This window comes from Akebia trifoliata, chromosome 11 (genome assembly GCF_017979445.1).
Source record: "Akebia trifoliata isolate Shusen 1 chromosome 11, ASM1797944v1, whole genome shotgun sequence".
Classification (NCBI taxonomy): domain Eukaryota; kingdom Viridiplantae; phylum Streptophyta; class Magnoliopsida; order Ranunculales; family Lardizabalaceae; genus Akebia; species Akebia trifoliata.
Window position 1 is genome coordinate 9,102,551 of NC_141385.1, and position 72,089 is coordinate 9,174,639.

At 32.6% G+C, this 72,089-nt stretch overlaps 6 protein-coding genes and 1 non-coding gene across 15 annotated transcripts; 3 read left to right on the plus strand and 4 right to left on the minus strand.

Moving 5' to 3' along the window:
* Positions 1 to 48: 48 nt before the first annotated feature.
* On the minus strand, positions 49 to 1,203 carry LOC147390789 (protein DOWNY MILDEW RESISTANCE 6-like). Its single transcript, XM_086459809.1, has 2 exons — positions 726 to 1,203; positions 49 to 282 (listed from the first exon to the last, which is right to left on the minus strand). Exons 1-2 carry the CDS (start codon positions 1,071 to 1,073, stop codon positions 49 to 51), a joined length of 582 nt encoding a protein of 193 aa, XP_086315935.1. The 5' UTR covers positions 1,074 to 1,203.
* Positions 1,204 to 9,924: 8,721 nt separating this feature from the next.
* On the minus strand, positions 9,925 to 16,060 carry LOC147390790 (receptor like protein 21-like). 9 transcript variants are annotated; one of them, XM_086459194.1, is made up of 10 exons: positions 15,368 to 16,037; positions 15,114 to 15,263; positions 14,879 to 15,025; positions 14,644 to 14,790; positions 14,409 to 14,555; positions 12,599 to 13,126; positions 12,324 to 12,371; positions 11,985 to 12,034; positions 11,634 to 11,824; positions 9,925 to 10,304 (listed from the first exon to the last, which is right to left on the minus strand). In XM_086459194.1, exons 1-6 carry the CDS (start codon positions 15,732 to 15,734, stop codon positions 12,858 to 12,860), a joined length of 1,227 nt encoding a protein of 408 aa, XP_086315320.1. In that variant the 5' UTR covers positions 15,735 to 16,037; the 3' UTR covers positions 9,925 to 10,304; positions 11,634 to 11,824; positions 11,985 to 12,034; positions 12,324 to 12,371; positions 12,599 to 12,857. The 9 variants fall into 9 exon arrangements, with proteins under 9 accessions (XP_086315320.1, XP_086315318.1, XP_086315321.1 ...); XM_086459192.1 differs by lacking the exon at positions 11,985 to 12,034 and having other exon boundaries at positions 11,634 to 11,820; XM_086459195.1 differs by lacking the exon at positions 11,985 to 12,034 and having other exon boundaries at positions 9,925 to 10,183.
* A 4,565-nt stretch (positions 16,061 to 20,625) lies between these two features.
* LOC147390791 (caffeic acid 3-O-methyltransferase-like) lies at positions 20,626 to 22,634 on the plus strand. The gene is made up of 4 exons (XM_086459247.1): positions 20,626 to 20,984; positions 21,176 to 21,486; positions 22,171 to 22,235; positions 22,332 to 22,634. Exons 1-4 carry the CDS (start codon positions 20,626 to 20,628, stop codon positions 22,632 to 22,634), a joined length of 1,038 nt encoding a protein of 345 aa, XP_086315373.1.
* A 4,224-nt stretch (positions 22,635 to 26,858) lies between these two features.
* On the plus strand, positions 26,859 to 29,473 carry LOC147390792 (uncharacterized). Its single transcript, XM_086458940.1, has 3 exons — positions 26,859 to 27,152; positions 27,287 to 28,765; positions 28,820 to 29,473. The coding sequence occupies exons 1-3, from the start codon at positions 26,859 to 26,861 to the stop codon at positions 29,471 to 29,473; spliced, it is 2,427 nt and encodes an 808-aa protein (XP_086315066.1).
* Positions 27,254 to 27,360, minus strand: LOC147390793 (small nucleolar RNA R71). Its single transcript, XR_015170355.1, has one exon. It is a non-coding gene; the product is annotated as a small nucleolar RNA R71 (small nucleolar RNA).
* A 5,197-nt stretch (positions 29,474 to 34,670) lies between the features above and the next one.
* On the plus strand, positions 34,671 to 38,604 carry LOC147390794 (caffeic acid 3-O-methyltransferase-like). The gene is made up of 3 exons (XM_086458941.1): positions 34,671 to 35,013; positions 38,302 to 38,366; positions 38,461 to 38,604. Exons 1-3 carry the CDS (start codon positions 34,671 to 34,673, stop codon positions 38,602 to 38,604), a joined length of 552 nt encoding a protein of 183 aa, XP_086315067.1.
* A 2,261-nt stretch (positions 38,605 to 40,865) lies between these two features.
* On the minus strand, positions 40,866 to 48,336 carry DMR6 (2-oxoglutarate (2OG) and Fe(II)-dependent oxygenase superfamily protein). Its single transcript, XM_086459684.1, has 4 exons — positions 47,989 to 48,336; positions 47,634 to 47,881; positions 42,112 to 42,439; positions 40,866 to 41,667 (listed from the first exon to the last, which is right to left on the minus strand). Exons 1-4 carry the CDS (start codon positions 48,184 to 48,186, stop codon positions 41,434 to 41,436), a joined length of 1,008 nt encoding a protein of 335 aa, XP_086315810.1. The 5' UTR covers positions 48,187 to 48,336; the 3' UTR covers positions 40,866 to 41,433.
* Between the last annotated feature and the right edge of the window lie 23,753 nt (positions 48,337 to 72,089).

Consider the following 72,089-nt stretch of genomic DNA (forward strand, 5'->3'; position numbering starts at 1 on the left):
ACATAAACTATATATTTCTATTCCTAAAACCAACAACAGATTATAACCTCAATTCTTAAATAGCTCCAAACAATGTTCTTGGTCCAAATTCCTGTTCCAAAACTTTTTATAATATTCAGGATACGTAAAACTCTTGTATATGGCCAGAGATCCATCTTCTGTTGCAGGGCGGATCACCGCATCGTTACCAGGAAAGAGGAATGAAGCCACCGAGATCCTTTCTATATCGGAATTGACAATCACTCGATGACACGCACTTTTATACTTCCCGTTACTTAGCGCCTGCAATACTCACAACACATTCTCGATTTCGATCTCTCCTTATATCATTGATCATAACAATACTATGATCCTTAAATTTAATTTGAGGAAAAAAAATATTGATTTATCGAATATAATCATCTTTCCATGAAGATTGGGATTATTCTTATTTAGATCTAGGGAAAGATCAAAGTTAGATTTTGCTAATTTTCGTAACAACTTGATATGGTAGACACTTGGGAAAAATGAGTGAAAGCAGAGTGCTTTAATCATAGTCATTAAGTAATGGTATTTCTGTAAATAAATTTTCAAGTCTTTGTGTGATTTACGAAAATGCCATTGCACAATGATAATAAAACCCTTTTTTTTTTCTTTTTTTCACAAATAAAAATAATTATTTCTATGGACTTTTAATATTCCCCTAATCTAGTAATAGTTTATCAAGTTCTTTTGAATAAATGTACCTGTAATTGGTCGCCTATGTTTATAACGAACGCATTTGGGTGGGGATTTACAGCGATCCATTGCCCGTCTTCCATCAACACTTGCAGACCTGCAACATCTTGACCTTGAAGAAGGATGGTAATGGTGTTTGGGTCTGTGTGACCTGGTAGTCCATAGGTCATCTCTGGTTCAGGACTTGGCGGATAGTAATTTACTGCCATATGTTGCCCTTGGTCACCCAAAATCTTCCCCATATAATCTTTTTCTAAGCCTAAGCTCTCTGATATAGCTTCAAGTAATCTGAACCCAAGTTGGCGAACTTCTTGACAATATTTACCAACGACGTCGCTGCAAGAAAAAAAATGCATTATTTCGCGATCAGTTTAGCATGCTTTGTAAGACCGTGACCCTGATTTGGCCCAACCAGCAGCCAAGCTATCAAAATATCAACCCATTTAAACTTGTTTCGGTTGAGTCGAAGGGGTCCAATAGTCCCGATGTTCTCCAACTCCATTCCGACTCTCCCAAGCCAAATTGGACTCAGAAGTTTTTAAAAGAAGTCCATATGGTATGGGGTCGGTCTGGGATCAATCTGATAAGAATTAGATTGGACCCAGAAACAATCTAATGAGAGTCGAATCGGACCCTCATCAAATTGGATATCATATATATAGAAAATAATTTACTTATCTGATAGGGACCTGGTTGATTCAGAACCAATTCTATATGTTATAAAATCGGTTCCTTATTAGATCGGACATTAAAATCCAAATCCTTGATCTAGATCCAAAGTTATTTTATTAAAATGGATCAGATTTCGTGTTTAATCTGATCCATTGAAGGCCATGTTAGACCACTCCTTAATTAAGTTATGTGGGCTCAAAGAAGATTATTAAATTTGGTACCATGCAAGGTACAAGATTCTTATGGATTCGAATGTAGGTAGAAAGGATTTTGTTCTCCTTTTGGACACAATTTGCTGACACCATCCTGCTTCATGTACAAACCAATAGCTTTATAAAAGGACTCGGAACAACACATATTATGTTGAATTAGGTTCAGAACTTAAAATGACAGATCCCATTAGAACCTTAAATTTTTACAGCTACTTCTTTAATTACAATAATTGTGATGGTGGATGTAATAATTCATCATGTGTTCCTCATGGATGGACAAAATTAAGACACATACGTGTATCTTACTTGGAGAGTCCTTTTCTTGGTTTGTCTACCAATCATATATATAAATAGTACAATCGAATGCACATGTGACAGGAATGTTGTCTCCTAAAGACTTCCGTAATAATGAGTTTTTTAAAATATAATTTTTTTATTTCTTAATAATGAGACCTTTTTTTAAAATATAAATAATAAAAACTTTATTGAAAATAATATATAAAATAAATATTTTATTCTTGTATATATAATAATTGGAATGAAAAATCTGTTTGCTAATGGTGATTTGAAATTTTTGGTAAATATTTGAGATACCCATATTTCCAAATAGACGACATACTCCTTGACCTAGGTTTACTCCAGAGATAAGTGTCTCCAAGTCAACCTCTAACAAGAGCCTTTGATTTTTCGAAACCCATCATCTTCAATATCTAGGGTAAATTTAGAGTTTCATCTCTTCCAACCTTCAAACTACGAGAGCAAGATTGGATTTTTGAGAAGTAAAAGACGGTAGAATTTTGGGTGTACAAAAATAATGACTTTTCTGAAAGAGATTGAAGATCAAATTGAAGATAATGGATTGAAAAAGAGATTGAATAAATTAATTAAAATAATTTATTATTGGATTGAAGTTGAGATTGAATAATTTAAAATAATTTATCCGATAGATTAAGGAACTTGAAGATGACTCACTTTTGGGTGAAGATAATCGGAAGTTCCGACTTGAGGTTGAAGACGAGGTCATTTAGATTATCAAAGGAATTTAAGTTTGGCACATAATGAGTTTAAAACAAAAGGTTATCTCAAATGCTCATCAAACCAATCACCCTTTTCTAAAGATATTATTAGAAATTTTTAATTTTTTTTGAAAAATAAATAGAATGGATATCATTGTAAGTTATGGACCTCTTACAACTCCATAAAAAAAATTAAAATTAAAATAAAATTAAAAAGAGCTATCATTCTCTTGAAATGACAAGTCCACGTTGAAAAATCACAGCCCTTGACGTCCACTTAGCCTTATATTCTCAATTGGCTACTAAAGATGAGTGATTCGATCTATATCTTGTTAATCTAACAAATATCTTTTGATAAATTTGGAGGTTCAAACTCAAAATCAATTGGCAATGACTGAGAGGCCCAAGAACTTATGAGGAGAAAATTTGTGATTATCTTACTGTCCCACACGATAAATTCAATCAACTACTCTGACGTGATAAGTTTGAGAAACATAGATCTACGCTACTCAAAATACACGACTGCACTTCCCCATAAAAAGTGCATCTCAAGGGAACTGTGTATCCCAAGGAGCACGGATTTACAATCTCCGAACTTGGCATATCAAGTGGTCAATTGAGTATTTCACGTGGGATAGTCAAACTATCACGAATTTAAGGGAAAAGAGACTAGGCAATGAGTGTCCGATATGGATTAAACTCAACATCTTCCACTCTTTATTTTTATTAAAAATTAGTATATTTGAAGGAAGATTATTTTTTTTAAAGAGAAAACACTTGAAATGATAGTCTTTCCTGTTATAATGAGAGAAGGAGACGTAGGGGATTAGTAACACCAAAATTTTCTTTCAAAAATGTCCTCCTATTAAATTTAAATTTACTAATTATTATGATCCTTTGATTAAAATAATTGAATTATATAATTTTGCTAAATGTACAAAAATACTCTATTATGAGGTCAGGGTTTGATACAAAACTAATTTACTAAAATTAAAAAAAAAAAAAAATCCTTTTAATCTTTACTATTATAATGAGATAAAAGATATTTGTAAATTCAAAGTCCACTTAAAATTATCTTGTATATTTAAAAATGTTAATATTACATAAATCCTAAGTTTTTGTTATTATATTAGAAAATAAAATAGTGGATCCTACTACAATTATAGTTGTGGGGTATAAACGGGTCACTTGAACTACAATGGAATGGGTTCACACTACCCCACTTGAACTTTAGAATAATGATAAATGCACATGGTTTTTGGTATGAGATTGATGCTTGGCATAGAATCACGGATCTTTTTCTTCATGATAGAAAAAGATCTATGGTTCTATGCTCTTGCAACGTTAGCCGCGTATCTACTACTAACCAAAAACTGTGTGTATTCATTATGACTCTAAATTTTATTGTCTTTCATCTCTTCCCATTCCCCAATTTTTAATAATATCCTTAGAATTTTACTCCCTGTTACTCTTTTTTTAACAATACTCTTCTAGTTTTACTATTTTTCTTCTTTTAATTCCAAATAAATAAATTCTAATTCATAAAACGATAACAAAACATACCCATTTTGATATAAATAAAAATCAAAATGATTATATTACAATTTTTTTTTATAAACATAGAAATTTTGGCAAAGTGCCTATTTTTTCTTTATTTTTTATTAGATGATATTTGACTAATAATAAAATGACGCACTAAATCCTACGTAGAGGTTGAGATGGCAAGTGCACATAACCTTAGATCTACACTAAAGAAAAGATCTACGGTTCTATACACTTCTACGCGCCAATCGTGTACAAATTGTGTAAGATTGATGTAGTCATTTTACACAATTTAGGATATTTGAGTCAAAGGCATCCGTACATGTAACTTTTTCCATTAAATCGGACACAACTGATCTTCCCCATGTGGGGTCATATTAAAATTATCAACTAAATTAAATGGTCACCGCTCCCAACCACACATATCTGCATAAGCCTACCCATTTATTTTTGCCCATCACATTCTACAGGAGTAATTGGTGGGTTGGCTACTTCCATTCCATGTGCAGACCACTAGTAGTCCACACAAAATGTTTCGATGACCCGTAGAAGTTGATCATCAGCCATATGTTGATTTTGGGTCCAATGAAATTGTAGCCAAGTGATCTTATCTTAAAATAATATATTAAAAAATGGAGCATATTAATGGTGATTTACCAAAATGGTCATAAACTCATTTTGGTATTTTTACCAACATGGGTATATTCTATATCGACATAAAATTAAATTTGCCATCATATTTCCTTTTTCAAATTCATACCAATAAAGTGATTTTTTTCTTTAAAATATCTTTATTTTCAATATGAAAAAAAAAAAAATCCTAAATCCTGAATCCTAAATATAGTTATGAGTTGTTCATAATTTATTATTTGAGGTTCACTAGGAGATTAAAAAGATAAAATTGTAATATGACATTCATTGACACCCAATTTGGCAAAAAGTAAACAAATACCAAAATAGAAATATGACTATGTTGATGAATATTTTAAAAACAAGATTATGTTAGCAATTTGGCTTCATGCATGATAGTTAATTTTGATACGTTTTTCAAATATAAAATCTAAAAAATACAACAGTAGTTTTAGTGTTATTAAAGTATATGAAGCCATCGAAGTATACGATTGTAAAATAAACAAAACAAAAAATAATAATAATAATAATTTAAATCCCATACTCCAGATCGTTGCTTTGCAAATCAACTTCATTTACCTTTTTCCCATTTAACACAGAGTCCCTTTAGGGCCCACGAACTAACATGACAAGGAGTACATGTCTAAAAGTGGAATTTTTTAATTTTTTATCTTAGACCGACAACCTACCACATTATTTCGAACATTGAACAAAAGTGGAGGTGTCTTTAGAACCATATATATTTTATCTCGAGATACAAGTAAAAAAGTATTTATAGTTTTAAACACACCTCGACGTCAATTCAATTATGCACAATCAATCTATTCGACATATCACAAATCAATTGAAGAATGTCTAATTTTTGAGGTTGTTCAAATATAAATATTTTTATAAATTTAAAATACTCTCAATACATGTCACATCTTAAGATTGGTCAATCGAGATTATATGAAATCTCAAGTTGATTTTTTCAATTATATAAAGATTTATTCTTAGATGAATACTTACAAATTGACGCACCAAAACATAAGTGATCAGTGCATGATTGACGTGGTAAGTGCACAGAGTTTGAGGACCTCGATGAAGTGGTTGACGTGGGTGGTGGGCTCGGAACTACCATTAGCATCATCACATTGAAGTATCCTACAATTAAGGGCATTAACTTTGATTTACCTCATGTAATAGAGCACGCGTCATCCTATCCTGGTATGATTCAAACACTCTTCATAAAAAGATCAACATTTTAATTTTTCATTTATTTATTTATGTATTTCACAATTGGGAAACTGAAACTCGAAATCAACTGAACAACATGAATTGCCAGTTTATCCGCATTAAGGGAGACCAACTAGGGCTTAAAATGGGTTGGGTTCGAGCTGGATCTGAGTCTAGATCAAATTTTTTTATTCAGATTTGTACCCGTATCCGAATCCGACTCCGATCCTATAAACTGAAACAACATCCAAACTATCCGACCCAGCCGAATTACTTGAATCATGTTGGATAATTGGACCATTCAACATGTTTTTTGTTTTTGTTTTTTTGCTATATTTCTTTTCTAATTGCCATACTATTCTATTTTACTATTATAATTCTTTTAATCTGTAATAATTCATGTTATGTTAAAGTAGTAGGAAAAAGATAATTTGAAAAACATAAAAATATAAATATATCATTCAGATTTAGGCAAATATAGGTATGGATCCGTATCTGATCTGGATCCGACTCGGATCAAGGGACATCAACCCATATTCGACGCATTTTTTTGGGTCTATTCCAAGGGTCCAAATCCGTTAATTTCGGATTCAGATCACTCGCATTTCAGATAAAATCTGACCCATTTTTCTGCCCTATAAGCCCAACACTATGATTCAATCTATGTTTCTTCTTCCATGTAGTTTGAGTATATGTTTTAAGAATAAAAGTAGCATGCTTGTAGGTGTGGAACATGTCGGAGGAGATATGTTTGTGAGTGTTCCAAAAGGAGAAGCCATTTTCATGAAGGTGAGTTCAGATTTATTGACATAACTAGATATTCAAACAGTCATCTTGTTAGTGTTTTTTGACTACTAATGACTTTATAAATTAAACTTGTAGTGGATACTTCATGATTGGAGCGATGAACACTGCTTGACGTTATTGAAGAATTGTTATAAATCGGTACCTGATAATGGAAAGGTGATTGTCGTGGAGGGGATTCATCCCGTGGCCCCTGAGACCAACGCTGCTGCAAAAGGCCTATGTCAACTTGATCTTATCATGCTCGCACAAACCCCCGGAGGAAAGGAAAGGACGGAGAAAGAGTTCGAGGCCTTGGCAAAGGGAGCTGGGTTTGCCAGTATCAAGAAAGTGTGTTGTGTTTTTAATTATTGGGTCATGGAGTTCTATAAAACGATCTGAAACTCAGAGGTCATGATCAGCATAAGTTTGTAGAGGCTAATTAAGTATTTGAGTAAAATGCATTGCAAAAGTGAGATTTCGGATCGTGGTCACAATGTTGGTGAGAAATATTTGAAAATTCTTCTCTAGTGGGAAAGAATTATGAAAATTCTGTGAAATTATTAAAATTCTTCAAATAAGGGATTAACCAATTAAATCAACGAATCAACAAATTAATTGACGATCTATCAATTAACTGCGGAATATGATCACATTTCTACCCTTCATCCTCAAAATTTTATTTTCTAAACATTCATATGTCTAGAACAAAATGCATGGGACTTTTAGGAAGGTTGAAGGTAATGGGTTTTTATAAGAAACACAAATATATCATATGTATATTTCCTGAAAAATTTTCTATTTTTATTTTTTTTCACAAAACCTTTCAAATTTATCCTTAGTAACTGAATTGAATCCCCACCGAATAATTGCCGAATTTGAATTTGGGTATCTACCTCTTGTTAAATTTTAAAGTTAATTTTTTAGAAGTCTTATTTTATTTTAAGGATTGTAGTGAGGGTATTTATATAATTTTGTATGGGCCCCACTTAACATATGTGGTTGACATATGTCACTTTCTCTCTCTTCTCTATCTCATCACCTTTGCATTTCTCATGTAACCATTATTGCTTTTCTCATGTATTCTTCTAGAATCTCTATTTTCATTGATGAACCCTATTACCATCAATTATTATCTCCATTTTCTCATGCAACCAATCTTAAGTCTCAATGCATTTTCGTTTTCTATCTTGAACTCTCTAAAAATCCTCTTGAAACTTCTTGAACAAGCATTCTAACATGTTAGAAATTTCTTCCACCACCTATATAACATATAGGGAGTTTCATTTACAACAAAATCCTTGAAATAACTATTGAGAAGAGAGAAAATGAGTAAGATACCATCAACACTCCAAATTCCATATCTTGAATAAGTGGAGGTCTCATTTTCAACTAGTAAAATTTTTTTTCGAATTAAATTAGTATTTCTCTTTTCATTATTTTAATTGTTGTTGTTCTTATTCTTGGTTATGAGTCTTGGGCTAGTGTATTTTTACACTATTTGAGAAGTTGAGTTTCAAAAATTTGGATTCTGTCTTTCTCCACACCCATCTCTCATCATTGGGTACTAAGTGGTTTAGGTTGGAAACCAGTTAGTGTTTCCATTTCAAACTTCAAATAATCCCATTCCTAACTTATTGTAACCACATCTAACATTAATTAATAGAATAGAACTTCATTCATTTTCAAGAGAAACAAAAGTAGCTCTTGAAATCAACCTTTAAGGATAGTATAGCTCATGAAATTGCTTATCAATCAAAAAAAAAAAAAATTTGTTTCAAAATAAAAATGTAGTACGTAACTACTCTTTCTTATAATCCTAAAACCACAACAAATTCAAACGTCAATTCTTACATAGCTTCAAACAATATTCTTGGTCCAAAGTCCTGCTCCAAAACTTTTTGTAATATTTGGGATACGTAAAACTCTTGTATGTGGCCGGAGATCCATCTTCCATTGCAGGGTTGATCATCGCGTCGTTACCAGGACAGAGTAAAGAAGCCATCGAGATCCTTTCCATATCGTAATTGACAGTCGCACGATGCCAAACACTTTTGTACCTCTCGTTACTTAGTGCATGCGATCACAACACATTCTCGATTTCAATCTCTCCTTAAATTATTGATATAATGATACTATAATCCTTAAATTTAATTTGAGGAAAAAAATTGATTTATCGGATATCATCATCTTTCCATGAAGATTGGGATTATCCTTATCTAGATTTAGAGAAAGATCGAAGTTAGATTTTGTTAATTTTCATAACAACTTGATATAATGGACATTTTGGAAAAATGACAAAAAGAAAGTACTTTAATTATTGTAATTGTAGGAACAAAAAGTATCCCCTTTCTAGGGATTAGCAAAATTACTAAATCAAGGCAATTAGATCCGTTCTAATCTAATCCAACCCTTAATCCGGTTTGAAAATGTAGACGGATCAATCTCTTTAGCTGATCCCCACTCAATTGTTCTCTTTAAGTGGTTCGACCACCATGGATGAAGTCTCATCATGATTCATCTAGGTGGTTTGGCCCCATGGCCGACCCTTCACAATGGTACATCTAAGTAGTTCGGTCTCCCCCTAGGGAGCCAACACTTGTCTCAAAAATTTAAAGTGATTCGACCAAATTCGGTGACCAGCAGTAGCTGCTACTGTTTCTTCTTCTTCTTCTTCTTCTCCTACTCCTACTCAATAGTGGATGCTACTATTACTTCTTCTTCTCTTGCTCTTGTTCAGTAGTTGATGCTACCGCTTATTCTTCTTCTCCTGCTTAGTACTTGAGGAAGATCTACATATAAATTTGAAGTAGAATTGTTTAGGTGCACTATGTGAAAAAAGCCCATATTTGACGGTCTTAGCCCGTCAAATTTTGAGAAATTTGACGGCCCTTCCCGTCAAATATGCTCGTCAAATATTCTCTTGTAGAATTTTTTTTTTTGACGGCCCTGGACTATCAAATATTTTTTGTAGAATGTGCTTCAAAAAAAATAAAATCCATACAATATGACAGTCGAATATGGAGATTTAACAACAATAAGGCGATCTCTAATTCACCAATCCCAATAAATGAAATAATAATATAAAAAATCAGAAAAATAACAAACAAGACAAAAATTATAAAACAAGCTCCAAATTAAACTAAACAACTCAAAATTCATATTATATATTGAAATTTCATTACTAAACAAGTTCTAATTGAAGCAATTGGACAGTTACAGATGAAATTACGTCACATAATTGTTTAGAAATAAAACACAGTTAGAAGCAAATGGTCGTGATGTCCTCGATCTCTTCTAGCTCTCTCCGCTCTATCGCGTCCTCTTATTTTCCTCACGGTTTGGATTTCCCCCACATTGCTACTGTTCTGAAAAATCCTAATAGCGCTCTCGTACCTACACAAAAAAGATTTGGTATATCGAGATATCAACCCAAAGTAATAGAAGAACATATCTCGTTCCGTTGATATGCGGCTATCAAATTGGTCATGGCCAAGATCTTTGGATCATTTTGTATCTGCAAAATGGCAAAAACTGGTATTCCAAATAAGCAAACTAACATTCAAATATAGTAATAAAAAAAAAACTCAAAAAGAACAATTACAAGGTTTATTTAAACTCATAAAAAATAAGTAGAATACAAAAAACGAGAAGCCTACTTTAAAAAATGAGGAATCCAAATGAGGAGCATTCTATCCAACACATTTATTTAAAACCTTGTAATTGTTCTACTTTAACAAAAATGAGGAATCCAATTAAGTAGAATCAATTAAGTAAAGAGGTTCTTCTAACACATGGTAAATAACATTTGAATAGGAAAACAATGAAGTAAATACCAGTAAACGAATTTTATACCTACTATTGCTTTATCAGTTAGCTGGAAAACAAAAACAATGTGTATATGAGTTTCAAGGGGTTCAGTTGGGACTGGATTTAAACGAGGTTCGTGGGAGAGATGGGTTTCAGTTATGACCTAGGTTTAGGGCTGCAGTTGAGGGGGCAAGAAAAGCAGAGAGAAGAGGATTAGTTCATTTAGTTCATCTAATTGATAGCAATAAGAGGCTTATTGGCATAAGAAATGCTAGTCCAAACAAACAGCCAACTTTAGATATCATTGATAGGAGAAGGAAACAGCTTCAGCAACCTTTACATGTTGTGCTTATCTTTCTTAAGCATAGGTTTTCCAATTAATTAAGGATGAATGAAAAGCGGGTGTTGGTACATTTGAGTCATGTTTCATTAAAGAGATAATGGTTGCTCGAAAAGAAATTCAAGACTGAAATTATAAGGAGATGGACAAATAAAAGGACTATTAAGGATTGAAAAGATACAACTATTTGAACAAACATCAAAAAAGCTACGTAGTAATAAGTTGTGCATCATTTCAAACAAGAAACTTCACATTTATACCGAGAATATCCAAAAGTATATGTATTTTTAATCATGAACTTTTTAGTACCTATTTTCTATAAACCAGCTCACTTACACAACCATTTTAAACAATTAGAGATGGATTACAAATCAATAACCAAAACCATATGCAATGGATAACGATTTGATATCCCTGCAAACAAATTGAGTATTGAAAATCAAATACTAAGACAACAAATTCATCTATGGGGAGATTCTGGTTCCATTCATAAATATTGGAGGTTTTGTACGGAAATGGATCGTAACAAAGCACATTCTAACTCTCCAGAGATCACCAATCAAGGGTTTTTTTTTCAACATTTTGACTAGGAATCATTTCTACTAAAGCTCAGAAACCCCAAAAATAGATTCAAAATAGTAAGCAAAATCTATATTTAAAGCATAATAATCAAGTTGAATGTGGTGGTACCAATACCATCTCTGTGGCAGCTGCTCTTCCATGGAGGAGACGCCGTGGTCAGAATAAAGTTGGGTTCGAGTTGCAGGAGACATTGAAGAGGAAGAAGACAAGGAGATCATCACGAACTCACATTCATTTACTTCTGATATTCATACAACAAATATTAACAAAAATTCTCCATCTCCTAGAAGCACATTACTACCTGGCTGAAACACAGATAGAAAAACAGAACCAAAAGTTAATGGAGAGTACTATCTGTGCTTCACAACCTAAAAGCCAACCAATTACAACTTAATTCCAACAAATCTATTGACAAAACACCTAGAAATGATAAGCACCAAATGAAGATCCACGTAATAAACAAACCTGGTAAGCTAATTCCCTTGTATGGCACAAAACAAGTGCAGCAACTTGTCCTACGACATATTTTTCAAACACTTCCTCAGATTTTTTTTCTCTTGGAAGTGGGTTTTAAGCTTAAATAAGGAGATCAAATAAACATTGATGTGTTCTAATCCAATGCACCCAAAAGAGTTGAAATAAAGAGGAATTACAGTAATTGGGTTTAGCAAGAACATATATCATTCCCAAAGGAAGGGCCCTGAATCGGCCTGGTCGAAAAGAATCCTACCCATGATTTTAAGAAGAAAATTTTGAAATTTTAGATAACTAAATTTTGATTTGGTAGGATAATAGTTTGTTTACCTTTACATAAGGAGTGCTTGAAACTTCAGAACTTCTAAGATCAACAGCCTACAAGAAAATAAGTTTCTTTGGATCAGAATAAGAGGATGAAATTATCATTCTGATTTCATGGTTGGGTGATGAGAAGTGTATTAGGAGAAAATATGAAAAAGGTGCAACACCCATTTGTATATTTTTTGTAGTGAACATTGTTTCTAATAAAGAGAAGCTAAACACAACCTTATGCTAGAAAGAAAAAAAAAAAAACATACTTATGGAAGAAATAGGACACAAACCTCAAGTGCCTTGCAAACATTTTCGAGTTCGAGATGATAATTGATCTTCAGAGTAGTCATCACAACCTCCAAAACACCCAAGCAAGACTGAGTATCTCGTTCAAAGATGGGAAGCGCAAGGGTTCCATGAACATTATACCATTGAGCATCATTCACCCATGGGTACTCATCACTGCTGAAAAATTGTACATTGGGAGTCCATTCTGGTACCTTCTCCAAGTAAACTCGACCGGGCAACCCAAATGGCTCGTGAGAATCCTCAAGCCGGGAACTGGTACTTGATAGAGACATTTCGGTAATTTGTGAGCTGATGACAGTTATCATCAAGCGAGAAGGATTGGTCATTAGTAATAAGAACAAGCTTGTCTCCCTTCTGTACAGGTACCCATATCTGAATAAGTACATCTCCATTTTTTATGGTATCTCTAATATATTTAAGTGCTTGGATCAGCCTCTCTCTCACAGAAGGACCTGGATTTTCCGTCGGTCCAATCCACCATCTTCTGCCCAGCTCCGAGCTTCTTCTGGCTGCATAATACTCCGCAATTTTATCCATGTTACTGTTTAGAGATTGAGTTTCAGCGGAATTTTCTGCTTGGGGTTCAACATTAGGATGTTTGGGTATAAGTGATGTCTCTATGGATCTTCTATGGATCTTCTTCTTTTTGTCATAAACTCCACATCTTCTAGTTCTTTGATGCTCACAGTTACACTAGGGGTATTGCTTATGAATGAGGATGAAATCCAAAAACTATCATACGGAATAATCCATGCTTTACCAAATGATACATTTTTCAAGCAAGAAGGTATTGAACCAGACAAATTATTGTGAGAAAGATCCATAAGGTTTAAGTGGAGTAGTTGACATAATTGATTTGAAATGAGACCTTGAAGTTGATTTCTTTTCAAAAGAACTGTCATATTTGAGAAAGCATTGATCCAATTCGGAATGTTGCCAGACAAATTGTTATCACTCATATCTAATGTCACAAGGGAGGAACTTCGGGCTAAAGCTTTTGGTATTGGTCCACTAAAATCATTCTTTTGCAAATGTATGTACATCAGATTTGTTAAGTTGAGGCAAGAAGGCATGGTCCCATAAAGATTGTTTTGAGAAATATCAAGAAATTCAAGCATCTTGAGTTTGCAAAAAGTGTTTGGTATAGCACTTTGAAAATAATTTTTTGACATGATGAGATATTCCAACCTTGAAAGATTTCCAATCCATTCAAGTAGCTCACCTGATAAATTATTTTTGGACAAGTCTAATGAATGCAGGATTCTCATGTTACCAAGAGATCGAGGAATGCTACCGTGCAAAGAATTTTTAGATATGTTTAGGACAAATAAATTTGGAAGAATTGAACCGATTTTCGACGGAAGTTCTCCATAGATTTGATTAACAGAGATGTCGAAAAAATGCATGTGAGTGTTTTTGGATTGAGATGGCAGATGAAAGGGACCAATAAAGGAGTTATTCCTAAGACTTAAGAATTCTAATCTTGTGTTATTCTCTAATATCCATGTTGGGAGCTTTCCCTTGAAATTGTTATTAGACAGATCAACGTATCTCAAGTTGTGTTGCGTGGACAAAAAACCAGGAGTAAATGTGCTCATTTTCAATAGGCCCTCAAATTGATTATCAGAAAGACGAAGGAATACTCCCATTGAAGTTGTTAGAACTTAGATCCAACACCTCCAATTTTATCAAAGAAGTGAACTCTACAAAAGTAAAGATTAAATAAAAATATGAACTAAAACTAAAACTAAAAGCAATTTTTCTTTGAGATTCAGGACTAAACATGCTTACCTTCAATTGGAATTGGTCCTTCTAATGAATTAGATTTGAGATATAAAGCCTTAAGAGATGAAAGTTCACCCAAAGATGAAGGAATACTCCCATTGAAGTTGTTATAACTTAGATCCAACACCTCCAATTTTATCAAAGAAGCGAACTCTACAAAAGTAAAGATTAAATAAAAATATGAACTAAAACTAAAACTAAAAGCAGATTTTCTTTGAGATTCAGGACTAAACATGCTTACCTTCAATTGGAATTGGTCCTTCTAAGCGATTATCATTGAGATACAAAGCCTTAAGAGATGAAAGTTCACCCAAAGATGAAGGAATACTCCCATTGAAGTAGTTGAGACTTAAATCCAACACCTCCAATTTTATCAAAGAAGTGAACTCTACAAAAGTAAAGATTAAACAAAAATATGAACTAAAACTAAAACTAAAAGCAGATTTTCTTTGTGATTCAGGACTAAACATGCTTACCTTCAATTGGAATTGGTCCTTCTAAGTGATTATCATTGAGATACAAAGCCTTAAGAGATGAAAGTTCACTCAAAGATGAAGGAATACTCCCATTGAAGTAGTTGAGACTTAAATCCAACACCTCCAATTTTATCAAAGAAGTGAACTCTACAAAAGGAAAGATTAAATAAAAATATGAACTAAAACTAAAACTAAAAGCAGATTTTCTAAGAGATTCAGGACTAAACATGCTTACCTTCAATTGGAATTGGTCCTTCTAAGCCATTATAACTGAGATTGAGAGTCTTAAGAAATGAAAGTTCACCCAAAGATGTTAGACTCTTAAAAAAGTTCCCACTCAAATCCAAGTGTTGTAATTTGTTGAGTGTGGATAATTTATTGAAACCTGTGAGTACAAAAACAGGAGAGAGAGAGAAGATATGAATCAGTCTCTTGTGTGTGTGTGTGTGTGTGTGAGAGAGAGAGAGAGAGAGAGAGAGAGAGGCCTACCTTCATTTTCAACCCAACCAGATATCCAATTTTTGGATAAATCAAGTGTCCTTAGTTGCTCAAAGGGAATAAACAAGGAGACATTCAGATACCACCAATCTCTTAACTCATGATCCCTATCACTATTAAGAGAAAGTTTGATGACTCGCCTACTGGTATTGATATTGTTACATAAAACTCCCTCCCACAGACAACAATTAGTCTCCATCTTAGGGTCCCAAGAAGAAAGAAAAGACTCTTCTGAGTGATTGAAGGCAGATTTGATATGTAACAGAGCAATTCTCTCTTGTTCTAAGCATCCCAAACACCCTAATCCTTCAAACTTAACCAATAATATTACCCACAAAACCCACAAACACAACATCATATAAGGCCTTATCCTACTCTCCAAGATATATATAAGAAACAATGCTTGATTGATTTTAAATTGAAAATCTAACTAAACCCAACATCCCTTTTATAATGCTTTATTCCTTGCTTACACAGTGCTGATGTGACAGTGGACAGAGAACCTCAAATTTAATTTTATTTATTTTAATCTCAAGGAATTTTTATTTTTATTTTTTATGATTATTCTATAAAAGTAAGTCAACTTGCCGTAATAATAAAGAAAATTTATGATTATTCTATAAAAGTGAGTTTGTAAGGAGATCCTGGTCTCGTATTCCAACCCCGTTCAAGTGTAAGCAAATGTCACACTCCAATCTAAAAAAATAAATAAAAATTTTAAACTTATCTTCACGGTGGATTCTCTAACTCATTAGATCTGTACATGTCATCAATTCATAGTCCATTGTTGGGTCTTACACTTAATGGGAAGATCACACGGCCAAAAAAAATATAATAAGCTGAAATGAATGACAAATTATAAGTTTAAAAGTCTATTTAAATGATGGTGAGCGACAATGTTTAAAATATCGTATTGATTGAATTTTTTGGTTAATGAAAGTTTCAATATGGTGTCAATTGATACATACCTAAAACATTCAATGTTTCATATCAGCTCGGCTGATACCGATACGTATCGATAGATACATTCTGATATTTCAAACCATAGTGAGAGGTACATTTTGCAACATCTAGACTATCAATAGAATGTTAGCTTTCTTAGAATAATTCTCTTTGTTTTCCTTGTGGATTCAAAGTTCTTTATCAAAGGTGAATAAAGTGATCTTTTTCTTTTCACCACGATTCAATTGTGTATAAAATTCAATGTTAAATTTTTTAATCTACTAAAAAAAAATCATATAACCATAAGTTAAAAAAAATGTTCAATGTGAGTTTTGAATAGATAGATATACCTTTCACTTGTTCGTCTCAACAAAGCTTAGCAGCCAATGTAATCTTCCCTGATCCACCAATTGCGCACAATCCGATCATACTCACGTTGTCTCTAAACAACTCCAACTTCAATTCTTCAATTCGCACTTCCATTCCAACAGAAAAATTAGGGATTTCAGGAATTGCATACCGATATTCGTTCTGATCCTCATTTCCACTCCCAACACTTGTTTCTATCAAATTCAGTTGATCTAATTTCCTATTCACTTCTTGCAAATAGACCAAAACCTGTTTCTGATCTAGGAGATCGATTGATCAAATAGAGTGGGAGATGAGATCTATCGAGGGAGACAGATCGAAAGAGAGATCGATCGAGAAAGAGACTGTGAGAGAGAGATAGAGAGGTCAATCGATCGATGGAGTGGTCGATCGATCGAGCGAATGAAAAAACGAGGTCGATCGATCGAGAGAGCCACTGTGAGAAAGCGAGAGACCGTGAGAGGCGATCGATCGATCGATGACTGTAATAGAGAGACCATGAGAGAGAGAGACCGTGAGAGACGATCAATCGATCGATCAATGACTGTGCGAGAGAGAGACCGTAAGAGGCGATCGATCGATCGATGACTGTGAGAGAGAGAGAGACGATCGATCGATGAGAAATAGAGAGAGAGACCGTGAGAGACGATCGATCGACGAGAGACTGTGGGAGAGGTAGAGGAACAGTGAGAGAGGGAGAGGAACAGTGAGAGGCATATTATAATTTGGGTTTTAAAACGTGGTCCACCGGCCGCGGATTTTGGATTTTAAAATTCGACGGGCCAGGCCCAACAAATTTTTTAATGCGAATTTGGGATTTTCACGTAGTGGTGGGGGTTGCTTCTAAAGGGCTATAGAACAGAACATACCAATCAAATTGAAAAAATAAATAATTTGCGCTGATAGCAAGACCACCTATCCTTTTATTCGACTAAATGTTGTAGAGAACCAAGGAGCATTACATTAGTAAATTTAATGTAATAGATATTAGATTGCTGATATGGATACATGGAAAGACTAGGAAAAGGAAAAAAATATACATAAAAAGCATTTGAAAATGTAAGAGTAGCTCCAATAGATGATAAATTAGGAAGAAATCGACTAAGATGGTTTGGACATATTCAACGAAGGTCGACTTCGACCCTAATTAGAATAAACATTTAAGTTAAAAGTCAATTAAGATTATTTGAATGTTTTTAATGAAGATGAGTACTGCCTTAATTAAAATAAACGTTCAAGTTGGAAATCAATTAGAGTCGTGATAATCTAACTTACCCACATGGCATACTCAATCGATACTCCTAATGTGACATGTTCGAGAATCGTAGATTTGCACCCCTCTGGATACAAAATTGCACCTTTTTATGGGGAAGTGCAGTTTTGTATGTCAAGGAGTACAGATCTATAGTTCCCGAACATGTTATGTCAAGGGTATCGATTGAGTATGCCATGTGGGTGAGTCAGATTATCACCATTCAATCAATTAAGATGGTTTGGATATATTCAATGAAGATTGACTACTATTTTAATTAGAATAAACATTTAAGTTAGAAAGAGATTAAGATGGTTTGAATAAAAATTGTGAATGGAGATAGTAAGCGAAAATATGAATTTATGCCTTTCAATAACAAAATAGTACTTGACTTGTAGAATGGATTTTGTTGGTTATGCCTTCTATTCTTGTATGTGGAGGGTTGTTGTGGATTCAACCTAGATCTTTTGAGATCCGTTAACGACCCGCATGACCCGTTTAATTGAGCCCATTTAGTTTGATTTTGGATCCGACCCGTTTAACCTCTTTGTAACTCTAAGTATATAAAGGGTAAGAGATGAAACCCTAAAAGGGGATAGAAATATACGAGAGATAGAGAGAAATTGTAACCGGGTTCTTCTTTGGTTAATATAGTGAAATCGTCATTTTCGCCCGTTGACGTAGGTCGATTATTTAACAGAATCACGCATGTTTTGTGTCGTGTGAGATTCTTGTGTTCTTGCTTAATTTATGCTTCGGATCATAGGGTTTAGTCTAACAGATTTGAGGAGCAAATTTCATTTAACCAATCTTAAATGTTAGGGATAAGGCTTTGTTGTCATACAAAAATTCCACAACTTGGGAAGGGATGACTTAATCATGCCCATGCCCACATCCTTCTTTCTCTTGATTGTAGTAGTGAAAAGTTTGTATTCATCTTACATAAATACAAATTTTGTAACTCACAATCTCACATAGAACCGTATCATGATATTTACTAAAATGTGATTTAGAAAAAAGAGAGATTTTAATTGTTACTTTGACATAACTCTTTGGATTTTTCAAACAACGTTTGAAGTTTGTCTCTCCATCAGATATCGAGCTGAAATGTAAGAAATAATATACAATTCCTAGAGATTATTGCTATTATAATTTAGGGATTAGTACAATTTTTAAAAGCTAGATCCGTTACCTAGGAGGAGTTAACTGATGTATGCTTATGTTGTCCTAACTTCTAACTCCTTCCTTTATTATTATAAGACAACTTGTGTTGTCTTAATTATTATTATTATTCTGTACTCCACGCTGTACAGCATATAAATAATTTAAAGAGTCGTGATAACCTGACTACACTCAATCGAATCTCTTGACGTGACAAGTTCGAGAATTGTACATCTGCATACTTTGGGATACTCATTTTTATGAGAAATGCAGTTTTATACCTCGAGACGGACAGATTTACGATACCCAAACTTGTGACAACAAGAGAGTCAATTGAGTGTGTCATATGGGATACTCAGATTATCACTAATCTAATTTAAAACATGGCATCCTGATATCAAGTTGTTGTCAAAACAGTCTCTCATTACCCTAAAGTGCTACATTATTATTACTATTATTGAAGGAATTTATTATCAAATAATTTAATAATATGTGGCATAAGCTGTGCTTAATAATGTAATAATTTATTGGATGATTGGATTTGGTAAATATTAGAGATATTCTTGTATTTTAAAATTGATAGCAAGCCTCCCTCGAGCTTAATTTTCTTAATAGACTAATGGAAAAAAGATCCAAATGCACTTAGTCTTCAACTTCTAGTAAAAAGATTCTCATTTTTTTTCTCAGTATCAATCATCTTCAACATCCAGAGCATAATTTTTTAATCTATTCCATCTTATCTTCAATTCATTGTTTTTAATCCAAAATTAATTCTTTACCGAAAATCTAGAATTTTCTGTCTTAAATCTCATTGTTTTGTACTTCTTCAGAAAATCTATTTGGTTTTTCTTCCCGAAACCTACCATCTTCAAGTTTTCTAACCTTAGTGTCAATCCAATTTTTTCACCTTGCGTTCTGTACAAAAATCCTTAGAATTTTCTATCCATTATTTCATCTTTTTATAATTTCTAAAAAATCATATATTTGAGGTTTGAACGTTGAAGATTTGAAGTAGATAGAATCTTAAGATTGAAGATAAAGGTTAAGATTTTATCTAACAAGATTGAAGATGAGTGATTTTAACCAAAAGAGGAGGTGGGACATATTTTTTTTTAAAATTTTTTTATGGGTAGGTAGGACGTGTATAACTCACCCTAATTTATTACATAAAGAAAATTTCTCTCTATAAAATAAAAAGTCGGGCTGGAGATTTGATAAAAAGCATCTATGATTTCCATACGCTTTCACATCAAGAATTGCGGCATGAGGTTCCAGCCTGAGGTCAGTCCAGCATTATTCTAAAATAAATGTACATTTCTCTAAGTCATACGACTGTTTTTTTTAATTAGTGTCCAACCTCGTGGTACTATAGAAAAAGTGGTCTACACTAATGAATTTCTTCTTGAAATTCTTTATAATCTCATTAATTGTAGCATAATTTTTTCAACCTAAATACTTTGCTCCATCAAACCAAATGGATTCAAACGAAAATCAACTCAAAGCCATTGATGAAGAAGAAGATTGCATGTTTGCCATGCAATTGGCTGGCGCTTCGGTCCTGCCCATGGTCATGGAAGCAGCTATTGAGCTCGATGTGTTAGAAATCATAGCAAGAGCTAGTCCACCAGCACAAATCTCTCCCACACAGATAGCCTCTCAGCTTCCCACTCAGAATCCAGAGGCACCTATCATGCTTGATCGTATCCTACGCCTTCTCTCTAGCTACTCCGTGCTAATGTGCTCCATTGTCACACATGAGAGTGGCCACGTTGAAAGGCTATACGGGTTGGCACCTGTGTGTAAATACTTTATTCGAAACGAAGATGGAGTCTCCATTTCTACTCTGATGAACTTGATCCAAGACAAAGCCTGCTTGACTAGCTGGTCGGTAAAAACTTAATTATATTACTAGAATATTTATTCCATATTAGATATGGTGCTCGACATGGAGACTCTATTTTAATGTACATTTTCATGATCTTTTGATCATGGTGGTATCCAATTCCCTAAGACATCACTCTCTTCTTTCTAACATCACCTACTATTTCTTCATTTTAATGTCCAATTAATTATAGGTACCACCTGAAAGATTCAATTCTTGATGGAAGGATTCCATTTAACAAGGCACATGGGGTGCATACGTTCGAGTACGCTGGCATAGACCCAAGGTTCAACGATGTCTTCAATAGAGCAATGTTCAATCACACCACCATAATCATGAAGAAAATTCTTGAGATATACAAAGGGTTTGAGGACCTCGATGAAGTGGTCGACGTGGGCGGTGGGCTCGGAACCACAATTAGCATCATCACATCGAAGTATCCTTCAATTAAGGGCATTAACTTTGATTTGCCTCATGTAATAGAGCACGCGCCATCATATCCTGGTATGATTCAAACACTACTCATGCAAAGATCATTTTTTTTTTAATTTATGTATTTCAAAATTGGGAAACCTAGACTCGAAATCAACCAAACTTGAGCTGGATCTGAGTATATCCATATCTACATCCATTTTTTATTTAGATCTGTATCCGAATCCAATTCAGATCCTATAAATTGAAACCATATTTGAACCTTTCTACCCAACCAAATTACTTGATCCGAGTCAGTTGGTTCAGATAATTTCAGACCATTCAATATTTTTTTACTATATTTCTTTTTTAATTGATATATTATTCTATTTTACTATTATAATTCTTTTATTTTTTAAGTATTCATGTTATATTAAGGTAGTAGAAAAAAATATTTTGAAAAGCATAATTAAAATTAAAATTTTCAAAGCAATATATCTTTCAGATCTAGCAAAATTAAATATAGGGATCGATCCGTATCTGATCCGGATACAACTTCGATCAAAGGACATCAACCCATATTGGACCCATATTTTTTATCTGGTCTACTCAAAGGGTCAAAACCTATTAAATTCGAATTCAGATCACTTGGATTTAGGATAAATCCGACCCATTTTATGCATTTGCCCAACACTATGATTCAATCTATTAATCTATTTACTTCTTTTGTGTAGTTTGAGTATATGTTTGAAGAATAAAAATACATGTTGCTTGCAGGCGTGGAACATGTCGGAGGAGATATGTTTGCAAGTGTTCCAAAAGGAGAAGCCATTTTCATGAAGGTGAGTTAGGATATTTATCAACATCACTAGATATTCAAACAATCATTTTGTTAGTTTTTTCTTGACTACTAATGACTTTATAAATTAAACTTGTAGTGGATACTTCATGATTGGACCGACGAACACTGCTTGACGTTGTTGAAGAATTGTTATAAAGCGGTACCTGATAATGGAAAGGTGATTGTCGTGGAGGGGATACATCCCGTGGCCCCCGAGACCAACGCTGCTGCAAAAGGCCTATGTCAAATGGATCTTGTCATGCTCGCACAAACCCCCGGAGGAAAGGAAAGGACGGAGAACGAGTTTGAGGCCTTGGCAAAGGGAGCTGGATTTGTCGGTATCAATAAAGTTTGTTGTGTTTTTAACTATTGGGTCATGGAGTTCTATAAAACGATATGAAACTAATTGCTCGTGGGGTTTGACTCAAATCTGAATAAATGATCAAATTGTATTACTTTATTTTTCCTTAATGATAATCAAAAGGATGACTCCTAAATGGACTCTGTGGGATGCCATGTGTCAAAGTTTCACTTCCAATCTCAAATGTTAATCAGACTTAATTTGATGGATTGTAGTTTGATCCCATAACCTATTAAGGTACTACGATTCAATGTTCATTGGTAGGCAAATATGAAGCAATGACATTAAAAGCATAGTTGGTCCTACTGTTGTCTTATAAAGGAAATTTTGCCAAAAAATGGATCAATGATCTTTATACCAATGGAAACAAGACCCAAAAGAGGCAATTGCAAATCGTGAGGCATCTACATCAAGAGGCATGTCAATCATTGCTCAAAACATTAGTAACAGGAATCATGATAGTCTGACGCTCTTTTTTGCATTTTCCCTTCACAGAGTCGTAGATCAATTGCCTTGGGGATACAAAAGAACGTATATTTTTGATTTTGCATGATTCTGTGAAGGGAACGTAGTAAAAAAAGAGCGCCAGATTATGACGAGTCCAAATACACATACACACATAGAGTCGGGATTCGATGACTCGTAAAAAATGACCAACTGTTAAAACACAATCAGTACTATTAGGATAGATATTGATCATTGGATTTCATGTTTTTCTAAGAATCAATGAAGGACCACCTATCTTTATGGACCACATGTCCATGAGGAACCAAAAAACCTTATTGGGTGACACATGGATCTCGAGCACAAAATTTTAAGAATTCGAAAAAAACGAATAATTTTTTTTTTCTCCATTGATTTGGATTTTAAATTTTAGATTTGGAAATTCACTGACATTTCATTTTCAAAGTCTTTGATTAGGTGAAGAAAATTTTATTTTCTTTTGAATTTTTTTTTTTTTTAAAGGAGAAATTACTTAAAGACCTTGATAGAGGGATTTCTTTCTAATTAATCTCCGAGTATTGTGCAATAGCTTGATAGGTCATTTAGTAAACTCTTTCTTTCTTAATGACCCCTCATTATTGGTGAACTCACTGGTTTTTTATTTATTGTTGAGTTCACCACTTTTTATTTATTATAGAACTCTACGCTTGGAGAGTCCTTTTCTTGGTATGTCTACCAATCATATATAGATATATATAGTACAATAGAAAGCACATGTGACAGGCATGTTGTCTCCTAAAGACTTTCGTAATAATGAGTTGTTTAAAATATAAATTTTTTATTTCTTAATAATGAGACCTTTTTTTAAATATAAATAATAAAAAATTTATTGAAAATAATATATAAAATAAATATTTTATTCTTGTATATATAATAATTGGAATGAAAAATATGTTTGCTAATGGTGATTTACAATTTTTAGTAAATATTTGAGATACCCATATTTCCAAATGGATGATACTCCTTGACCTAGGTTTACTCCAAAAATAAGCGTCTCGTATTCAACCTCTAACAAGAGCCTTAGACTTTTCTCCCTCGGAACCCATCATCTTCAATATTTACAGTATATTTAGAGTTTCATCTCCTCCAATCTTCAAATTACGAGAGTAAGATTGGATTTTTGATAAGTAAAAGACGGTAGAATTTTGGGTGTACAAAAATAATGATTTTTCTAAAAGAAATTGATGACGAAGTTGAAGATAATGAATTGAACAAGAGATTGAATAAATTAATTAAAATAATTTACTAATGGATTGAAGTTGAGATTGAATAATTTAAAATAATTTATCCAGTAAATTAAAGAACTTAAGATGACTCACTTTTGGGTGAAAATGATCAGAACTTCCGACTCGAGGTTGAAGACGAGGTCATTTAGGTTATCAAAGGAATTTAAGTCAGGCACATAATTAGTTTGAAACAAAAGATTATCTGAAATGCTCATCAAACCAATCACCCTTTTCTAAAGATATTATTAGAAATTTTTAATTTTTTTTTGAAAAATAAATAGAATGAATATCATTGTAAGATATGAACCTCTTACCTCTCCATAAAAAAATAAAAATAAAAAGAGCTATCATTCTCTTGAAATGACAAGTCCACATTGAAAAAGTGCAGCCCTTGACGTCCCCTTAACGTATTATTCTCAATTGGCTAATGATGTTATTTCTAGGATTTTTCTAACCTCAAGTTAGGTTTGAACCACCACTAAAGATGAGTGATTCCTGACGATCTATATCTTGTTAATCAAACAAATATCTTTCGACAAATTTGGAGGCTCAAAATCAATTGGCAATGAGTGAGAGGCCCAAGAACTTATAAGGAGAAGAATCAGGATTATCTGACTGTCCCACGTCATAAACTCAATTGACTACTCTAACATGATAAGTTTGGGAAACGTAGATCTACACTACTTGGAATACACAGCTGCACTTCCCCATAAAAAGTGTATCTCAAGGGAGCTGTATATCCCAAGGAGCACAGATTTATAATCCCCGAACTAGTCACATCAGGTGGTCAATTGAGTATGTCACGTGGGGTAGTCAGATTATCACGACTTTAAGAGAAAAGAGACTAAGCAATAAGTGTCCGATGTGGATCAAACTCAACATCTTCCACTCCTTATTATTTTTTTTTTTTAAAAGAGAAGACACTTGAAATGATAGTCTTTCCTATTATAATGAGAGAAGGAGAAGTAGGGGATTAGTAACTGATGAGTAGGTTTTATACCTACGAATTAACCACTTTTAAATATAATATTTTGTTAATTTTAGAGTCTTTTAGTTGTTTTTATTTAAGTTTAGTTAGTTTTATACTTTTTATGTGTTTATATATTTTTATTTGATTTTTATGCTTATTTTACAGATTATGAACAATATGGAACATTGGGATAGGTGCATACGTTTAGGAGAAATTCGGACTCCAAATTGGTTCTCTCGGAAGAAGGAAGCTAAGCATACAAACTAAAAAGTTTTCAAGCCGCAGCTTGATAGAAAACGATGCCGCGGCGGGAATTCAAGAATGGCATAACAGAAATATAGAAATACAAGCCGCGGCATGATATATTGGGAGGCCATGGCCTGCTTACGTTTCCAGCTTTACACGTTAATTTGTGGTGACCGAATTAGAGACGGATTTTGGGACTCTTAAACCCTAATGACTCCATACCTATAAATAGGAAAGTTTAACCCTTATTTGGGGACAGAAGTTTTGGGGTTTTTCTTGGAGGCATAAGATCGAGAAGGAGGACGAGAGCTGGAGATTCGACTTTTGAGTTTTATCTTTCTAAACTTTATCTCTTCTCTTGATATTTGTAATCTCTAAGAATGGCTGAATACTTTTGTGATTTTGTTTTCTTTTCAAGGATGAACTAATTTCTATTCTAGGGTTATAATGGAACCCATTCATGATATTTGATTAGTTTTATTTCTTTCTTCTCTGATTCCACATGTGATTGTTTATTCTATCCTATCTTTAATGCGATTTAATTAACTGGCCATTGATTGAATTGATTCGGTGAACCTTAATAATATCGACAGAGTTATTTTGTGTTCATGACCTAGATAGAGTAACATATGCTAATTTGAGATAGACATATACTAAGTTGCATGTGCATCCCTTATGAGAGCTTATTCTTAATGAATTCTTCTTGATTTAATTCTCATAGACATATAGGGAGTTAGTTTAGAAGGTATTTTTACATGACCATCGACAGAGGCTTGTAGAGAATTTAGTGTTCTTGGGTGACAATTATAGTGGATTAATTTATCATAGAAGGGAAGATAATCTAATTAAGTGATTGTTTGGGGAAAATTATAAACCTAGATTTCATCACTCATTGATTTTAATTTACAAATTCATTTTCTCCGTTACTTTTCTTGTTTAGTCTTAAATCCTATTTTTACTTTTGTTTGGATAAAATTAGATTGAGATAAATTGGTAATTAATAATAGATTGGTATTTAGTCTCCGTGGGAACGATACTTTCTTATCACTTTATTACTTGTTTCGATACGTATACTTGCGTGCGTAAATTTAGACAACAAGTTTTTGACGCCGCTGCCGGGGACTAATTTATTAATCTTTTTGTTAATATTAATTCAATCATATTTGATTTTAGATCAAACTTTTCTTTATTTTGTAGGTGTTTGGCTAGTGTATGCGTAGTACAGGGAATTTAGAGCTTGTTCCTTTGGATTTTGAGATCGAGAAAACTTGTCGAAGAAATAGAAAGAATAAGCGAAAAGCTTCTCAACACCATACAATGGCCGACCAAACTAATGGTAATGAAGGTCCTAAGTCTATGCGGGACTATGCTATTCCATTAATGGATGGGATTCACACTAGTATTCGTCGTCCAACGATACAAGCCAACAATTTTGAACTCAAGCCGGCTACTATTCAGATGGTACAAGTATCTCAGTTTGGGGGTTCACAGGTTGAAGACCCCAATGCACATTTAGCTAATTTTTTAGAGATATGTGCTACGTTTAAGTATAACGGTGTTGATGATGATGCCATCCGACTGCGATTATTTCCATTCTCATTGAGGGACATGGCAAGAATTGGTTGAACTCATTGCCAAGGGAATCTATTACCACTTGGGATGACTTGGCGAAAAAGTTCCTTGCTAAATATTTTCCACCGTCAAAAACTGCAAAGTTAAGGAATGATATCACTACTTTCGTGCAGTTGGACAGTGAATCTATTTATGAAGCTTGGGAGAGGTACAAAGATTTACTTCGGAGATGTCCTCATCATGCTTTACCGGAATGGTTGATCATCCAAATTTTCTACAATGGGTTGGTTGGATCTATTAGAACGATTGTTGATGCTGCAGTAGGTGGATCTCTTATGGCGAAGACATTTGAGGATGGGTATAATTTATTAGAGGAGATGGCCTCTAACAACTTTCAATATCATACAGAGAGGATGAATCCAAGAAGAACAGCAGGAGTGCATGAATTAGATATTCTTACGGCTTTGACTGCTCAAGTGGCATCGCTATCTAAGAAAATTGATTCATTTGGAGTTCATGCCATTCAAACTCCTACCGTTACATGCGAGATTTGTGGAGACAATCATTCGGGAGATATGTGCCCTAATAATCCAGAATCTCTCAATTTTGTTGGTAGTAGGCAGAATAACCCATATTCTAACTATTACAATTCGGGCTGGAAAAATCATCCGAATTTCTCATGGAGTAATAATAATCAAGTTGAGGCCTCTTCTTCTGCAAAACCCATGTTTCAATCAGGCTATCATCCTCAAGCTCTCCCTAGAGAAAAGAAACCTTCTTTGGAAGATCTAGTACATCAAATGGGAACTAACACTAATCAGTTCATGACAGATACTAAGCAGTTTATGACAAACACTAATCAGTTCATGAAAGAGACTAGAACTCAACTCCATAGCCAAGCAACTTCTATCCGGAATATGGAGATTCAGTTGGGTCAATTTGCTTCAACAATTAACTACCGTCCTCCAGGAACCTTGCCTAGCAATACCGAGACTAATCCAAAAAGAGATGGTAAGGAGCACTGCAATGCTATCACATTGAGGAGTGGAAAAGAGTTGAATGATGTTGTCAAGGAACCAAAGGAACCAGATGTTTTAGTGGCAGAAGAAACAGTCTCTAAAGAGAAGGGTGAGCAAGAGAAAGAAACTACAAACCAGGATCATAACAAGCTGGGCTTAGAAAATATTACTCATTACAACCCATCCCCACCATTTCCTCAACGTTTCAAGAAACAAAAACATGACGAGCAGTTTGCAAAGTTTCTAAATATCTTCAAGAAGTTGCATATTAATATCCCATTCGCTGAAGCTTTAGAGCAAATGCCAAGTTATGCCAAGTTTTTGAAAGATATCTTGACTAAAAAGAGGCGATTGAGTGAATTTGAAACAGTGGGTTTGACTGAAGAGTGCAGTGCTATCATTCAAAGGAAACTTCCAGCAAAGCTTAAGGATCCAGGGAGCTTCACTATACCATGCACAATAGGTAACCACTTCTCTGGTAGAGCTTTGTGTAATTTGGGAGCTAGTATTAATCTAATGCCACTGTCTATATTTCGAAAATTGGGATTGGGAGAAGCTTGGCCTACTACTGTGACACTCCAGTTAGCGGATAGATCACTAAAGTATCCAAAGGGAAAAATTGAAGATGTGCTTGTTAAGGTTGAAAAATTTATATTCCCTGTGGATTTTATTGTTCTTGATATGGAGGAGGATAAGGATGTTCTAATCATTCTTGGCAGACCATTCTTAGCCACAGGCAGAACTCTTATTGATGTGCAAAAGGGAGAGCTTACTATGAGAGTTCAAGATCAAGAGGTGACGTTTAATGTTTTCAAAGCTACGAAGTTTCCCACTGAAGAGCCTGAAGATTGCTATAGAATTGATGCAGTGGACACATGTGTTCGACATGACCATGAAAAAACACTCCCATTTAACCAGCTTGAATTAGCAATCATTAATACTTATAATGAGAAAGATTTTAAGTATTTTGAGTTGGTAAAATACTTGGAGGCTGCACCAAAATTCTCTCGTTCTAAACCAGAATTTGAGTTGTTAGAAGTACCACCATTATGTTCTCATTTGAAGCTGTCAACTCAAGAATCATCATCATTAGAGTTCAAGTATCTTCCTAGCCATATAAGGGAGTTGCGAGATTACAAGAAAGCATTGGGATGGTCCATAACGGATGTTAAGGGGATTTGTCCTTCTACCAGCATGCAGAAAATCCGTATGGAGGAATATCATAAGCCTTTTATTGAGTACCAACGTCGACTTAACCCAATCATGAAGGAGGTGGAGATCTATGATGTGTGGAGAATTGATCGTCGAAAATTCACCACCACTCTAGCAAACTTGACGTGACTTCAGAGAAAGTCAGGCTGAAGACTTTAAAACAAGCGCTTCTTGGGAGGCAACCCAAGTGCTCTAAACTCTCTCTTCGTTTATGTTGATTTTTATTATTCTTCGTTATTTTTTTTTATTTAAAAAAAAAAAAAAATTTATTTAGTTTGCTTTTATTAAAATATTTAGAATTCTTCTTAATTTTATTTAATTATGTTGTGTTGAAACATGTTGGGAGTCTCTGAGCAATTCAAGGGCATTGGCAACATGATGCAAGGCTGTGGAAGTACAAATTGAAGAGGCCGTGGCATCTATTCATTTACAGCCGTGGCATCTAACGAAAATAGCAGGTCATGTTCTCACAGTTTGAAGATGCCATGGCTTAACTCTTTTCAGGCCAAGGCATTAGTCCGTGGCAGAACTGATCAGAAATGTTAAAAAGGATGCCATGGCTTAACTCTTCTCAGGCCAAGGCATTAGTCCGTGACAGAACTGATCAGCAACATAAAAAGGCGGGCCACGGCATGATATTCTAACAGGCCTCGGCCCGAACTCGTACCCACATAGAAAAAGGGTATATTTGCCCTACTATTTCTATTGTTACCCAATTTCACAACCAACAGTCTCTTCGTGTCTCAACGAAAGAAAAACTCTTCATCTCTCTTCCTCTTCTCCAGCATTATTTTTATATCTCCCTCTCAATATCCAAGGGTGTCAAAAGAGAGATCAAATCCATGAGCACGATTTCGCCAAATTTCAATAGATATTCCAACTACTCTCTTTGCCAATTTGACCAAATCAAGTAGGGCACCATCAGGTTTTGTCTGTAAGTCTTACATTCAATTAACCTATGTTGCGTATTGTGAATAAATATTTGATTATTTGGATTGAAAAATTCGAGTTTTGATTACACTTGTGGTTGTTTGAGAGTATTTGATGGATTTAATCGGTGATTGATGTTGAGTGATTGATGGAGTGCTTGATGTTGGAATGGGTGTGTGGATTGTTTGATTGGTGGAGTACTATGTGCTGCAATAAGTACGGTCCTTTGTGACAGTAGCTGGTATTACTAAATTTTGGGGAGATCATTAAATTTTTGTGCACACCAGGTATTTGTGAAAAGTTCAATGATAATGAGAAAGGTTGGGAAGATTAAGTTGTTGAAAATTTTGGGGGTTGTCTGATATACATGGTGCTTGCTGGATAGTTGAGTGTAGTTGCTATACTTGTCACTTCGACTGTGGGTGATTGGGTTACTATTACTTATTGTGGAGTCGTGATTTTTAACCACCGATTGTGAAAAGTAACAGAACACGAACTTCAACATTTCATCACTACCACCAGGACTGCATGATAATAACAATGAAGATGGCGCGGATGATGCTGATGACTCCTGACCGCCAATAAATATTTCAGGGAAGTTCTTTCACCTACCTTTTGATTCTAATTGATTACATTGGGGACAATGCAATAACTAAGTTTGGGGGTGTGAGTAGTATTTTTCTAAAAAAATTTCTTTGATTTTTGTGTTTGCTTTCATGTGTTTAAGTTTAGGTTTGGCGTGTTTAAGTTTAGGTTTGGCATGTTTAAGTTAGTTTTAATTTCTATTCTTAAAAAAAAAAAAAATTATTTTGTGATGACTTTTGCTTGATAATCTGCAGCCAATGATAATGATTTTGATTTAGTACATACATGATTCTTAGAAAATGATGGAGGTTTAACTTGTCTGTGTGCTTAACTCTGATGAAATTCATCCTTATTTGGAACTCTTTTACATTGAGTTTATAATCTTGATGCACTTGGTTGTTTGATACACTTGGAGAATGTTTATGCTTTTGAAAGTAATCCATGATCTCAATGAACTCTAGAACTTATTTGATTGTTACTCGAGGCGAAATCCTAGGTTGCACTTGATTAGGGACATGATTTAGGCCATTCTTGGATCGATTGAGCCTTTTAAGCTTACCTATGTTGATTTTATCACTAGTCTTCTCCATTGAGCCTTGTTTCTAATTTTCTTTGGCACCCACAACTCTAACCAAGCCTTTTTGTCTAATTTTTTCAAGATTTGACCCATCACCTCTTAGGCATATTGATTACTACTGGATAATTTTGAGCTATGCAAATAAGGTTTGAAGGTGAAGTTCGTGGAATGTGGAAGGCAAAGTTTCAAGAATATTTAGTTGAGGGTTCGGAAATACTTATGTTGGAAAAAAAAAATTCTTATTACTACATCCCTTCTTGTAAAAGAATGCATTGAATCAGATAAGTTTGGGGGTGCAGTGGGCTATAAAAAAAAATGGTGAATAAAAGGTTGTCAAGGGAATGAAGTGAGAATGAAGTGAAACAAGATTGAGAATGCGGAGTGACTTGATGTTGAAATGTAAGTTTGCGCTCTGTGAGAATCCTAAGAGATTGAGGTGTTTAAGGGGTGATCTAGCCACAAAATTTCCTTTTATCCTACCTTTAACCTAGTCACACATTACAAGCTGAATAAAAGTCCTATTGATTCTTGATTGAGTGACAACCTACATTAGTGGAGAATAGCATGAAAAGTAAGCCTATGGAGTTCATCAATTTCAATATCTAGAGATCATCTGTGTTTACTCTTGATTGCATAAACTGATTTGAGTTGAAAACTGATTAAGTGAAAAGGGGTTGTTTGCACATATGTGGATGGTTCAAGGTGAGGTTGAATGACATTTGGGTTGAAAATCTTGACTGTTTCAATTTCTAAAGTTTTCTTTTGAATTGTGAAATTTGTACAATCTTTGAGGCAAGTGTGGAGAATCAAGCTATTATTATCACTTGTGTTTTCTTTATTTTAGATTTTTTTCCCTTAGTTAGGTTTTTCTTTGTTTTTGTTTTGCTCGAGGATTAGCAAAATGTTAAGTTTAGGGGTATTTGATGAGTAGGTTTTATACCTACGAATTAACCACTTTTAAATATAATATTTTGTTAATTTTAGAGTCTTTTAGTTGTTTTTATTTAAGTTTAGTTAGTTTTATACTTTTTATATGTTTATATGTTTTTATTTGATTTTTATGCTTATTTTACAGATTATGAACAATATGGAACATTGGGATAGGTGCATACGTTTAGGAGAAATTCGGACTCCAAATTGGTTCTCTCGGAAGAAGGAAGCTAAGCATACAAGCTAAAAAGTTTTCAAGCCGCAGCTTGATAGAAAACGATGCCGCGGCGGGAATTCAAGAATGGCATAACAGAAATATAGAAATACAAGCCGCGGCATGATATATTGGGATGCCATGGCCTGCTTACGTTTCCAGCTTTACACGTTAATTTGTGGTGACCGAATTAGAGACGGATTTTGGGACTCTTAAACCCTAATGACTCCATACCTATAAATAGGAAAGTTTAACCCTTATTTGGGGACAGAAGTTTTGGGATTTTTCTTGGAGGCATAAGATCGAGAAGGAGGACGAGAGCTGGAGATTCGACTTTTGAGTTTTATCTTTCTAAACTTTATCTCTTCTCTTGATATTTGTAATCTCTAAGAATGGCTGAATACTTTTGTGATTTTGTTTTCTTTTCAAGGATGAATTAATTTCTATTCTAGGGTTATAATGGAACCCATTCATGATATTTGATTAGTTTTATTTCTTTCTTCTCTGATTCCACATGTGATTGTTTATTCTATCCTATCTTTAATGCGATTTAATTAACTGGTCATTGATTGAATTGATTCGATGAATCTTAATAATATTGACAGAGTTATTTTGTGTTCATGACCTAGATAGAGTAACATATGCTAATTTGAGATAGACATATACTCAAGTTGCATGTGCATCCCTTATGAGAGCTTATTCTTAATGAATTCTTCTTGACTTAATTCTCATAGACATATAGGGAGTTAGTTTAGAAGGGTATTTTTACATGACCATCGACAGAGGCTTGTAGAGAATTTAGTGTTCTTGGGTGACAATTATAGTGGATTAATTTATCATAGAAGGGAAGATAATCTAATTAAGTGGATTGTTTGGGGGAAATTATAAACCTAGATTTCATCACTCATTGATTTTAATTTACAAATTCATTTTCTCCGTTACTTTTCTTGTTTAGTCTTAAATCCTATTTTTACTTTTGTTTGGATAAAATTAGATTGAGATAAATTGGTAATTAATAATAGATTGGTATTTAGTCTCCGTGGGAACGATACTTTCTTATCACTTTATTACTTGTTTCGATACGTATACTTGCGTGCGTAAATTTAGACAACAGTAACGCCAAAATTTTCTTTCAAAAATGTTCTTATATTACATTTAAATTTACTAATTATTATGGTCTTTGATTAAAATAATAGAATTGCATATCAACAACTGCCATACCTTGTTATATAATTTTGCTAAATTTACAAAAAATATTCTATTATGAGGTCAGGGTTTGATGCAAAACTAATTTACTAAAATTTAAAAAAAAAAAAAATTCTTTTAATCTTTAATATTATAATGAGATAAAAGATAGATGTAAATTCAAAATCGACTTAAAATTATCTTGTCTATTTAAAAATGTTAATATTACATAAATCTTAAGTTTTTGTTATTTATATAAGAAAGTAAAATAGTGAATCCTACTCGAATTATAGTTGTAGGGTATAAATGTGTCATTTGAGCTACAATGGAATGGGTTCACACTATCCCACTTGGACTTTAGAATAATGATAAATGCACATGGTTATTGGTATGAGATTGAGGCTTGGCACATAATCACGAATCTTTTTCTTCGGGATAGAAAAAGATATATGGTTTTATGCCCTTGCCACGTCAGCCGCATATCTATTACTTACATATGTTGATCATCAACCATATGTTGATTTTGGGTCCAATGAAATTATAGCCAAGTGATCTTTATCTTAAAATAATAAATTAAAAAAGGGAACATATTAATGGTGATTTACCAAAATGGTTATATACTCATTTTGGTATTTTTAGCAACATGGGAGTATTCTATATCGACATCAAATTAAATTTTCCATCATATTTCCTTTTTCAACATGAGGTTCCAGCCTGAGGTCAGTCCAGCATTATTCTAAAATAAATGTACATTTCTCTAAGTCATCCCACTGTTTTTTTTTAGTAAGTGTCTAGCCTCGTGGTACTATAGAAAAAGTTGCATGAATTTCTTCTTGAAATTCTTTATAATCTCATTAACTGTAGCTTAATTTTTCCTACCTTAATACTTTGCTCCATCAAAGCAAATGGATTCGAACGAAAATCAACTCAAAGCCATTGATGAAGAAGAAGATTGCATGTTTGCCATGCAATTGGCTAGCGCTTCGGTCCTGCCCATGGTCATGCAAGCAGCTATTGAGCTCGATGTGCTAGAAATCATAGCAAAAGCTGGTCCATCAGCACAAATCTCTCCCTCACCGATAGCCTCTCAGCTTCCCACTCAGAATCCAGAGGTACCTATCATGCTCGATCGTATCCTACGTCTTCTCGCCAGCTACTCCGTGCTAACGTGCTCCATTGTCACACATGAGAGTGGCCATGTTGAAAGGCTATACGGGTTGGCACCAGTGTGTAAATTTGAACCACCAGGTTAAATTTGAAAATCAATCATTTCGAATTTCGAGTCATCTCGATTTTCGCCCATGCACTTCGATCCTTTCGCACAGAGATAGTAAGGAATCTCAATTTCTATTAGTAATCGTAGATTGTGAAAATTGTATTTATGATTTTATTAAAAATTAGTGGTGAATTTCCAAAAATATATAATTCTTTTTATTTATTTAAATTCACGCCAGAACTTGCATGTTTGATATGTTTAACTGTATTTTATAATAAAAATATATATGGGTAGGATATCTCACTAGGTTATTTCCGTCAGTTGGGTCCTGTGCACCACTCGGACCCTGTTTTGATCTAAGTTTTGATATTTTTTCAATGTTATTGATAAAAATGAATTTCATAGTTGAAAAAATAATTTTAATATTTAATGAACTTAAATTGAGTTGATGAATATAAAAAAGTGGATATTTTGTTTCAAAGATTGAAAATGGTAAAAATCGAAAAAAGGGAAAAATGGTATGAAATGGTAAAATGTCAGAGTCACATCCGAGGGGTGATGTCTACATTTTACATTGTTGTGTTGTGTGTAGGTTGGCAAACGGATATCTAGGGATAATGTTACTGGTTGCATGTTTATTTACTTTTTGTTAGCGCGAGGCACTGTTTACTTTTATGTTCTATTATTTATTTTAGGCTGGGTGGCCACACTTGCATGGTAGGAAACTGGATATCCATTCTCAATCTTGTATTATTAATTTCTCTTTTGTTTTCAAATGAAAATATATATATATATATATGTAGCTATTTTGTGAGCTATTAAAAAATTTGTGAATGCCTGAAGGGATAGTGTGTCATATCATCCGGAGTGGTATACTATCATGCGATGTACGATAGGGACCACCAAGCTCATACGTGGTATGGGACGCGTATGAGAGTGGAGTCACAACTGGAATCTAGGTTTATTCCTCTCTATCTTTACCAGTGAACTTGTACTGTAAAGGTGGTCATATACGAATGATTTGTTTATTGGGGAATCATATGTACGCCTGATAGGCATAGACAAAGATAATTAGTCAGTAATCACTAACAATCTATAGTAGTCAAACATTCTAACACATCAAAAATAAACCAATTGCTTGCGGTCACGTCAAACGGCCAACCCGAGCCGGATAAATGGTCAACCAAACATGATAAATGCAGCGATCGACCACAAAATCAGGAACTAAAAGTCAGTAAAGAATTGTAACATCATGTCCCAATTGTGAGCGATCCAGTCGTGAATCCCAACTCTCTAATTTCATTACTCCACCATATGTATTATGTATATATTACCTTATTTTAATATATAAAATGAAATGCAAGTTTAATGTTTTCATTTGATCAATTAGATTTGTATAAAAAGAAAATGCTATAGTAAGTACTGTTTGTTGATCTAATATCAGTTTTAAAATGTTTAGTTGCTCATCTCTGACTATATGTACCAGTTAATCGTAGTTTCTTCTATAACATTTTATATATTTGAAAATGATTTAGTATGTTTATTCGTTCATGTTAGGAGAGGTTATTGACAGAAATTATTTGCTTCCCTACTGGGTAACCATGGTTACTCACCCTTTCATTCTCCATTTTTTAGTTTCAGATCCGAATCTTGACGAAACAGGTGTAGAAAACGAGTGAGAATCATCTGGTGGGTCAGAAAGACAGCAAGAGTCCGTCACTTGGTGAGTATTGGGATTATACCCCCTAGTGGTGTCAATTTGTCAAGGATTATTATAAATTTTGTCTTGAGTGTTAGTACTTCTGTTAGAGTGAGGATGTTTGTATAATTCTGTATTTTGTTATCCTTTTGTACTCTGATCTATCGTTCGTTATTAGATGTATGTAGGCTTCCACTATTGTTATATTATATATATATATATATATATATATATATACAGGATTGTATGTCGTTTATTAGGTGCAGGTTGAACGCCTTGGAATGCTAACATAAACAAAGGGGACCATGTCGAAATTTTGAGGTGCCACCTAGTACATCGGGATCTGACATGGGGATTTGTGTTAGTGGTTGGCGGGCCACAATAATTCTTTTATTTTTTAAGAATTCATGTTATATTAAAGTATTAGAAAAAAATTATTTTGAAAAGCTTAATTAAAATTATAATTTTCAAAGGAATATATCATTCGGATCTAGCAAAATTAAATATAGGGATCGATCCGTATCCAATCCGGATCCAACTCCAATCAAAGGATATCAACCCATATTCGACCCATATTTTTTATCTGGTCTACTCCAAGGGTGTCCAAACCTGTTAAATTCGGATTTAGATCACTTGGATTTAGGATAAATCCGACCCATTTTATGCATTACGCCCAACACTATGATTCAATCTATTAATCTATTTTCTTCTGTTGTGTAATTTGAGTAAGGGTGCACATGGTCTAGATTGGTTCGAATTTTGGCAAAATTGGAACCAAACCAAACTTGATTGGTTCTACAAATTTTGAACCGAACCAATCCAATTACCCTATAGAACTAAACCAATCCAAACCAACCTTGGTTCGGATCGGTTCTCGGTTCGGATCGGTTCTTGGTTCTCATACTTTTAAAATAGAAAAACTAGTATTTTTTCTTTTAAAAGAGGAACCCGTTGGATCATATCATAAATAATGCCTATTTGTAAAATGAAAATGATTTTATAATTAAATTCTGACTGAAATCTATATAAATTGAAAATTATAGGAAGCTCAATGAGATTAAAAAAAAATTACAATTTTAAAATTGGTATTTTAAATGGATTAGTGAGGAAACTAATTCATAAATGATATATTAACATATCCAAGCCTAGGTTCGTATAGTATATTTCATCTAATAAATACAGTATAAAAGTTCTCGTAAAAAAAACAAGGATTCAAACTCTTTGAAAAAGTTTTTCCGTAAATAGGTTGATTCATTTGAGAGTTGAGAGAGAGATTTGTGTACATTTTTTATGAGTTTTTTTAAAAAAAAAATAGAGGAGATAAAGTTGAAGACTTGGATGAGTTACCTCTTTGTAACATGTACATATATATATATATATTTCGGATTAGTTCGGTTCTTGGTTTGGTTCGGTTCTATTATACCCCTAATCCGAAATCGAACCAAATCAATTGGATTTTTTAATATAAAATCTGTACCCGAACCAAACCATGCTCAATCCGAACCAAACCAATCCAATCCAAAAGGCTTCAGATAGGTTCGGTTCTCGGATTTACCCAATCCAATGTGCACCCCTAAGTTTGAGTATATGTTTGAAGAATAAAAATACATGTTGCTTGCAGGCGTGGAACATGTCGGAGGAGACATGTTTGCAAGTGTTCTAAAAGGAGAAGCCATTTTCATGAAGGTGAGTGATGATATTTATCAATATTACTAGATATTCAAAGTCATTTTGTTAGTTTTTTCTTGACTACTAATGGCTTTATAAATTAATCTTGTAGTGGATACTTCATGATTGGAGCGACGAACACTGCTTGACGTTGTTGAGGAATTGTTATAAATCGGTACCTGATAATGGAAAGGTGATTGTCATGGAGGGGATACATCCCGTGGCCCCTGAAGAGGCAATGACATTAAAAGCATAGTTGGTCCTACTGTTGTCTTATAAAGGAAATTGTGCCACAAAAATGGATCAAATGATCTTTATACAAATGGAAACAAGACCCAAAAGAGGCAATTGCAAATCGTGAGGCATCTACATCAAGAGGCATGTCAATCACTGCTCAAAACATTAGTAACAGGAATCGTGATAGTCTGACGTTCATTGTTGTATTTTCCCTTCACAGAGTCGTAGATCCATTGCTTTCGAGATACAAAAGAACGTATATTTTTGGTTTTGTATGGTTCTGTGAAGGGAGCGTACAAAAAAAGGACGTCAGATTATCACGAGTCCAAATACACATACACACATAGAGTCGGGATTCGATGACTCGTAAAAAATGACCAACTGTTAAAACACAATCAGTACTATTGGGATAAAACACATACATCATGTATTCCTAAGATAAATATTGATCATTGGATTTCATGTTCTTCCAAGAATCAATGAAGGACCACCTATCTTTATGGACCACATGTCCATGAGGGACCAAAAGACCTTATTGGGTGACACATGGATCTCGAGCACAAAATTTTAAGAATTCGAAAAAAAAAATTTCACCATTGATTTGAATTTTAAATTTTAGATTTTGAAATTCATTGACATTTCATTTTCAATGTCTTTGATTAGGTGAAGGAAAATTTATTTTCTTTTGAATTTTTTGTTTTAAAATAGGGGAAATTACGTAAAAGACCTTGATGGAGGGATTTCTTTCTAATTAATCCCCGAGTTTTGCACAATAGCTTGATAGGATATTTAGTAAACTCGTTCTTTCTTAATGGCCCCTCCTTATTGGTGAACTCACGGGTTTTTTATTTATTGTTGAGTTCATCACTTTTTATTTATTATCGAACTCGACGTTTATTTATTTATTGTCGAACTCGACGCTTTTGATTTATTGTTGAACTCAATACTAGTAAAATCCACTTATTTTCAATTTTTCAAGTTTTTTTAATTGTTAAAATACATGAAATGTGTTAGAATAGTCCCACGTCTCCTAGATACTATTGGGATGTGCAATGTATAAAGCGGGGGCAATCCTCTCCTTGCAAGTTAGTTTTCAAGGTTGAGTTAGACCCAGAGCGGATGTGCCTTAGGAATGGGTTGGGTTAGTATCTCCAACCCTATGTCTAGGAGGAGAGTCGAGTGTCTCTAGTCCAGAGGATAGGAGAAGAGAGGAGAGGAGAAGTGAGAGGGGAGAGAGGGTTAGAATAGTCCCACATCGTCAGGGTACTATTGGGATGTGGAATGTATAAAGTGGGAGCAGCACTCTCCTTACAAGCCGATTTTCAAGTTTGACTTAGGCACATGGGATTTGACCAAAAGATCGACTAAAAACTTGAGATAACAACTTGTTACGATGATTTCAACCCAAAAGAATCATTCTTAACCAATTTCATAAAAAAAACTAAGAAAAAAGTGAAAAAAATCCAAGTTTTTTACATAGATCTTCAAAATGTTTGAAAATGACTTCTTCTTCCTTCTTAAATCCTTTGCGATGGAATAAAGTTTTCAAAACTCGATTGAAATGCCAACAATCTAATTTTTATGGATGAAAATGATGAGTTCGAAAGGTTAAGGCATTCAATCGTGAGAAATGTGGGAGATAAGGTCAGGGATCATTAAGAAAAAAAAAAGTTTACTAAGTGGACTATTAAGAGACCGCCCAAAACTTAGGTCTATTTAGAAAGAAGTCCTTCTACCATAGTTTTTTAAGTAATTTTCCCTTTAAAAAATGAAAATCTAGTATAAACGATGAACTTTAAGAGGTTTGATGAGTCATTTGACCAACATGTAGTCCATTTGGCCCAAATGAAGACCTTGCTCCATGTTTGAAATCAATACAATTTCATTTCTCAAATCTCTCTCTCTCTCTCTCTCTATCTCTCTCTCTCTCTCTCTCTCTCTTCTCAAGAGGCATAGTAAAAAAAATTCTCTAATTAAAAAAAAAATAGTAAAATTCTCCAAATTAACCAATTAAATCAACAAATAAACTAATTAATTGAAGATCTGTAAATTATCTACAAAATATGATCACATTTTCCTCTTCATCCTCAAATTTTATTTTCTTCAACATTCGTATTTTAAGAGCGAGAAAGGACTTGTAAGAAGGTTGAAGGTACTGGATTTTCATAAGAATCCCAAATAAATCATTTGTGTATTCTCTAAAATGTTTTTGATTTTTTATATGAAAATTTCCCAATTTTATTATCCTAATTAATCGAATTGAACCCCCCACCAGCATAATTATCCAATCTAAACTTTATTACTATGCTCAGAGCTACAACCCTCTCTCATCCTTGGGTACCAAGTGGTCTAGGTGTCAATATTTCAACTTCAAACTTCAAATAATCCAATTGTTACAAAATATAAATATAGTACATAACTATATATTTCTAGAGTAGCGTTCAATGGCCAACAGTTTGGCAAACATTTTGGCAAACACATTTTTCAAAACATGGGTTAGAGGTCTTGGAATGGGCTGATTTTTGGTGAGGATGATCTCTATGGTGAGGAGATCATCATCACCAAAAATCAGCCCATTCCAAAACTTCTAACCTCATCAAAAATGGTTTACAAAAAATGGACGGTTCACGATTTTTCAACTTGTAAAATGGGGCTAGAAGTTTTGGAATGAGCTGGTTTTTGGTGAGGATGATCTCCTCACCGTAGAGATCATCCTCACCAAAAATCAGCCCATTCCAAGACCTCTAACCCATGTTTTGAAAAAGTGTTTGCCAAAATGTTTGCCAAACTGTTGGCCACGGATAGGGACCCATATTTCTATTCCTAAAACCCACAATAGATTAAAACTTCAATTCTTAAATAGCTCCAAACAATGTTCTTGATCCAAATTCCTGCTCCAAAACTTTTTGTAGTATTCAGGATACGTAAAACTCTTGTATATGGCCGGAGATCCATCTTCTGTTGCAGGGCGGATCACCGCATCGTTACCAGGACAAAGGAAAGAAGCCACCGAGATCCTTTCCATATCGGAATTGACAATCGCTCGATGCCACACACTTTTGTACTTCCCGTTACTTAGCGCCTGCAATAATCACAACACATTCTCGATTTCGATCTCTCCTTATATCATTGATCATAACGATACTATGATCCTTAAATTTAATTTGAGGAAAAAGAAATATTGATTTATCGAATATAATCATCTTTCCATGAATATTGGGATTATCCTTATGTAGATTTAGGGAAAGATCAAAGTTAGATTTTGTTAATTTTCGTAACAACTTGATATGGTAGACATTTGGGAAAAATGACAGAAAGCAGAGTGCTTTAATTATAGTCATTAAGTAATGGTATTTCCATAAATAAATTTTCGAGTCTTTGTGAGATTTACGAAAATGCCATTGCACAATGATAATAAAACCCTTACTTCTTTTTTTTTTCCGCAAATAAAAATAATTATTTTTATGGACTTTTAATATTCCCCTAATCTAGTAATAGTTTATCAAGTTCTTTTGAATAAATGTACCTGTAATTGATCGCCTATGTTTATAACAAACGCATTTGGGTGGGGATTTACAGCGATCCATTGCCCATCTTCCATCAACACTTGCAGACCTGCGACATCTTGACCTTGAAGAAGAATGGTAATGGTGTTTGGGTCTGTGTGACCTGGTAGTCCATAGGTCATCTCTGGTTCGGGACATGGCGGATAGTAATTTACTGCCATATGTTGCCCTTGGTCACCCAAAATCTTCTCCATATAATCTTTTTCTAAGCCTAAGCTCTCTGATATAGCTTCAAGTAATCTGAACCCAAGTTGGCGAACTTCTTGACAATATTTACCAACGACGTCTCTACAAGAAAAAAAATGCATTATTTCACGATCAGTTTAGCATGCTTTGTAAGACCATGACCGTGATTTGGCCCAACCAGCAGCCAAGCTATCAAAACATCAGCCCATTTAAACTCGTTTCGGTTGAGTCGAAGGGGTCCAATAGTCCCAATGCTCTCCAAGTCCATTCCGACTCTCCCAAGCCAGATTCGACTCAGAGGAGTTTTTAAAATAAGTCTATATGGTATGGGGTCAGTCTGGACCAATCTGATAAGAATTAGATTGGACCCAGAAACAATCTAATGAGAGTCGAATCGGACCCTCATCAAATTGGATATCATATATATAGAAAATAATTTACATATTTGATAGGGACCTGGTTGATTCAGAACCAATCCTATATGTTATAAAATCGGTTCCTTATTAGATCGGACATTAAAATCCAAATCCTTGATCTAGATCCAAAGTTATTTTATTAAAATGGATCAGATTTCGTGTTTAATCTGATCCATTGAAGGCCGTGTTAGACCACTCCTTAATTAAGTTATGTGGGCTCAAAGAAGATTATTAAATTTGGTACCATGCAAGGTACAAGATTCTTATGGATTCGAATGTAGGTTGAAAGGATTTTGTTCTCCTTTTGGACACAATTTGATGACACCACCCTGCTTCATGTACAAACCAATAGCTTTATAAAAGGACTCGGAACAACACTTATTATGTTGAATTAGGTTCAGAGCTTAAGATGACAGATCCCATTAGAACCTTAAATTTTTACAGCTACTTCTTTAATTACAATAATTGTGATGGTGGATGTAATAATTCATCATGTGTTCATGGACAAAATTAAGACACAAACGTGTATCTTACTTGGAGAGTCCTTTTCTTGGTTTGTCTACCAATCATATATATATATATATATATATATATTAATAAATAGTACAATAGAATGCACATGTGACAGGCATGCTGTCTCCTAAAGACTTCCTTAATAATGAGTTTTTTAAAATATAATTTTTTTATTTCTTAATAATGAGACCTTTTTTTTAAAATATAAATAATAAAAACTTTATTGAAAATAATATATAAAATAAATATTTTATTCTTGCATATATAATAATTGGAATGAAAATTGTTGCTTTACCTTTCAAAAAAATAAAAAAAATAATTGGAATGAAAAATCTGTTTGCTAATGGTGATTTACAATTTTTGGTAAATATTTGAGATACCCATATTTCCAAATAGACGACGTACTCCTTGACCTAGGTTTACTTCAGAAATAAGTGTCTCCTATTCAACCTGTAACAAGGGCCTTTGATTTTTCGAAACCCATCATCTTCAATATCTAGGGTAAATTTAGAGTTTCATCTCCTCCAACCTTCAAACTAAGAGAGCAGGATTGGATTTTTGAGAAGTAAAAGACGGTAGAATTTTGGGTATACAAAAATAATGACTTTTCTGAAAGAGATTGAAGACCAGTGAAGATAATGGATTGAAAAAGAGATTGAATAAATTAATTAAAATAATTTATTATTGGATTGAACTTGAGATTAAATAATTTAAAGTAATTTATCCAATAGATTAAGGAACTTGAAGATGTCTCACTTTTGGGTGAATATAATCAAAAGTTCCAACTTGAGGTTGAAGACGAGGTCATTTAGGTTATCAAAGGAATTTAAGTTTGGCACGTAATGAGTTTAAAACAAAAGGTAATCTTAAATGTTCATCAAACCAATCACCCTTTTCTAAAGATATTATTAGAAATTTTTAATTTTTTTTGAAAAATAAATAGAATGGATATCATTGTAAGATATGGACCTCTTACCACTCATTAAAAAAAATTAAAATTAAAATAAAAATAAAAAGAGCTATCATTCTCTTGAAATGACAAGTCCACCTTGAAAAATCACAGCCCTTGACGTCCACTTAGCCTAATATTCTCAATTGGCTAATGATGTTATTTCTAGGATTTTTCTAACCTCAAGTTAGGTTTGAAGCACTACTAAAGATGAGTGATTCATGACGAACTATATCTTGTTAATCTAACAAATATCTTTTGATAAATTTGGAGGTTCAAACTCAAAATCATTGGCAATGAGTGAGAGGCCCAAGAGCTTATAAGGAGAAGAATCGTGATTATCTGACTGTCCCACGTGATAAACTCAATCGACTACTCTAACGTGATAATTTTGGGAAACGTAGATCTACGCTAATCAGAATACACGACTGCACTTCCCCATAAAAAGTGTATCTCAAGGGAACTGTGTATCCCAAGGAGCACAGATTATAGTCTCCGAACTTGGCACATCAAGTGGTCGATTGAGTATGACACATGGGATAGTCAAATTATCACGACTTTAAGGGAAAAGAGATTAGGCAATGAGTGTCCGATGTGAATTAAACTCAACATTTTCCACTCCTTATTTTTATTAAAAATTAGTATATTTGAAGGAAGATTTTTTATTTTAAAGAGAAGACACTTGAAATGATAGTCTTTCCTATTATAATTATTGTAGTGAGAGAAGGAGAAGTAGGGGATTAGTAACACCAAAATTTTCTTTCAAAAATGTTCTCATATTACATTTAAATTTACTAATTATTATGGTCCCTTGATTAAAATAATAGAATTATATTATTTTGTTAAATGTACAAAAATACTATATTATGAGGTCAGGGTTTGATACAAAACTAATTTACTAAAATTAAAAAAAATAAAAATAAAAATCCTTTTAATCTTTAATATTATAATGAGATAAAAGATATTTGTAAATTCAAAATCCACTTAACATTATCTTGTATATTTAAAAATGTTAATATTACATAAATCCTAAGTTTTTGTTATTTATATAAGAAAATAAAATAGTGGATCCTACGACAATAATAGTTGTGAGGTATAAACGTGTCACTTGAGCTACAATAGAACGGGTTCACACCACCCCACTTAAACTTTAGAATAATGATAAATGCACATGATTTTTGGTACGAGATTAATGCTTGGCACAGAACCATAGATCTTTTTCTATGGTCAACCGCGTACCTACTGCTTACCAAAAAGTGTGTGTATTTATCATGACTCTAAACTTTATTATCTTTCATCTCTTCCCATCTCCCATTTTTTAATAATATCCTTATAATTTTACTCCTTTTATTCTTTTTTTCAATAATACTCTTCTAATTTTACTATCTTTCTTCTTTTAATCTCAAATAAAAAAACTCTAATTTATAAAACAATAGCAAAACATACCTATTTTGAAATAAATAAAAATCAAAATGATTATATAATATATATATATTTTTATAAACATAAAATTTTCGGCAAAACGCCTATTTTTCCTTTATATTTTATTAGATGATATTTGACTAATAATAAAATGATGCACTAAATCTTACGTAGTGGTTGAGATGGCAAGTGCACAGAATCGAAGATCTACACTACAAAAATAAATCTACGGGTTCTGTACAGTTCTAAGCCAATCGTGTAAGATTTATGACGTCATTTTACACAAATTAGGTTATTTTGGTCAAAGGCATTCGTACATGCAACTTTTTTCATTAAATCGGACACAACCGTTCTGCCCCATGTGGGGTCATATTAAAATTATCAACTTAATGAAATGGTCACCGCTCCCAACCACACATATCTTCATAAGCGTACCCATTTATTTTTGCCCATCACATTCTACAGGAGTGATTGGTGGGTTGGCTACTTCCATTCCATGTGCAGACCACTAGTGGTCCACACAAAATGTTTCGATGACCCGAAGTAGTTGATCATCAACCATATGTTGATTTTGGGTCCAATGAAATTGTAGCCAAGTGATCTTTATCTTAAAATAATATATATTTAAAAAGGGAACATATTTATGGTGATTTACCAAAATGGTCATATACCCATTTTGGTATTTTTACAAACATGGGTATATTCTATACCGACATCAAATTAAATTTTCCATCATATTTCCTTTTTCAAATTCATACCAATAAAGTGATTTTTTTCTTTAAAATATCTTTATTTTCAATATGAAAAAAAAAATCCTAAATCTTGAATACTTAATATAGTTATGAGTTGTTCATGATTTATTATTTGAGGTTCACTAGGAGGTTAAAAAGGTTAAATTGCAATATGACATTCATTGATGCCCATTTTGGCAAAAAGTAAACAAATACCAAAATAGAAATATGACTATGTTGATGAATATTTTAAAAACAAGATTATGTTAGCAATTTGGCTTCATGCATGATAGTTAATGTTGATACGATTTTCAAATATAAAATCTAAAAAATACAACAGTAGTTTTAGTGTTATTAAAGTATATAAAGCCATCGAAGTATAAGATTGTAAAATAAATAAAAATAATAATAATAATAATTTAAATCCCGTACTCCAGATCGTTGGTTTGCAAAGCAACTTCATTAACCATTTTCCCATTTAACACAGAGTAACTTTTTGGGCCCACTAACTAAAATGACAAGGAGTACATGTCTAAAAGTGGAATTTTTTTATTTTTTTATCTTAGACCTACAACCTAATACATTATTTCAAACATTGAACTAAAGTAGAGGTGTGCTTATAACCATAGATGTTTTATCTCGAGATACAAGTAAAAAGTATTTATAGTTTTAAACACACCTCGACGTCAGTTCAATTATGCACAATCAATCTATTCAACCAATCACAAATCAATTAAAGAATATTTAATTTTTGAAATTATTCAAATATAAATATTTTTATAAATTTAAAATGCTTTCAATACATGTCACATCTTAAGATTGGTCAATCACGATTATATGAAATCTAAAATTGATTTTTTCAATTATATAAAGATTTATTCTTAGATGAATACTTACAAATTGATGCGCTAAAACATAAGTGATCGGTGGTAGATAATTGACGTGGCAAATACATAGAATCATAAGTCTTTTTTTTTTTTTTAGATAAACAAAGAGAAAAGATTTACGATTGTTTGAATTTGTCACATCAACACCATGCTGAAATGACTGTATTTCACACTGCATTGACGTGGAGGTGTGCACTTATCATAAGGAAAAGCATCCATGGTTCCGTGCACATCTCTACGGCAAATAAAGTAGTCACTCTAGCATTTTCCACGTGGCATATTGCAACCTAACTACTGTTGTATTGTAGAGAAACCCTTAAAAAATAAAAAATAAAAAATAGAAAGAGAGACAGAGAGAGAGAGAGAGATGTGTTTTACTTGAAAGAAGAAGGAACAGAAGGCCATTCTTCCACAAACTTGTCGAGAGGATGACAATGGAGTCGAAGATAATCTCTCCAATTATGAATAGTTTCCTTCTTAACGTTAAAACTTGTAGATAATCTCATTGTCTTTGATGGATCATCTGAGTAATACTTCATCTTCACATCTAACGGTAGATGGAAGAACTCATGAGCTATCTTTAACATCATCTCCATTGATTCCTTTGGTACTCCATGATTGATCACCTAGTAATTAATTTTACACATCAAACATCCAAAAAAATAAAAATAAAAAGTTTCAAAGATGAGAAATTTGGGTTATTTTTTTTAAACCCAGAGTTATTAATACTTACCTGAAAGAACCCATAAGAGGTACATGCCTGACCGATTTGGTGAATGATTTGGGCTTTATTGACAGAACCCAAATCGATTACTGGAATGTTTTCGCAATTTCTGACTTCTTTGAGTCTGGGTCTCTCAGATTCTGGTCGAATGTAATTTTGGGGTAAGTTTGAGTGTCGAAAACCAGTAGAAAGCACCTTTGATTCCATGGTTAAAGAGAGAAAATTAAGAAGAGAGAAAAAAAGAAAGAGTTTCAGTTTCACCAAAACAGAGCTATTGTGATTTATGGTGGGAAAGTTGAGATAAGAGTAAATATAGGGCTGGAACGTTGACGCCGAATTTAAAGTCTACTTATGATGGATGACGTTTATTGGTTAGAATCTCACACCTTGGGAACTTAACTGTTTATAGAGAGCGTGTTTTTTTTTTTCCACACAGAGAGACATATCTGATGAATCTTAGGGTACGATATTGATCCAACCATTTGTGGTTAATTACCCCTTCAAGATGATATTGGAAGAAACTACCAAGATTTACTTCATTCGACAACAATGCTTAAAAACACAAACGATAGGGAATCAAAAAAAAATCACACGTACAGAAACACATAAAATTTATGTGATTCTCTCAAGATTGAGGTACGTAGAAAAATTCATACCTATTCCATTGTTAAAAAAAAAAAACGCTTTATTACAGATTACATCCTTTCACTGGATAAAGAGAAATATATAACTTACAAAAATATAATTAAGATTTTAAATATTATTGACAAGGATTGTGTGTTAAATGATGAACAATACTCCTTACTGAACAATACTATCAGGCTTCATGAATCATAACAGTACTATCATTTATTTATAAAATTACGTAAGTGATACTTTTCCTAACCTGTTATGGTTGATTTTCCCTCCATCTGATGTGTTCAGAAGTTTTAATAAGATGGGGAGCCTGAATATATTAGTCTGGTCTACCATCTTTACAATTAATATTATTTTTTATATAAATATAATTTTTAAGGGTTGGGATTTGTAGACATAACTAAATATGTAAATCTCGACGAGATGCACAAAAAATCCAATGATCATATGATAAAACATATACCGCAAAAACATAAGATGTATGTTTATGATAAGAGTAATGATATTCTCCTAGCATGGGAGGTGCCAAAATCATAAATTTTCTTTCATCGGGATACAGAACTGCATAAATTTGTGAGGATGTGCAGTTGTGTATCCCAAGGCATAAAGTCTATGGTTTTAGCACATGCCACATCAGGAAAGTATTTTGAGTATGCCATGCGGGGTAGTCAAATGATCATGACTCTCAACATAATTTTAAATGGGTTGAGGTTACGTGTTTGTATACGAGTTCCATTTCATGATTCCACATTTCCCAATCCATTTTTTTAAAGATTAAAATTATTTATGAATATTAAATACTTTACAAATTTAATCATTTGACTGATACTGGTTGATAAACAAGACGGTTTGAGTGAGGGAGTTTTCAAGTTTTAAGACAGTGGTTAAGAGTATGTGATCCCATGGATTGTCAAAGTAGAAATTTGTTGCAATTATAAAGGGGTATTTTGGGAAATTGGATGGAATATGCAAGTATTAAGTGGTTGAGGTATGGGTAAAAATGGAAAATAAGATTTTTTTTATTTATTTATAGGAAATCTAACAACAGGTATAAATCTCAATCATGTAAACACGAAATCCAGAACGTTTGATTTTTGTTCAAAAAACCAGTCATTTTCTACCCATTGTTTTAAAGAATTTTACTCTACTCTTCAACCTTAAGATCTTCTACTTCACATTTAAACCTTAAGAACGAGATTAGATTTTTGAATTAGAAGATAAGAAATTTTGGATAGAAAATGCATTGGATAAAACATAGATCAAATCTCGACCTCACACATGGTATAATTTGAGGAGGGTTGGAAGGTTAGGCAAAACAATATTTTAGCACAGCTCAACCCTGTGGTACTCAAGGTGCTTAGCAACTCAATTCAACATACTTGAGTCAAGTAAATTATCTTTTAAAATAATAGAGCTTCAAATTGAATTAAAAGAGTATCTCAAGAATCTAGGAGTGATTAATTGTGTCAATTACATTTTTTCCTAAATGAATAAATTCGTATCTTGAGAACTTTTTATTTTCTAATCTTATGATGTAGAAGATGATCACCCTAAATCCTCCTGAATAAAGAAAGGGGTGGTGACTTGTTGAACGAGTGGTTAAGAAAAGAGATTAATTTATAAATAGGAAGTGAGGCCAGGAAGGAAAGGACTTTTGGAAGGTCATTTTAATTTTGAAAAATCTTAGGGTGACTTTGTTTTTTATTATGATTTTCACTATGTAAATGTATTTTCTCGAGATATGAGCAAAAACAGTCTACAGTTATGTGTGCACCTCCACATTGAAAATGTGAGAATCATAGTAAATCTCTTACAACTTCTAATCTAAGAAGTTTAGCGTCAGAGGATGTTTGGAATGTACAATACTGATAATCTAATTCAGCGAAAGATGAAGGACTCACCGTTAAAATTTTCGTTGAACTTTTCGAGGTAAGTTAAGAAATTACCTATATAGAAAAAATCAAGAGTTTTTTTTACAAAAGATTAAGACACGCTAAAAAATAATAGATTGAAGATGAGATTCAATAAAAGGTGCCAGTTCGTTTTGGGGTAAAGTCTAGGGGTTGGTGAGTGATGATTTCACAGACTTAGGTTGAATTCTCAGCATCTCTAATTTATTGATCTCAGCAAAAAATGGCTTACCAATAAATAAATAAAAATTTAAAAAGAAGAGTCTTATTCAGATTGAAAATAATTACCATAAAGGTTGAAGAGCGTGGAGATGATTGGTCTTGATAAGAAAAATCAGGAGTTTTTGTTTGTTTGTTTGTTTGTTTGCTTGTTATAATTTAAAGATGAAGGCATTTCTGTCATTTTTTTCACTTCTCTATTGGAGAATAGAGATCTCAAGAGATCAAGATACCTCAAATATTTACCAAGACACGCTTTGTAGGATATGTCTAAATCATCCTAAATTAAATTTCAGGACCCTTTCTAGATCATTTTGAACTCCTCTAAACAACAAACGTTTTGTGACCGTTTCCTTATTATCTATCAAATGTGAACAATATTTCTAGAAGAAACATAAATTATTTAAAAATTAATTTTTTTTCAAAACTAAAATTCTTCCATGGTTGAAATTTGAATAAAATTTCAGATATCCAAGATGATTTGTTGATATTGGAATTCTATAGGGAACATTAGTCATATTCTAGGGGATGTGATATGGTATAAAGCAGGTGAAAAGTTTGAATTTCAACCTACTTTTAGAGAAAAAATAGTCTCAGATTTAAAAAAAAAAGTTATAAAGTTTTCTCATTCACATGGGAGATGATTAGGCGAGCATATCACATGAAGTTTGAAAATTATGTAGCAGTTGAAATTTGAAGATAGTATCTACATGATCCCTATGTGGTTGAAATTTCAGGGTCGATTGAGAAGGTCCAGAATTTCCTTAAAAAATTAATTCGGAGGTTCAGGCAAATGGTGCAAAATCAATTTACATTGTTCTAGAAGAAAAATTAATTTATAAGAAACTACCATATTTAATACATTGTCTTCAATTCGTTCTCAAGTGCGTAATCATTTTCTTGAGATTACCTAACTTTGATTTTCTACGATATAATTATATTCTTGCAAGAATTTTTCTTGAATGAAAAATAGAGTATTAGATTTTGATTACAATGTCATCAACATCGAAGCTTTAATATGGAGATTTTGGGTAGAATAAACAAATTTCATTTTTCCATTTCAACCTGTCCATAGTCAAGTCTTTTGTTTTTGAGAGTTGAGTTCATATCAATTCTAAATTTTTAATCCACATTATTTTGAATCTTCCTTTTGTTCTTTTAGGATAGATTTTCATTTTATTTTATTATTATATATCAATTTTCTCCTTTTTTTTTCTTTTTTTTTTTTTTCTCTCACATAAAGATTTTGGAGAATATGTTTTAAGAAAATGAGAAAGTAAAATTAAAGAACAAACCATATTTCAATATAACATTTTCATGAAAGCTCTCCCGACTTGGAGTATGGAAAGCACAAGGAGTTTGAATTAAGGGCATATGTTGAAATTAACTTTATCCAAACTAAAAGATTGGTTTTGTATTTTTATTTTTATTTTTATAACAAGGGTGTCTGGACTTTCGTCCGACTAGGGGAACTGGATGATCCAGGACCAGAACCAAGGCATATGGGACCCTCGCTGGGGCACGTGTAATGCCCACACATCACACGAAGCTATTTATACTAGCTTATTTTGAGTTGAAATTAATTATCTATTTTTCACCAAAATACTTACTTGTTTGTACGATCCATATGTTATATATTTACATGTTTGCCTACGTTCAACTCAAAGGCATACATAAAAGAGTCGTGATTTTCTGACTCCCCCTCTACTCTCCTGACATGGCATGTGCATAGAATCGTAGATTGTTTCTCAGAATACATAACTGCTCATATTTAAGGGGATGTGTAGTTGTATATCCTAAGGAAAACAAAATCTACAACTCTATGCACATGCCATGTCAGGAGAGTAGAGGTGGGAGTCAGTTTATCATTATTCTAAATAAAAATGTATCGAATGTCTATATAATAGTGTAAGTCCATAAGTTGGTTTCGTAAAAAAAAAAAGAGGTGATTTAAACATATTACTCTATGTTTGATCATATCTGGGACACCTCTATCTTGTTTTTGTTCAAGGTTGAAAGGAGATAGAATCCTACAATTGAAGATAATTCTCCTTAAATACTTGCCCTCTTCAAGTTTTTAATCTCTAGGGTAAAACTTATTCAGGAAACCCATAATTTTATTATAAAAAATCCATTCTTTTTTTTATCATAAATTCTATCTTGTTCTTGATGCTTAAAGGTGAAAGAAGATAAAATTATAAAATTTGAAAATGAAATTAAAAAAAAGCTCAAAGATGTAGGTTAAGAGGAGCATATTATCAAATACATATGAGGCATTTCTATATCACCCCCCACCCAAAAAAAAAAAATTAAATTAAATTAAATCATAAAATTAGGTACACGAGTGTTTTTGCAAATATTAAGAAATTTATGATTGATATATTAACTTTAGCAAAATATTATTTGAGTAATTACCTCTTCTATATGTGTCTCTATCATTATAATGAGAGAAAACATGTAGAGGGTTATTGATACCAAAAGTTACTTTAAAATATTTCCCACCATACATTTAAACTTACTAATTATTAACATTTTTTTATCAAAATAAATAAAATTACAAAAGTATGAGAGAAATTATATTAATTAATTTGTTGAAATTATAAAAAAAAATATATACTTTTAATCTTCAATATCACAATAAGTTAAGTTTGTTTTTAAATATATATAAATAAATAAATAAATAAAAAGAGAGAAAGGAAAAAAAAAAAGATAAGGGTCTGATGCAAATGTTTTAAAATTATAAAAATAGCCTTTTAATCTATAATATTATAATGAGATAACGTTTCCATGAAAACCCAAAATCTCCCTAATTGAATATTTCAATCTATAAAAATTATCCTGACAATATTTTAAATTATAAAATGTGATATAAAATTAAATTATCCATTTAAATTTTATTAAATTAATCATCAAAGATAAATCTTATTTTTTTTAAATAGATATGACAGAGGGGTATTAGACAACTACAAACCTCTCTCCGACACGAACATACAACTATTAATGAAATTGACAAAAGCAATTCTGAGATCTATTTTCAATGAATAATTTAGGAAAGTCGGTTGGTCCAATGAATTTGATCATTTTTTGAACAATCACACGTACTTATCAAACATAAGTATTGGGTGGTACTAGCACCAACAAAAATAACAGTGCTTCCTCCATCTCCACCACTCAAACACTCCTATATTCACATTAGTGGCCTATATCTTGGGACCCCAAGCTGATTGGTTGATCCCCACGATATATAAATGATATGATTAGTATTTTGACCGTCCCACATTCCATCGTGTTTGTTCAAACTACCATAATCTCACAAAAGTAGACATTTTGAACAATACTAAATGATTTGTGAGTTACAAATTAAAAATCGTTATTTATAGATTCAAAATTTTGCACTATCTTGAGATTTGTGATGATGTCTCGTAATCTCTACTTCTTAAATTCTTGAGTGTACCTACAATAATACCTCTCCAATGTCAAATCAAATTGTTTTACAAAAAAATATAGTATAAGGATTTTAAGGTAGAAAAAACTCGTATCTTTTAGTGTGTACTAGCCATGTATATATAGGATTTGAACCTTAGGATCTCCTATGATCCTATTTCCAATTCATCTTAAATCATTTTAGTAGGTTGGTTTTTATAGAAATGTACCTAGCCTAAATTACATCCTTATTCCCTTTATTTGGGGGTTTTCTCTAAAATAGAGATCTTCCGAATTTAACTCTACCACATTCCTGATTTTCACGGATTTAATTGACAAATCCCACATGTCACATTTTCGAGTCTATTTAACTAACCATATGAAATTCAACCGTTTTTTGGGTATGAGAACTAACTTATCCAAGAGCCCTTGCTGCATCGAACTCGGATATGGAATCGAAGTCCTCTAATCTATCATGATCCCAATGTGCCACATGTCAACTTTTGATGTCTTACAAAAAATAACTCACATATTATCCATGTGCGAAGCACTATATCATGTTTTTTATAAACTTTTGAAAAGTCAATGGAAGTCTTATGTGGTTACCCTTAGTACATGTCGGCTTCAACTCATAGTGGGTGTGGAAAAAATGTTATATTGAAAATGGCTTGTCGGCTTAGTGTTGTATTGTTGTGATTAATAGATTTAGGATTTCACAGAAACTCAGATCAACCAATCACATTAGTCTATATATATTGCAGGCACCCCCAATTTATAAAGTTATCATCATTAGGTTATGTGCAATTGGTCATCTAGGATTATGTAAAATTCTAGATTGACTTTTCTATTAGCAAAATATCTCTCATTATAATAGTTTCTTATAGAAAGATATTATACTCTATTTTACTTCTTTTATCATAGTAAAATTGGTATAGATCCTTTGATCACATAAATCTGTTTGTTTCAATCTCTTCTTTATTTCTTGTTCTTCAACTATTGCCATTGTTTCGTTACAATAGAAATTAGCCGAATTGAATCCATTCAATTTTTTTGTGTTGATTCGATGGTAAACATCATTTGAACAAACTTGTTGAGTCAAGTTGATAACTTGCTAAGTTGATTGGATTAGAGACCTGATAAATATGTTTTGCTTTAAAAAAAGTTCAAAAAAAATAAATAAATATAATTCTAAATCTTTAGATATTAAATTAATTAGATATTTAATAACTTTAATGTACATTTAGTTGATCATATCTAAAGAGCATATTAAATAGGAGTAAACAAAAATTTATTTTAGATGGTTTGAGTTTCAATTATAATATCAGTTAAAAGAAATATTTAAATTAAAGATTTATAAAAAATAAAAATAAAAAAGTAAGAAGAATACCCAAAATAACATGGATGGAGATAGTCAAAACTAACATGGTGAGCATTTTTTTCTAGAACAAAACATACAAATTATAAGGACATGATGAAAATTTTGGACAGATTCAAATCCTATTTGATAAATATAATATGGTCTTCTAGAGTTATAAAGGTCAAGCATAGATAAAAGAATTCAATTTTTTTTCCCAATCAAAGACTTTGAAATGAAGGGCATTAAATTATCAAATTTAAAATCCTAATTCAATGTTGACAATCTATATCTTTTAATATATCTTATTTAGGAGTACTTAATTAAAATTTTATGCTTTACGATCTACTTTGGCTATATATAATATTAAAGATTAGGTTATTTGTCTCAATCTTGTTAATCTCTCTCTCATTCTTGTTAACATCTCTCAAAATATCTAGGTCATTAGAGGTGTATTTCATACAATTAAAAATATAGAATGGGGTAATTCAAATATTCATCACAATCTAGAGAGGCATCTATGAATAATTTTTTTAATTTTGAAAAACTATTTAAAAGATCCTAGTGGAGGGATTTTTACTAAATAGTCTCTAGACCTCATCTCCCACATTTCTCACAATTAAATGTTCAAATCATTTGAATTCATTGTTTTCATAAAATAAAATAAAAATTAAAACTTTGACATCTTAATTAAGTTTCGGAGACTACATTCCATCAGAAAAGATTTAACAAAGAAGAAACAATCATTTTTAAGGGGTTTTTTTAAAAAATTTAAAGATTTATATAATAAACTTTGAGTTTATTCATTTTTTTTTTCTTAATTTTTGGATGAAAATCAATCAAGAATAATTTTTTAAGTTTAAATCATCTAAACAAATCAATCGATGTCTAAAATTGTTAGTCAATCTTTTCATGTATACTAATTGAAAAACTCAAAAATTAAAAAAGGAGGTAAAGTGTCAGGTAAATGGTAAATATTGGTGAATTCGATAATAAAAATTATGCAATCCAACACTAAATAATAAAAAAATACACCAACAAAGAGGGCTATTAAGAGGTAAAAAAATTTACCAAATGTCCAATCAAGCAACTGTACAAAATTTGAGGATTATTTAGAAATAAAACCCTCGACCAGGTCCTTTTAAGTAATTTTTCCTTTAATTTTACAATCTATCATGTGAACATGTGGCATGTATGGCTGCCATGGAACAGAGAAGAATGGACGCAGTGTAGTTGGCGGTACCCACTGACAGAACAAGTCAACAACTGCATGTTTGTGAGCATGTGCTAGAACCAGAGCTGACATCATCCATAACATCATCCACATGCCGTGTATGTACGTCATCATACATTGTCATCGTTTATAGTGTCTCTAGAGTCGATTCTGACTCGCTATGGCATCAGAATATCTTGAAAAGGTCAAAAGAAACGCCAAATTCTTCATAAAAATAAATTTTAGGTAAGAGCTCGTTTCAAAACCACAATGGAAATAGTACATGAATGAGTGGCCTGCCGACTTAAAAAGGAAAAAAAAAAGATAAAGAAAAAAAAAATCTGTTAACATAAATTTAGTCCTCAAATTCTCCTTAAATATATTCAAAGAATGATGTTGGAGTGATCTCAAGATTTAATCTTACATCGCTCGTCAAAGAGGTGTTGTTGCAGGCACACCCAAAGACATGAGAAAAGGATATCGCAAGGTTTTGTCACAAATCTCAAGGTAATGCAAATTTTTGCATCTACAATTTTATACAATCTGTGAGAAATGGAGAGAAAAAATCACGTGATATACTTAGGGTCTCAATCAAAAATAGGAGGCTATCATGAATACTGGCCTTCATGGATTTATGATTTTCAATCAAATTTATTTATAATCAAATCTAGGATTTTATGGATTTAGTATTTGAATTTGCCAAGGGATACATTGTTGTAACCCAAAGTAAGTCAAGGAAAATCGCACAAGAACAACAATACTATTGTTGCAATAAGAAGTTCTTTGGCTTTAAAACTAATAGAGGCAAAGAAAAAAAAATAGGTTTGTCTAGCAGGCATGGCGGCAACAACCCATAAGGGTAAAATTGCAATGCACATTCAACATATAAAGCATCGCTATTACCAGGTCTGTACCAAATTTATGTAGATTTGAGCAAGTTTGAGGTTCAAGTACCTATATGGCTATATAAAAATTTGATATTGCCAGGGTTGTTTTGGATGAAACCAAGTTTATGTAGTTGTGGAATCAAACAAAGTAGTCAACACTGGTCAAAATCATTCCGATTTATAAAAGAATTGATATTGCCAGGCCACACAAATCCATATGGACAATGATTATGTCTCAATAGGAACTTTGTGTACATAAAAGAAGTACCCAGAGGCACGGTCATACGATCCATCTCATTAAAGACTTCTTAACATATGAAGAGCAAACGGAAGAAACACAAAGTTTGCACACCCTTGAGGTACGATTTTGCAAAGTACTTTTTAAAACCCATATTTTATTGCTTGGTCCAAACTCAATTTAGTGTATCGAGTTACTTAACTCTGGACTTAATTGAGTCAATTATTATATTGTGTCGAGCGATTGTTTTGCTTGAAGGCACGGATCATACTCATAATTAGGAGTTCCATGTAACCCTAAATTTATTAATTTGTTGGCCGACGAAAAAGTAACGTGGGGGATAAGAGCAAGTCCAACTAGAATGGGTCAAAATTATTTATTAAAAGCTTGACCGGGTAAAACGGTATAATAGGGAGGCTTAACCAAGTCTAACGTGTCAAGATAAATGTAAATTCAATCAAAATCGACTCACTAGATTGAGTAAAACTAATTAGTCGCTTGGAAGATGATCCAATTTGTTATTTGAGTCAACTCAACATGAAATTAATGTTGGGGCTAATGTTTGAAGGGTTCAGTCGGGCCCATAAAATGGATCACACGTGATCCAATTAGCTTTGCTTGGATAGCCTAACAAAATGAAAATTTGGGGGCTAATTCTATGTCCAACTCAATCGAGTCTACAGACTCCATTTAGTTAAGCAGCTCAAATTTATCACTCAATTTAAAATCTATTATTGTGTGTTTGGGAGTTTAGTTCGAACTCATAATAAGAGTCCCACATGACCCCAATTTTTTACCTGAGTTAAACTCAATTTAAAAGTAGTATGGGGACTAACCTCGTACCCAAATTGACTAGGTTTAGGGACTCCATTGAGGTAAGAGGTTCAACCCATTATTTTGACCCATCGAGATAAAAGGTGTACTCGGGGGGAGGGGGGGGGGCTTAATGTAAGATTGGTTAATAGGGTAAAATGGTTAATATTTACTTGAGGGCTCGATCCAAGTATAATCAAGGACTTAGGATTGCAGAAAAAAATACTTTCAGAAGGATGGTATTAAAAATTATTTTCTTTAAAGTTTTCAGTAAGGTAAGAAAATTTATTTGGTTTTCTTTCAATTTTATAAAGAAAAAAAAAAGATTATTTTGTGAGTGTGTGTTATTGAAATGTAGTGGCTAAGGTAGGGTCAATTCATCGAACTTTACCTTACCATTCGATTCAACGAATCGAGGAGGCATACGTTAGGGTAAAGTTGGTTCATCAAACCAGACCTTACCATTCGATTCAAAGAAGCGATAAGGCAAGGGCACTGGTTATTCTATTATTTATCTAAGTCTTGGATCGTTTTGGGATTAAAGCCCAACCTAGGATTTCGGTCGACTTTTTTTTATTATTTATCAAAATCTTCAATCGTTTTGGGATCCAAGTCTAATTTAGAATTTCGATCGGTTATTCTATTATTTATTTTAAGTCTTAGATTGTTTTAGGATTCAAGCCTGATTTGGGATTTCTATCGGTTCTTCTATCATTTGTCAAACCCTTGGCTCATTGCGAGAGCTAAGCCCGATAGTTTGGGGTTAATAAGTCTTGACTCATTGCTAAAACCAAGCCCAAATATTTGGGGTTGGTAAGCCTTAACTTATTGCGGGAATCAAGCCCGATCATTTGGGATTGACAAACCTTGGCTCATTATAGGAGTCAAACCCGATCGTTTGGGATTGACAAACCTTGGCTCATTATAGGAGTCAAGCCCGATCATTTTGGGATATGCAATTCTTGGTTCATTACGAGAATCAAGCCTGACTGTTTGAGATTGGTAAGCATTAGCTCATTACAAGAGCCAAGTCGATTGTATGGGTTGGCAAGCTTTGACTCATTGTGGGAGTCAAGCCTGATCGTTTGGGGTTGACAAGTCTTAACTCATTGGGGGAGTCAAACCCGACCGTTTGGGGTTGGCAAGTCTTAGTTCATTATAGGAGTTAAGCCCGACCATTTAGGGTTGAAAAGTCTTGGCTCATTGCGGGAGCCAAGCCCAAACATTTGGGATTGACAAGTCTAGGCTCATTATGGGAGCGAGTCCGACCGTAAGGAGGTCGGTTTATAGTAAAAGCATTGGCTCATTATGGGAGTTAAGCCTGGCCATTTGGGGGTTTGAAAAGCCTTGGTTCATTATGGGTGTCAAGTCCAATCGTAAGGGGTCGACACACAATGAAAGTCGTGGCGCGTAAAGGGAATCAAGTCCGAATTATGCGTACTGTATACTCTCATCTCGTGTGCGATAGGGCGGCCGAGAAGCTTCTTGCTGTGCTGTCCGGTGCCCACCAAAGCACAGACTCTACTCACCCACTACTGGACTATTCTACGGGCTGGTGAGACTATTCCACTACAGATTGATGGACTTACTAATTTGCTGACTGATTCAAGGATCTGAAAGAGACGGTTCGGTGATCGAGCGAAGATAGACGACAACTGTAAGCTCTATTGTGCTCGCTTGTTTAGGGTAAGGGGCTACTCATTCCCATTACAGTCAATCAGTCATCCCAAGAAAAGTCATCAACTCATTATGGGTGTCAAGGCCAACCATAAGGGGTCGGCACACAGTGAAAGCCTTGGCGCGAAAAGGGAATCAAGCCTGAATATTGGGGGTCTATTCTTCACTAATAAAAACTTGATCCATGAGGGAACCAAGCCCTACAAATGAAGGTCAGACTAATTCATCATTGTTTTTAATATTAATTAGTTCGTAAGGGAGTCAAGTCTAACCATTGGGGGTGGGATTAATTGAGTTTTGTTCCGAGACCAACCATAGAGCGTTATATCTATTGGCTTAGAAGTTTTGACTCTTTATGGCACAAAACCTGATTGATAAAGAGGAAATGACAAAAAAAATGGGGGAAATAGACAATATATTTATAAAAATTACTTCGAGACATGTAACAAAACTAACAATTCAAATAAATTGAGGTAATTATAGTCATAACACTTTCGAAGGTTAAAAAGACAAATGACACATGGCATAGACATTGACTGAACAAATCTTAAATCTTGAAATGAGAATTTATAAGGTGTGCGGCCATATGTCACATGTTACCGTTTATATTTATTCTCAAGAGCTTGAGCCAAAAGCCCAAATTCTCAAGAGGAGATATTGTGGAGGATGTTTTTCATTGGGTACCAAGGGGTGGCACGTGGTACCTAAGGATTTGAATTAGACATGGAGATCCTAAGCAACTTGTTAGAAGGTAAGCTCGGTGGCTCAGTCATAAACCAACCATAGGTTTGAGTCTTGGTTGGTCGGGAAAATATTTGGCCAATGACACATGGTAGAGCCGTTCAATTAGTCTAAATCCCTAAAAATCAAAGATTATATCAAAAGTGATTAAAATCTTGATGAGAAAAAATCCCAAAAAAGAAGGAATACATGAGGATGGGATATTGACTAGATATGTTCCAAAATCACAAATTAAAATCTCCTTTTATATTGGATAAGGGTAAAATTGGTAATAGGATCTAAATGGATCCTTAGGTTTCAACTTTATAAATAAATGAATAGGGGTACTAAAAGGTATAAGTTCTCCCCTCTTTAAATTTTACATTATTTTTGTACTAAGATTATGACTTGGATATTAAAGAGGTGTTTTTGCAGGCACGCCCAAGAGAACGAGGAGAGGAGATCGCGAGGTATCGTCACAAATCTCAAGGTAGTGCAAGTTTTTTGCATCTACAAGAATCATAGATGCTTTTCTCGAGATATGAGTGAAAAACAACTATGGTTCATATCCACTTTCATGTCAAGACGTGTGATGTGAGTTCCAATCTTGAGGCCACTACAGTACCACTCATAGTCAAATGATTCATACTGAGAATAAAAAGTTAATTCTAGAATTGAAAGGGTATTTTAGTAACACCCCCTGCGAAATAAATTAAGTTCATTGCCGCGAAATGTAAGATGTGATCTATTCCCCTGGACTTTCATTGATCCCGTTAAACCATTACCAACGTTTGTTCTATTGATGGTCTACGGTCTGAATCCCCTTGTAGCATTTAAATTACCCAAATGTCATTGTTTTAATTGAAAAAAAATCTAATTAAATCTCAAGTTTTGGATTAGAATATTTTATACCATTAGATTAAAAGAAAATCCAACTTCATCTTCATTAAGGGTTTTACCATATCTTATCAGTTAGGATTTGTGTTTGTTATTGTTCGAATGTTCTCAAGAGTATTAGGGTCATATTCTTTAAATTCGATTTTGATTTTGGAATAGATTTGGGTTAATCAAGTTAATGATCTCATGTTTCATTAAATAGGTGAGGTTTTAACTCTCAAGTGAGTTCTTTTAACCATTATATCCTTAAGGCATAAGTTTCTGTGAAAAAAAATCTTGTTTGTGTTCTTGACTGCACAAGAGGAAGAACTAATATATATATATATATATATTTAGAAGAGAGGTATTAAATTCCATTTTATTCATTATTTTATATGTTCTTTTGATTTTTTTTATTTTTATTTTCTAATTTTTTTTGTTTCAGTATTTTCCATGTGGAGATTCTCAGCATTGGATCAAAGAATGTCTTTAGGATACGATGAAAATGATGAGATTGGGATGAACATATTGATATTAGGTTGAAAAATATGAAATTGAGTTGAAAATTATAAGAAATTGTTGGAAACAATAAGATTAAAATTCAAAATAACAAAGTTTAGGTTTATATCAATTAGAAATTAGTTGAAATTGATTAGGGTTCTCAAGGTTATTGTATTTAGAATGATTAGACCAAACACATTTGAGTTGCTTTGATCAAAATACATAAGGGTATTCTTGACATTTCACCATCTTTGTTAACTGATTATTTTTTTGTTAACAGTTTGGCTAAGTCAACGGAAGTCAAGGGCGGATAGACCACATCTTGCATTTCGTAGGGGAAAACACTAATATTGCCCATTTCGCAAGGGGGATTTAGTAAATTACCCTAATTGAAAAGTTAAAAGACAAGACCATTAACAAAATATTGGATCATTTACACTCGAAAAATCTAATCCCCTTCTAAATAGCAAATGAATCTCACAAACCTTACTTTAGAGAAGAAATGAGGTTCTTTAACTTAACACTTTAATAATAATCTCCGGAGAAATAATGATATAACATTACCATTTTTAAACTACTTTAAAAAAAGTTTTAAATGCAAATCATAAAATAACATTCCATTAAGCAAAAGTAACTAAGATTCATATCAACATCATCTTTGTTGATCAAATCATTTGTCATTTTATACAAACTCCAATAAAGACTAGAGGAATCTAGTCGGCAACCCATGGTCCTTTGATTCTATAAGGGGAAGTTGAGTTTTTCTAATAAAAACGTAAGATATGATGACAAGAGGAATCTAGTCGGCAACCCTACATTGATCACACAGTGAGATGTCCAGGTTTTTAAAAGAAAAAGATATTTATGGTCGAAAAGGCTGAAAGCATAGAAAAAGCAAGCAATATTTTGCTTTTAGTCGATCGGGTACGGATTATCTTTTTGGATCTTCTTATTTCATTCGGATTCGATTGAGACCTGTGGATCTCTAAAGAATATCCATCTGCTACTAATCATGCACATGGAAAAGGTTATGTAGTAGTTCACCGACCTAGATTACTTAAACGATAAGATTGATGGACCAAATTCCACGTTTCAACATGGTGGGACCCACGTTGATTAGAAGGATAGCTTATTGTTTTCTCTTGAAGTCAATAAGTTAACTTGATTGACGGTTTCAAGTTACTAATTAATTATTGATCAGTTTTTATTGTTGATTCTTAACTATTATTGGCTTTTGATTAACGTTTGATTTATTTATTAAAACACCATAATTTCTATTGTGACTCCATCATGGCCTTATAATACACTTGTGAATACAACTGTTGTGCCTATCTAGAATAATGACATGTGCCCTAAATATCAAGTAAATATAGAGGTTGAACACGTGAATTAATAATGAAAGACGATTTAGTAATCGACAAACTACAAATCAGAAGCTACATGTTGTACGTGAATCGAGGACAAATTCACATGCACCGCACCCCAAACAAATTTATAGGTAACAAAGACTCTGGTCTTAATCCTAATTCGGACAAAACACCCATTTTCTAACCATTCAATCAACAATGACCCCAGCTACTAAAGATGGTGATAAAAATTTGGGTGATAGTCAAGACTCTATAAGCTCAAAAGTCATCTAAGCTCAACCTAACTTGATCAAACACAGTAAGATGAGAGATTTAAGGAGATTAAACTTTTCATTATCCACAAAATATTCACATTTAATATGAAATAATTTTTTTTCTTATCAAAAATGGTGATTATAGGCATTTACCGACAATTGATAAACCTACCCCAAATAGTGTGTCATCACCAACCACACATTGAATACACTAAGACACTATTAATCCAACTCAATGGTAACATTAATGAGAGATCGATACAATACATAAAAATCAGGAGGATGGATCAAAGGAGCTCATAAAAAATCATAAATATATCAATCCAAGTGGTATATTTGATTAGAATGACGAGTTACATGATTGATACAAAATATTAATCTGAATATCGATAATCCAATACTTAATTAATGTGGAACTTACCATTAGTTCTTAATTTTATGATCGATTTGACAAATTTATCATAATTGGGTGATTGTGATTTTTAGTTCAAGTTGACTGTTTATCTTTAATGAAAATAAATCATTTAACTATTATAAACTGTAAATGATCATTTGATAAATCAGTTTCATCGTACTTCAATGATATGCATGTCTCCTCAACCAATCTAACTATTTACAAATTATCTTTACATTATAATTTATTATTTTCAATAAATATAAGATAAGAATTTCTTGAATAATAGGTATAATGGTATCTTATACTATTAGATAGAATATCAATCCCATATTATTCTAAATTAATCGGTTGCTTCCAGAAAGAACTATTGATTAATTGTATAAGAATTCATCATCACTTAAAATAAATTCATTTAAATAAATTAAAATAATTTTGCAAGTGTGATGACCTTCCTAGGCATTTTAGAATTGTAAATATGGAGCAATAAATAAAAATGAGTAAATCATAAAGTAATAAGCATGCATGTATACCTTCTCATGGTTATCATCCTAATTGTATTTCATGCATTTATTACACGGTGCTCAAAATCACTATAAACCTGGAAATTCATCAATACAGGCGCATACAACTGAGAATTACATTTTCAATCCCAACCAATCAAGACTTTTACTTTCAAATCAAAAATTAAACTTTCAATTTTTCATAAATTATTCTTCATTTAAAATACATTTTCAAAAATGTCAATTAACACTTAAATTTTCTATTTTCCAGATTTTCAAAACAAATACCTTATGAAAAATACTTATTAAATCCAATTTATCTCAAATTGATTTTTCGAATAACTCAACCAAATCATAATTTTTTAAATAATCTTAATATATTATATAAAGCATATAAAACAAACTATTATACAATTACATGCATGAATTTTGAATTTAAATCATAATAAATTTGAAACTAATTATTAAAATATAAATAAAATAGATCTAATTAAAAATTATACTACGAATTTGAAATTATAAATTTTCTACCTTAGTAATTGAGTTTTACATGTTTCTATGAGATTTCAATAATTTTTCTAAGTAATTTCCTAGATGAATCAATAAAATGTTTCGGTGACTTTTTAGATTTCGACGTCGTGGATATTTTAATTTTCAACATCATGATGTAATTTGCATCCTAGATACGTCGAGATTGAAATTGAAGATAATCAAAACCTAACCCTTATGTATAAATAAAACTTACAACTCTCTATTTCAATGTTTCTGTAGGAAATGGGTATCAACCCACTCTTTTCATTTATTAATATATTATAATAGAATATTACATAAACATCATATCTCAATGTTGGTGTCAATCCATTCTTTACTTAAATAAATTTATTATTATATATAATATAATATAATAATATATAATATTAATATTAATTACAGATCACCCCTTTAACACTTGGTTAATTTCAATCATCTCATGCTTTATAAATAAATATACATGAACTTGATTTTTATAAAAAAAATTATTTTAATATTTTAATAATAATAAAAATAATTAAATATATAAATATATATTTCTTTTATTTGAGATGTCCATTGCATTAGACCAATTCAGATTGTATATCCCAATTTTTTGAAATTCCTCAACAATTTTTTTTATTAACCAAAATACCCCCCCAAACCCTAAGTTCTTTTGATAAAATTAATATTTCCGTAACATATCCTACTAAATTCGGATTTAAGCATGTTTACGTCTAAATTATGTTTTTTGATGCTTATGGACTAAATAGTAACGACCAGTAAAGTTTTTGATAAAATTTTAAATTTTATATATTTTAACTAAATATTTCAATTCTCGATCATAATCATGGTAAAGTTTCCCAAATTGTAAATTTCATTTGTCAAATTCTCCTTCTATTAAATCATTATTTTGATCGACAATGTTATATTTTATTTTCAATTTTTGTCTCAACTTAATAGAAAATCAGGTCAACATAGTTGACTTAATTCTTCGATATACGTAATAATTTTTCATGGCCTTACATGTTGATTTTTAAGTTTGACATTTTTTACTAAATATCGAAACAACCAACTACAAATTAGCTTCAAATCCCTCTATGAAAGACTCTTGCCATGAGATTCAAACTATGTTGATTGAATTTTTTGATAAAAATTTTCATCAATGTTGTTTGAATCCATCATGGTTTTTTATTGAAATTCTTGCTCCATCCCCAGTTTATTTCGTTTAGATTATTAAATTCATTCAAGAATAATGGATTTTATGCCTTTTATACTTTCCCAATTCATGGAGTTCTAAGGTTTTATGCAAACATTAAGAAGATAGTTTTTTTTTTTTTTTTGTAATGATGCAATAACAATAAAATGTGAACTTCAAATTGAAGAAAGAGAAACGATATTTGATTTACTCGAAAAGAATTCTTTCCCTTAGTCATTTAATTTCGAGGAAGTATCTCAACTTCAAAGGATGCTAGATTCTAGGATTTATAGGTCTTACTCTTTGTTATATATGATTATAACACATTTGTCGGGTATGTCAACAACAATAGTTACCTCCCCCATTATCCCTCCCTCAATTATTTTCTTGGGTTCTAGTTATTAATTAGAAAAAAATACTTTCTATAAAGAAAATGTAACTAAAATTTGTACTGTCATCATCTTTATTAATCAAATCATTTGCTAATTTATTTTGCATATCCCTAAGGCAAGGATGTAAAATTTACCATGAAAAATCTAATAAATACAAGAGTAATATTGTGGGCAATCCATATTCTCCTTAAAATATAAAGGCAATTTGATATTTTTAGGGACCGACTAGTTGCACACTGCCCATTACCGATTGCACTTCATTACTAAAAAATTCCCCTTTGCACTCCATTTGGATGATTACACTTCAAAAATAATTAAAGAATGTTGCTTTTCTTTTAAATTTATTTCTTCTTCCTCAACTACACACAAAGAAATAATTACTAGGTCAATAATTTTTGCAATAAATATATTTTCGTTTCAGAACTATGTTTACAAAGTTATGTCCTCTTGAAATACATAGGTTCAAACTAAATTCTAAATAAACATTAGAAAATCAGTGTTTTAATTAAGTTAGAACCAAAGAAAACACAAACAAAATCAATCACAAAATACGATTAAAGTAGAATACAAAATTACAAGTTAAAATAAAAGCTCAAACCCTAAAAGATTAGATATCAGAGTGCAAGCAGTAGGTTAAAATAAAGGTTATAAAATAAATTTTTTTAAAATTGACGTGCAACCAATGATTAATGGTGTGAAACTAGTTTTTCCTATTTTTAATAGAAAAAATGTGTTTGAAAAAGGTTGAAGAAAGACATGTCACATGAAAATAACGGGAGAGAAAAAAAAATCTTTAAGAGTCACTTGGAAAAATATCATTTTTTATAAAAATTAATTTTTTACCCTATTTTTCATGTGCAATCAAACATATCCTAATGCCCTACTTTGATTTGTACGGTTAACCATATGGTTGAGTCCAATTGAATACCATTCGGAGACCATTAACCATGATTTGACTTCTCGGGTTGTCGGTCCATTAACCTTGACTTGACTTCTTGGGTTGTGGGTCCAAACTTTTCTCACACACTAATACGCACCTGTAAAAGGTGACATGGCCAGATTGCTCGAGTTATAAAATAAAATAAAATGTATCAAATCCCACCATCCAATATGGTGGGACCAACATTGACTAGAATCTTTGTAAAATCTGACGTTTGATTGCTTACGTCAACGCGGGATGAGTATTATTTTCTCTTGTTTGGACTTGAATGCAAACAGTTGGCTTTGATTCATGGTTTCTAGATCATTATTTTTTAATTATATCTCAATCATTGATTTGACTATTTTTAATATTAATTAAAATCCAATGTCTAAAAATATCATCAATCAAATTAAATATATATTTTTTTAAGTTTATAAATTAATGCAGCAAGATATGGTTGAGGTCATGAAATTTACATCCATTAATTGTGATCTTACTTTTTTTTAATAAAATATTTAGCAAATCAGAAAAATTTAGAAATAACTACAATAAACGATGTAATTACAAGAATATCGATTTGGATCGATTGATTATGTTCAACAGTTGATTACAATCCTAATTTGAAAAAATTATTCAAGTTTTAATTGTAATTACCACAATAACAAAAATAAAATATAAAGGACACATGAAAATAGTGATTCAAAGATAGAGAAAATTATCTGTATAAACAAATTTCTCACTCTCTAATTTGATATTTGTTCAAAGAGAGTTACTAATGCCACACCAATTCCTTTATAAATTATCAAATTAAAGAAAGAATGGTACACAGTTGGTGTGGCAATATCAACTATCTTATTCAAACCACCATTATATATGTTTTTGTTTATAGTATTAGGTGTAATATTAGCACCAGTTCAAGTTATAATTATCATTGTTAATAGAGTTTAAGTTAAGCAGCTTCTCAGTTGCAATGGTGCATAATAGATGACCTGTGATAATATGACGCTCCCCTCTAACAAATACCCCCCTACACCCTCATCATAGAATTGTAGATCAAATGCCTTGGGATATATAAGAAAAAGATTTTATGATTTTGCGTATCACGAGACAAATGATCTATAATTTTGTGATGAGATTGTAGGGGATGTTTATTAGAAGGGGGTGGTGTCATATTATCATGACTCATAATTGATCGATTGTGATCTTTTCCACTTTCTCTTACACTGGGTCCTTCGACCCTTTCTCCACGCTACGTACACCATCCCTATTTCTCACCACAATTGAAATCAACAACATTATTTATCATGCAAAAGTAATTAAAATAACAAAAATGTTTTTCATGTACTCCCTATTTCCACTTGCAAGTTGCATCAAAGCCATTGATGACAGCAATAGAAAAATGTATTACACGAATAAAGGTAGTGGGACCAATTTGGAATATGGCAAAGATTCGATACATAAAAATTTGAGCTCTATTTAATTTTAGGTTGCAAAAATTCAGTAAAAAATTTGATAAATGAAAAAACATGCAACATATTCTTTATATGTATATTATACGCTCAACTTCAACAATTGAAGAACAAAAAATTCAATAATGGTGATGGTGACGGTGACGGTGACGGTGAAGGTGATGGTAATAATGATGATCATGATAATGAGGGTATTGAGGATATTTTTCATTGGTTTATAAATGAAAACAAAAGTCCTAGGATAAAACATTATATAGTTTGAAGAATTATAATGATATTTCAAATAAATATAGAAAGGCATGTTATTATTTTTTAAAAGATGAAAATGACAAGTATAATTTTAGTGGGTTCCTTCAAAATTAGTAAGCGTGTTCGCTTCACAATTGGATTTGTGTTACACATTACAATTAATAAGTTTTTACACTTTATTTTAAAAAAAAATCATAATAAATATGTTATTCGGTTTTTACTTAAAACATGCAAATTATTCCAAATAATTCAATAACCTGGACACATGATACTTTCTTTGAAAAAAAAAATCATAATTTTTTTATGAATAAAATGGGAGATTGCTAACAAGGGTGGGGATTCTTTTATTTCTTTGTTGCTACGAAGGGTGCAACTTAATTAGAGCATTTAGAAAAAAAAAATAGTAATATATGCAAAGAAAATTAATGAGTTAATTTGATTCTTAAGTAATTTTAAATTTTTTAGTATTTTGAAAAAAATAAAAATTAATTGTATTTTTACAATAAATTTAAAATAATTATTCACTACAAAAAAAATTCAATGCTTTAAATATAAAATATTCTTTTTTGTTGAAATATTAAAAAAAAATATTATATATATTATTATCAATGTAAGGGATTAAAGGGCCAAGATCAAGATCCAACCTTTTGTCCAACGTGTTTTGAAACTTTGAGTTAGAAGTTTTGGAATGGCCCCCAATTTACAAGTTGAAGAATCGTGTATCATTCTTTTTTGGTAAATCAATTTTGATGGAGTTAGAAATTTTAAAATAGGCTGATTTTTGGTGAAGATGACCTCCTCACCATAGAGATTATCCTCACTAAAGATCAGCCCATTCTGAAACTTCTAACTTTAGTTTACAAAACATGTTGGATCGTACTCCAACCTCGGGATTAAAACATGAATACAATTACGTGGATTTAAAACTTGAAATTTGAAAATATGTGATGGTTATTCAAATTATTTATATTTTTTAATATTAATTTTTTATTTGACATTTGTCATACATGGGAAACTTTCGTGAGGATCATTTTGAAGATAAGCTGATCATGATAGATGGAGAAGGGAAGAGAGTGATTGATTGTTTGAAATTGTTTGAAGGAGAGGAGACACTAGAGAGAGGGAGATGTTAGTTAGGTGTAAATTGTTTTCTCTTCTTCCCGCTGCCGTCTTCATGCCATTAAGTGCGACCTACCTTTCGTTATATATATATATATATAGGGGACGGTTCGAGGGACGTCTCACAAACTAGCTGAGAAACCCATGTGTGGGCGTCATTGGATCTGGGGGAATCAATGGCCTGGATTACCTATTCAAGTCAATTGTGAGACAGCTGGGACGAAACGAAATATTTGAGGTATTTCCAAATACCTCCTTCCTTCTTTATTTTTTCTTTTCTTAACTTAAATAAAATCTCATTATCTCTCACTGTAATCCAACAAAACTGCTGGGGACGAAACAAAATATGGGGTAAGGCATAGACGATGAAAATGACGATGTAGATTATGTTTTTCCCTTCTAGAACTCAGCTCCTACTCAAAATGAAACAAAATCCATGAAGATATTTTCTTCTCCCTTATTTTTCTCTTACCCACTTTGAGCTTATCTATTCAAACCTAATGATCCATTTAGATTCTTCAATCCTGTATGGAATCCTAATATTTTTATCCCTTTAAAGCAAGGAAATTTAAATATTAAAAAAACAGTCGAAATTTCTTTTTAGAGAAAAGTATTCTAAGTTTCAAAACATGGCCTAAATCCAGTTTTTACTCAAATCTCATCTTCAAAATTGGGCAGCAAGTGATCTGAACCAGGTACAAGACTCTCTCGAGTTCTCACATACTCTCTCTCTCTCTCTCTCTCTCTCTCGATTGATAGCTTCACTCTCATTGTTCTTCTTCTGGTTTCCATCAATTTTGAGAGAGCCAACTCTCGGCGACGGTCATCTGAATCAACGGATTTCATCATACGTCGACCTTCGTGATTGAAAAGGATGGGCTTCACTCTTTGTTTTCAGCGAAGAGTGAGAGAAGAGAGTCCTCAGCCAACCATTTAAAAAAAAAAAAAAAAGCAAAAATTGCAGAGAAACAATGGTGGGCGGTGAATGGAGGGAGTTTTCTGCAAATAAATCAATTCTTTTAAAAGATTTGAGGGAGTTTTTTGAAAATACATTAATTCTTTTAATAACAAAACACGTTTTCCAGCTGGCCGCATGTTTTATTTTAAAACGAAATACAAGCCGTCTAATGTCGCAAATCCAACGACGCCCACACATGGGTTTCTCAGCTGGTTTGTATATATATATATATATATATATATATATATATATATATATGTTTTCTCTTCTTCCCACTGCCGTCTTCATGCCATTGAATGGACGAATAA

Bases quoted from the DNA above. Each gene is read 5' to 3' on its own strand.
- LOC147390790 (XM_086459192.1), bottom strand. From the start codon at position 15,734: ATGATGTTGTGTTTGTGGGTTTTGTGGGTAATATTATTGGTTAAGTTT. The intron at 14,556-14,643 runs GTAAGCATGTTT...TTACTTTTGTAG, and splicing joins AGGACCAATTCCAATTGAAG to AGTTCGCTTCTTTGATAAAA. The intron at 13,127-14,408 runs GTAAGCATGTTT...AGTATTATGCAG, and splicing joins AGGACCAATTCCAATTGAAG to CCAGAAGAAGCTCGGAGCTG.
- LOC147390791 (XM_086459247.1), top strand. From the start codon at position 20,626: ATGTTTGCCATGCAATTGGCTGGCGCTTCGGTCCTGCCCATGGTCATG. The intron at 21,487-22,170 runs GTATGATTCAAA...TGTTGCTTGCAG, and splicing joins GCACGCGCCATCATATCCTG to GCGTGGAACATGTCGGAGGA. The intron at 22,236-22,331 runs GTGAGTTAGGAT...TTAAACTTGTAG, and splicing joins GAGAAGCCATTTTCATGAAG to TGGATACTTCATGATTGGAC.
- LOC147390789 (XM_086459809.1), bottom strand. From the start codon at position 1,073: ATGCATTTTTTTTCTTGCAGCGACGTCGTTGGTAAATATTGTCAAGAA. The intron at 283-725 runs GTACATTTATTC...TGAGTATTGCAG, and splicing joins ACATAGGCGACCAATTACAG to GCGCTAAGTAACGGGAAGTA.
- LOC147390794 (XM_086458941.1), top strand. From the start codon at position 34,671: ATGGATTCGAACGAAAATCAACTCAAAGCCATTGATGAAGAAGAAGAT. The intron at 35,014-38,301 runs GTTAAATTTGAA...TGTTGCTTGCAG, and splicing joins GTGTAAATTTGAACCACCAG to GCGTGGAACATGTCGGAGGA. The intron at 38,367-38,460 runs GTGAGTGATGAT...TTAATCTTGTAG, and splicing joins GAGAAGCCATTTTCATGAAG to TGGATACTTCATGATTGGAG.
- DMR6 (XM_086459684.1), bottom strand. From the start codon at position 48,186: ATGGAATCAAAGGTGCTTTCTACTGGTTTTCGACACTCAAACTTACCC. The intron at 47,882-47,988 runs GTAAGTATTAAT...ATTAATTACTAG, and splicing joins CCTCTTATGGGTTCTTTCAG to GTGATCAATCATGGAGTACC. The intron at 42,440-47,633 runs GTAAAACACATC...TTTTTCTTGTAG, and splicing joins TCTGTTCCTTCTTCTTTCAA to AGACGTCGTTGGTAAATATT.
- LOC147390792 (XM_086458940.1), top strand. From the start codon at position 26,859: ATGGCCGACCAAACTAATGGTAATGAAGGTCCTAAGTCTATGCGGGAC. The intron at 27,153-27,286 runs GCAAGAATTGGT...ACTTTCGTGCAG, and splicing joins CATTCTCATTGAGGGACATG to TTGGACAGTGAATCTATTTA. The intron at 28,766-28,819 runs GTTAAGGTTGAA...CTTGATATGGAG, and splicing joins GAAAAATTGAAGATGTGCTT to GAGGATAAGGATGTTCTAAT.